Here is a 70,273-nt window from a genome sequence, read left to right as displayed (position 1 = left end):
TGGAAGGGCAAGTCTTGGGTCAAAGGGCTTCAGCACTGTTAACACTGGCTCTACGTGTGGCCAGATGGTTTTGCGGAGAGGTTGTACTGATGGAAATGTCCTCCAGCAGTGGGCGAAAGCCCTCTTCAACACGGAGGGATGGCCTTTCCTGACGTTTCCCATTTGGTGGGTAAAAAAAATAAGCACCTCCCTGGGGAGATTAAGCATGGTGTGCTGGTTCAAGTACAGGGGGTGGGAGCCGATTGCTGGGTGTGGTTACAGCCCTGCCCCCTACAGGCCCTGTGACCTTGGGCCTGCTCCTTGGCCTCAGCTTTCTTCATCTGTACAGCTGTAGGATGGGGAGACATCACGGAATTTTTGCAAGGCTTAAATACGGTATCACAGGCTAGTCGAAACCCGGTACGTGTTTAATAAATGTATTCTTTCCATTTCTTTGGCTAATAGGAAAGTTGAAATATCTTCGGGATTTCTTGTCTTTCTTCTCCAACAAATAAGACGTTTGTCTTTTGCCCATTCTTCAGTCAAAACACCGGACCTCTTCTTACTGATCTTTGAGTAAGTCTTTATCTGTTCATTATATTAACACAAGATCTTCTAATTTTTAATAGTAGGTCACATGGGAGTCACCTGAGAGCTTCTAAAACTTCAACCAACCTGTGAGTGAGGTCTGGGCTTCAGAACTGTTGGCAACCCCATCCTATTCTGTCTCCGGGGTTTGGACACAGTGGCCGATTTTAATATCATTGCTTGCTTGATGGTTTTGTTTATGTGTGGCTTCAGGTTCTATACTTTAAGTGTTTATGTGCATAGTTGCATTTATCTTTCTTTTCATTTACGATTTCATTAGCATCCTTTATGCTTAAGAAGCTCTTTCCCCCTCAACTAGTCACATATCTCTTCTGGTTTCCTGTGGTAGCCTCACCTCTCACTTCCTGTGCGGTCTCGGCAAGTCGCTGAATCCGTCTGGGCTTCCGGTTCCCCAAAATGAGGGGGTTGGGCTAAATCAGACTTTTCCAAAGTCTTCTGAGCTGCTTTGTGGAAATATGGCTCCCTGGCCAAAGAAGGTTGGAAAACGCCCATTTTTTGTCAAATATTCTGAGAAACAGTACAGTAAAGCCAAGTGACTCAGCAGCTCCACTCCGGGTCTAAGCCGGAGAGAACTGAAAACACACGTCCCCACACAACGGGTCCCGGAGTGCTCGTGGCAGCATTGTTCCTGTCAGTCAAGAGGTGGGTCCATGAACCGATGAGCGGATAAACAAGGTATCCAGACATCCACACCAAGGAATGTTATTCTGTTATAAAAAGGAATGACGTCCTGATTCGTGCTAAACACAAGCCTGAAGACCATCATGCTAAATGAAAGAAACTGGCCATGAAAGAGCACACACCATCATTCCATTGCACCCAATGCACAGATTGGGCAAATCTACGGAGACAGAGGGTGAATTAGAGGTTGCCCGGAGCATCGGGAGCCGGTGGGGAGTGAGGAATGGTGGCTGACGGGGACAGGGTTTGGATCTGGGGTAATAAGAATGTTCTAAAATTAGATTGTCTTGATGGTGTACAACTTCGTGAATGCACTAACGGCCACTGAACTGAACAGTTTAAAGGGGTGAACTTTATGGCATGGGAATTATATTTCATAAAGCTGTTTAAAGGAAGAAAAGACAAGAAAGGTCAGGACTTTGGAAGAGCTGGGTTACCTCTCAGCTTCGTGCTCGCCTAAGCCCTGGACCTGGAGCAAAGCCTGTAAAATTTTCGTCTTCGAGTCTTAGTTCTCTCATCTGCATGACACAGCCCGTAGCATGACTGCACCGTCATGAAGGAGTGTAGGGTCACTTCCACGTCCGCTCCTTGCAGCCCATCCAAGAAGAGGCTAAGGTGACAGAAATGAAATAGGAGTCCTTCCAAGCGTGCTTGACTTGGTTCCCACCACGCCAAGCGGGGGTGTCTGAGTTCCTGGTCCAACCAGGGTCATGGGCTGCTGAGACTTTTGGGTCAGGGTTGTCCAAGAGCATGCTTTGGGACTTGGAAGGGACTATGCAGATGTGAGCTGTCTGCTAGCTAGTGACCACAGCAGAGGGGTGGCCTGGGGGGAGTCACACCTACACCCACTTCCTCTGAGGCTAGACCAGCTTTTCTGTTTCAACCCATGACCCCTGGTCAGCCTCTGTACTGCTTCGAGCTTTGTGTTCCTTCTTATCTAAATGGAAGCCTGGTCCTTAGCTCAGGGAAGCAGGTGGCCACAGAGGACAATAGCAGCCCCTTTACCAAGTGTCTGCTAGGTGGCCCGCACACCACAGGACTCCGAGCCTTGTTTAAAAAAGCCGTGAGTTAGGTGCGGTCCCTCCCCAACCCAGAGGAGCCCGCCGAGGCTCACCAGCCGGTTTATGGCCTCCCTCTTTTCCACTTAACTTTATGCCTGTTGTTTAACAGTCTTTAAACAGGTTATCAAAGGCTATATAATATTCCGTCAGAGGCAGAAACTGTCTTTAACCATTCCCTAGTATTGGACATTTCTTCCTATCTTAGTTTAAGCACAAACAGAGCTGTGGTGAATAAACCTACACATAAAATTTATACACCTCTCTGCTTTATTTCCCTCAGGCAGGTTCCTAGGTGAAAGGGTGTGAACTCATTTACTGCTCCTCCTATAGGCTGCCAAGCAGCTTTCCAGAAAAGAAAGGCCGAGATGTCTGCACCTGCATGGGCAGGGTTGGTTAATGCCAGGAGAGGCAGGTGGCTAACCAGCTGGGGCCTCTGTTCTTTCTCTCATCCTTCTGGATGATCCCCGGAAAAAGGACCTTACCCAACTTCATGCTAGTTAAAAAGTATGCTAACTAGTAACTGGAAATAATCAGTTCCACGGGTCTCTTCCATGGGGCTGTAGAAATCCCCAGGGCACCTTCCCACAGAACCACTAGTCGGGAAGGCCGACAATAAATTAAGAGCTGCTAATAGGCCTGCTCATGGTTGCAGGTGGTATTTGTCACACGAAAATGCCAGTCCTGGAAAGAAATACAGGGCTTTGCCTCTGTCATTGCCAAAGCAGGCAACCAGAACAATTCCTAACATTTACTGAGTGCCTACTGAAGAAATTATGTGTATTAATTAATTTAAACCTGATGAGAATCCTCTGAGACGGACTTTATTATTCCGCCCATTTTAACAGCGGCATGAGGAAACGAAAGCACAGCAAGGTTGAGAAAATTGTCTGAGGCCACAGAGTAAGCTGGTGGTGGGTGAGGGATCTGATCTGATTCCAGATGGTCGGCCTCTATGGGCCATGCCCTCACCCCCGACATGGTGTGGCTATGCTGTCTGCCCAAGGGGCAAACGGGTCCTGTAGGTCCACTGGTCTTGAATTTGCTGGAGGGTGCAGGGGCCTGAGACCCCTTGATTGGGACCAGTTGCTGGTAAATTCTTTGGAGAGCAGCACATGCAGAAGATTCAGGAACACCTGAGGTCATCTACTGAGATGCTGGTGTCCTTCAGAGGCCTAGAGGTGTAACAGGTGGAATATGGTTCTCATGCATTTTCCTTCGTGTTCAGTGAAGGACACGTTCAGCTTCAGTGTAGCTCTTCCCTGTGCCGCCAAGAGTGGGCAGCAGTGGGAGTCCGGGTGTTCACCAAGATGTCCGTGTCCTTCCCAGCCGCGCCTGTCCATGCCCCCTCCAGCCTTGCCCGGGTGCTGCTGCGCTCGCCTTCCCGCAGGGCTGGGGTAGCATGGGGCGGGGGGTTGTGGGGAGGCAGCCCTGAGCTGGTCTGCTGCCCTATCAGGCTCCTGCTCAGAGAGCGGGCAAGAGGCCTGGAGTGGTGAGTGGCCTGATTCTCAGTGAAGGTCCTACTATGGTTTCTTCCCCGAGTCCCTGCGAGACTGTCAGCTCTGGGCGTCCACTGCCATGTCCCCAGGGCCCAACACCGTGGGGCGCTTGGGGGACAGTGCTGTGTTGGGGGAGGTGGGGCTGGGAGATCATCGGACAGTTGCATGAAGGATTCGGTTATTTTGGAGTTAGGAAAACGGATATATAACCAGAGGAAGGGGGGTCAGATGTGGTGGAGACAGCAGTGGGAGGAAGTGAAAGGCACGGCTGATGCGGGGACAGAGTAACAACAAGAAGACAGTTAAAAGCTTTAATAGGTGAAGGAGGAGTCTGAGGGCAGGGGGCATGGGGGACGGTAGAGGGAAGAGGTTGGCAGGGTGCATGGGGGAAACTTCCTGTCTGGGACACCACTGTGGGGTGCACCACATTCCAGGGCTTATTCGAATGGGGTGCGGGGCCTCCTCCCAGAGTTCCTGACTCAGCAATTCTGGGGAGGGCCTGAGAATCGGCATTACTGGCCCTTCCTCCTGATGCCTGCATAGTTTTGGGCTCAGGCCCCCTGGCTGCCTATGGATACCCTGACCCTTCATCCCAGGCTGAGCCCAGGGCTCAGGAGCATCACAGGCTGGGAGGGGGTAGTGGGGGGTTTGGAGGGTGGGTCGGGGGTGGGCGCGCCAGGCTGGGAGGCTTTACAATCAGAGACTCCTCCCATAAACACGTTCCCTAGAGACGTTGGACACATTTCCGCACACATCCGCATGTTCTGGGATAAGAGAACCAAGTCAGAGCTGATCCCTGGAAGGGAACCCCTGAGGAAACTGCAGCACCCGCTGGCACTTGCCCCAGCTACGGGGTTTGGGAGCAGGCATCCTCACACTAAAGACCTGAGAAATTGGGGCTGAGACCGGGAGAAGCAGTGCACCTGTGGAATGAGTTCAAGTCCTGCCCCAGCAGCCAGGCTCCTGTGCGCGGGAGGCCTGGGGTTCTTGTTCCTCGAGGGCCCAACCCCTCGTCCCCGGCCTGCCCTTGACCCAGCCCTCCGCGGGACCCCGCGAGGCCAGAGGTGCTCAAACTTGAGAGCGCATCAGAATCACCTGGACGGCTTGTTACAACAGCCTGCTGGACCCACACCCAGAGCTTCTGACTCAGTAGCTTTGGGGCAAGGCCAGCGCGGCTGCGTCTCTTACCAGTTCCTGGGTGAGTCGCACTTTGAGAATCACTGTGTTGGGTTTGGCTCTGCCAGGCATTCTACTGATTCCGCCCGGAACAGGGTGAAGGTCCGGCACTGTTTGGACCTCATGTCAACAGCGTGGGGCTCTGGGAGCGTCTGCTGGCTGGTGACAGTCGTGGGGCTCCGTGCGCAGGCCCTGGACAGCTGGCATCACTGCCGTGGCTGGTTTCTGTCATGGTTCTCTCACATGGGCCTTCCCTTCTGCCCTTCCTCCTGGAACCACCCCCGCTTCCTTAACCCTCTGCTCCTGAGCAGGTGCCCAAACCTGGGCTGAGCTTCTGGGTTCCTGTGTCTCATGGAGAGAAAGAGCACACTCACTCTTTTCTCTTCCCTTTGCCTTTCGCTCAGGACATAGCCCCATCAGCCTTTTGGGTCTCTGTAGAGGTCCCGTCCCCAGGCCCCTCACAGCCTCACTGCAGCATGCCACCCCTCCCCCCAGTGCCTCTTTTTGACACGAGCCACCCTCTTCTGAAGCTCTGCACACCCCCCCCCCCCCCCACACACACACCCTCACTTCAACCGTCTGGCCTTGGGCTTTATCATGCTTGGCTCTGTTTTAGCCAGGGCCCTTCTCCAGAACTTTCCTCCAGCCCCACAAAGGGGGCAGTCAGGGAAGGGCTGAAGGCTCAGGAATGTGTTGCTCCTGGTGGGAAATGCTTGCCTCCTATAAAGTACATACGAAGCAATTATTTAACAAAGGGAAAGGTAATAAAGGAGCTCAATAAATATTTGTTGAATAAGGGAACACAAAAGCTACTTTCCATGATGCACAGTAAAAACCTCCTGTTATGAAAAAGTGCTTTGATTGCGAGAGCCTTGCAGGTGTGCATGCAAAGTGGGGAACGGGAGCCCTGTCGGTGGGCATTTCTTTGGCACTGTGATTTCCAGTGAGTTCCATGGCAGCGAGTGTCCATGCTCATAAGTGTTACACACCCAGAAGGGGCCCCAGAGATAATACATTTGGCAAGCACTCAAGTGAGTAACTATCATCCGGTCCCTGTATTAGGGGGACTTCCCTGAGCCTGTCCTGGGTAGGGGGTTGTGTCAGGCCTTGAGGACAATCCCACTGGCCCTGGGGCCGGTGTCTGCTGGATATCTGTGTGGGAACATGGGGGACGTTAAAAGTGAGGGCGGGAAAATAAATTAGTTAAAGTGAGGACAGGAGTGAATGTGGTTTTAGTTTCTCACAGAGCCCCTTCCAGCCCAGGGGTGCCAACATTTGTGCCCAAGAGGCAGAGGATTGCCTTCGAAGCTTCTACCCAGCAAGGCCAGAGAGAAACAGTTGCCTCCCCTGCCCCCTACCCTCAAGGGGGTAACTGCTGAGGACCATGACTAGCCTGATGACCTGGGGTCATCAGTCAGAGGTCTCCTCATGCACACACGCAAACACACATTTGTGCAAACACACACATGCATGCACACACACATTGGGGTTGTGCATGGGGTGAGCCCTGCAGCTCTAAGTCATCCCACCTGGGACTCATGAGCCAGAGGAAGATTCTGGTAGGAATATGGGCAAATGGGTGGACAAGAGTTTGGAGGGACATTCCCAGCACCCTGAGCTCATGCTTTTCTCCTGCCCTATCACTGGATCACCAAGGGAGGGGCACAGAGCAAGGAGGGGGTCACTAATCAGAGGGAGAGCTGGAGGCCAGAGACTTTGGGGATGGCAGTGACCCTGATCCTTCCCCTTCTGGGGATATCTGGCAGCCAGTTCCTTTTGTTCTGTTTGAGGATCTCTGTCCCCCAGGGGCTTGGTCGAGGCGAAGGTGGGATGGCTCAGGAAGTCGACAGTGAGGGCTAGAGAAGGGAAGGGTGTCAGGTGGGGAGTTGGGTAGGGGTAGTGACTGTCCTAATGGTGCTGGAGGTAAACTGGATAAGCGAAAACCCCTTCCCTTGAGGTCCCCTGAAGATCCTGACGATGGCTCATGTGGGCCCAGAATCCCAAATGGCTGAGTCAGCAGTCATCTGACAGGGACTCATCAGGCCTGAAATGGGCCTTTCCCCACAGTAGAAAGCGGGCATGTGGCCGTGAGGTCTCCCTTTACTTTGCCCTCGGCCACCCTCCTCTGGGCACACTGTGGCCTGTCCATTACAGTGACGCCCCACCCCTCGACCGCTGCAGAGCCCTGCCCCTCTTTGCGCCCACCCCGAGCCCAGCGTGCTCTCACATCCACTTGCCCGCACCCAGCCTCAGGCATCGCCTCCTCTCTCTGCCTCCTGTAGCCCCCTCCACTTCCCGTCTCCTGCCCTCAGCAGGCAGCCATCAAGCATCCAGAATGAAGGGGACGTTGAGTAGAGGTCGGGGCTGGCAGGGGTGAAGGGAATGGCTCCTCCCAGAGCCACTAGTTAGAGTTCCCAGGTCCTTGGGGGGACACAGACACCTCATCACACAGACCTGGCAGGTACCCTGGCTTGCCTTCACAGCAGGGCTGGCCGTGAGGACCATGTCTGTCCAACAGTAACCACACTTCCTGTTGCCCTGGCTGTCACCTCAGAAAGCCCCGACTTATCACCATTTCACACCACCCTTCTACTCCTGGTGGCCCTCGTTGCTGTAGCTGTGGCCTCCCTGAGCAGACTGTCCGTGGTGAGATGTCCACACAACCTGGAGCCCACGAGAAGCATTGCTGTGTGAAAAAGGAAACTGCTCCTGGGTCTTTCTACAGTCAGAGAATCCTTCAGCTCCTGGCCTGTCTACAAGGCAGCTCTGGGGGCACAGGAACCGTCTTGGCTCCTGGGACACTCTGGTTCTCCCTGGCCTGATGGCGGTCCTGGTTTCTAGGCTTCCATGAAGCTGTTCAGGCTGAGTTGTGCAGAACTGAGGGGACCCAGCAACCTGGAAAATGTCATTCTCCTGCTGGGAAACCGGGACAGTATTGAGAGCCTCCCTCCTCCCTGACAGGTCCCAAATGGCAGGATTGGCAAGGCCCAGGAAGGCCCTCTGAGATGGGAGGCCTTCAGACCGTAAAATCTGAGAGCCAAACCTTGGACAGTTGCATGGATTCCTGGCTCAGTCCAAGAACCAGGCCAGGACTGGGAGGGACACAGCAAGAGGGACAGGAAAGCACCTACACGAAGTTCCCCACATAGGACCGTACCCCAGTTTCCCGGTTCCTTGGGTTTGCTGGAGCCTCTGTGCACCGACACAGGAAAATCCCCAAGGTCCCCTGATTCCATTCACCCAGAGTGACTACAGATGGACCACATGTGCCATGAAACCTCCCCAAGTCTGGGATGCAGAAGGATGTCCAGCTGTGTGTGAATTGGGGTTCTGAGTATTAGTGCCAGCTTCTTGGCAGTGGAACAGGGTGGCAGGCTTTCAGCACAGAGACCCCCCAAGGGCAGGACCTCTTGGAAATATAAAGACGGGCTCCAGCCCTCTTGCTTGAACCCTCAGAAACGTTCCTCCCTCCAATTCTGTCACTCAGCCCCTTGCTGTCCCCCGAGGCCCTGGGTTGGCCTCAGGCTCAGTCTCATCACAGTCCCTACTTCTTCCCTCTGCTCCAGCGACCCTCATGATCTGCCGTTCCTCTCACCACCCCTGCTGCTTTGTACTGCAGGGGCCTGTGTGGGGGCTGGTCCCTTCCTCTAGAATGATCTTCTTGCTCCTCTCTGCTTGTTACCACCCACTCTTTTCTCAGATCTCCCAGTAAGGTCAAACCCTCTTTTTATGAGCACCGTATCTTTATTCTCAGAAGCTTTTGCCATTGCTGCCACTTGTGCTACCCAGTCGACAACTGCTTCCCTGACTAGGGCTGCAAAGCTTCCTGATGGCCTGATTGTAGCCCCCGGCCCCAGGTGTCCCCAGTGCCAAGCACTGAGCAAGACTCTGTAAACATTTGCTGGATGGGTAGATGGTTTTCACTCTCCACATGTTGGTCAGTCCTAGTGCTGAAAGGGATGTCCCTTGGGGGTCCCCAAACAAGATGACCATGACCGAACTTAGGACCACTTGCTTTGGCCAACTCAGCTGTGAGCCCTGGGGACCACAAATGGGGAGGGCAGTGTCACTCCTCCCGAGTCTGAGATCTGGCATCCCTGGCCTGGTCTGACCCTCTGTCATAGTCCCATGTAGGCTGCTAGAACAAAAACATAACAGACTGGGTAACTTAAACAACAAAACTTGATTTCTCACGGTTCTGGAGGATGGAAGGCCCAAGATCAAGGTGCCTGTAGATTCTGTGCCTCTTGAGAGCCCCTTCCTAGTTCACAGGCGGCTGTCCTCTCGGTGTGTCCACAGATGGTGGAGGGGTGAGGGAGCTCTCTGTTACCAGAAGACACATTCCCTCCACGAGGGCTCCACCCTCCCTACCCAATCTCCTCCCCAAAGGCCCTGCCTCTAGAAACGATCACACCGGGGATCAGGATTGAACATGGGAACTTTAGGGGGACACAAATATTCAGGAGGGCAACCCCATCTGGTAACTCACCCCTTCCCCAGGCACAGAGAGTTTGCAGAAGCAGGCACGGGGACAGACACGGCCCGTGGCTGGGCCTGCTCAAGCCCCGATTTGCCATGTACTTGCTGTGTGACCCTGTGCCCACCTCGAGTCTTCCAGCCTCCTTCCCCTCCTCTGCCCTGATGCCCAGCAAGGCCGGTGGGGACGTGGACTCTGGCCATGTGCAGACACGGGAGGGCCTGTCGGAAGCAGCACACACCTTATAGACATCGGAACTCCTGCCACCGGTGAATTATAGTCATGGGGCTTGTGGTCCTCACGCTGAAATTCAAGTCTCTCAGACTCCTCTGCGTTTTGGGCTTCCGTTTGCCCTCGGCTCAAACCCTCTTTTGGTGCCGCTGTCCTTTCCTTGGGCTGACCCTGCTTCTACCCCAGGCCCTGCCAGGCTTAGTTAGCCTAGGAAACATGGCTTCCCTGCCCTGAGCCCCCAGCCCATCCGTGGCTTCTGGCCACCGAGGCCCCACGCACCCCATCCCTTCAGTGACAACTTTTCTCATAGTGTCCCCCTCTTTTCTTTACTTCTGAGGAGGCGCTGACCCTGGAGCAGGCAGACACGACTTGAACCTTGGTTCTGCCACCCTAGCTGTGGGCAGTGAGTCAACGGCTCTGGGACTCAGCTCCTTGTCTGCGAAACTGCCATCCAGTCCCCCTGCGGGTTACAGTGAAGATACAGTGAGGACATGGGTGCAGTGCTGGCTCAGTGCCTGCAGGTGTGGGGTGTGCTCCCCTCTGAAAGCCTCCCTTCTCCTCACAGCTCTGTTCTCCAGGCTCCAGAGCTGGGCAACCTAAACCCCAGTGACGCACACAGATAAGGCCTGGACTCCGCCTGGCAACCTCATTTAATCTCCTTTGAGTCGCTCACTAGGCTTTTTCTACCTTCCTTCCTTGCTCCCGAGGACAGAGGAGGCTGCTAGCTCAGGCTCCGCCTAGAGCCTCCGGCGTCAGGCGGAGGAGCAGGGAGCCTGGCATCTGCCAGGGTGTGGAAGGGCACACGCCTAGCGAGTCATCTGCAGTGGAATCTGACTTACACATCCCCTCCTCACACCCTGCCCTGGAACATGGGAGCCCCAGAGACAGGGCTGTCCCGGCCAAATCCTCAGTGTGCTTTGCTGGGCCCCAGTCCCGCAGCTTGAGGGACGCCACTGCCACAAGCAGATTCAGATCCCTTCAACATGATTCAGCCGGAATCAACCACCATGGTCTTCTGGGTGCTAGCCACCGAGGGAGGGATGCCCTGAGGATGCAGAGATGGGAAAAGCACAGTCCCTGCCTTCCACGGGCTTCCAGCCCAGGTGGAGAGACCGCCGCCGACAAGCACTGGCCACACCGGCGGTGCTCAAGCTAAAGAGGTTTGGAAGAAGAGTGACACGGTCTCACCCACAACACTAAGCACAGGCTCGTGCGCATGCGTGCCCCCCCTTCCCCCCCCCCCCCCCCCCCCCCCCCCGTGCTTCAGCTCCACCCTCTCCACCAAGGCCAACTTTCAGCTCCTCCAACCCTGCCCAACCCCACCGGCCACGCTCTTGCCACCGCATTTCTGTTGTCTGAGACACTCTGTTATGACGTTAGGTTTATTGCGCTCTAATTTATTCATGTAAGATTCTCCAGGTTTAAGTGTACAGCTCAGCAGGTTTGGACAAATGCATACGATTGCATAATTCCGCTACGATCAAGAGAGAACATTTCCACCACGCCGGCAAGTTCCCTCCATTAACCACATGGCTGACTCCTCACCCCCTGGGGTCTTATGTCAGTCACCGCTTGGGGCACTTACTCCCTCTGTTGTGCTCATTCCTGACCGCAGCCCCCAGCACTAAACCTCATGCACGTGTATACTTATGCACACAACTTATATGGGTCTCACATGCTTCCCATGCAGGATGGGAACAAAGCGATGTATTTTGCTTGTTGTCCTATCCCTGGTGCTCAGTTATTGGAGCTCAGAATTCCGAGTCTGAGAGAAAGGTTCAGAGGTGTTGAGCTGGAGCTGTGGGAACACTGGGGGGCCCCTGCTGCAGTCACTGGGGACAGACGGGCTTGGCAGCAGGTGGAGAAGGAAGGAAAGGGCATGGCTACCTGAGAACCAGAGTCCGTTTGGTGAGAGTGATGAGAAGTGGCTGGAGAGGCAAGTGAAGGGTGTCAGGTCCGCCAGGCTGGGAGTTCTTGGACATTCGACCCCTTGCCCCATTCCCTACAGTTGCCTACTCCTGGGAAGGTGGGGGAGGTGATTCAGGAGAGTTACATTTACAAGTTAACAGGGGCTGTCTGGGTGTACCCTGGGGGAAGGTCTGGAAGAGCCACAGCCCCTGGAGGCTGGACATTGGTTACTAGGTGGGAGGCGACGGTGGCTGAGATGGAGCCTGGGGCAGTGAGTCAGAGAGGAGAGACTCAAGTGAGGTCTTGGTTTCTCCTTCAGGCAGCTCTTTTGGCTGCTTCTAGACCACAAGTGCCCACCCTCAGTGCCAGCCACACTCTGCTTTCTCGTTCTTCAGATCTCCACCTGCTGGGAGGTCTTTCTCATGGCAGGACACCAGTGGGGGACTCGGGAGTCCCTCTGGAAACTTCTTTCTGACTCCCCCTTCCTGAAGATGGGCACGTCCTAAGGCTGTATGATGCTTGGGGTCTTATCTTGATATCCAACCCCATAGAAGTCTTGGGCTGGGAGTTTTGATTTGCTTTGGCGGGGGGTGGGGTTTGAACAAGTAGCCAAAAAGATGTTGTTGTTGTTGCTTCCCATTTAAACACATTTTAGGTGAGCACTGAATGCCAAACTCTATGATAGGAGCTGGGGATGTAGAGATGGATCAGACAGAGTTGGGCGCAAAGTGCACTCACTGTGAGAGCCCTCAGAGGGTGTGATTGACTATGGGAGGGAGTGTTCAGGGAAAGCCTCCTGGAGGAGGTGACATTCAAAATGGATTTTGAAGGATAAATAGGAGTTCCCTCACAGTACCTAGTAAGGAGGGTTGGCAGGGATTTTAGCAGAAAGAATAGCTCCACAGGGCCTGGGAGGGCTGAAGGTATGTGATGGGTACAGAGCTATGATCACTGATAAAGTCTTTTCTGGGTTGCTTGGGTGATGAAGAGTGACTCCTGGGAGGTGTTCTTCTTGGAGAACAGTGTGGACGATTCTTCACTGACTGCTTTGTAGCCTCATCCTAGTCTGACTGGCATTCTGTGTCACACCATCCTTTCCCCATGACCGCTTCTCTTTCCCTCTAACTCCCTTGCCTTGCTCGGCATTTGCCCCTTCTAAGATGATCTGGTGCTGGCTGCAAGACACTGCGGGACTTTCACAGCCACACTGTGGGCTGTAGAGCTGCTCCAGCAGCTCTGGAGAGGCAAGGAAGAGGGCAGGGACCTCAGGAGGCAGTCAATGCCCAAGGGACCCGTGGGGATATGTCTGTGGGTGGCAGGAAGCTAGGCATGGGAAGCCAGGCATGTGAAGCTAGGCAGGGGAAGGAAGGACAATCTCTCCCACTGCTCCCTAATCACCAAGTGGGGCTCAGAGCAGGACTCCACTTCGGAGGACACCTGGGTTACCAGCAGGGTGACTGGTCAGAGCCAGGGTAGAGAAGCTATAGCTACGTCCAGGGAGTGGGGCAGGGGCGCTGGTTAGGGGTGCCTGCCCAGGGCAGCAGCATAGGGGCTCAAAGTAGACAAGGAGGGAGGAAAACCAGCTCCAGGAAGGGGGTGTGTGTCACACTGGAGTGTTGACACCTGGCCCAGTGTGGCAAGCCGCCTGTTTCATACCGATACTTCATCTTATTTGGGGCTTCCTATGGGCCAAGCACTCCGCTATAGGTTTTGAAAACATTGCATCACGTGATCTTCATACTGGCTCTGTGTGGGAGGTGCTGCTACCATCCCTTCTCCAAGATGAGAAGCCACAGGGCGGGACACTTACCCAGCAGGACACTCGCCCCACCAACAAAGGAGAAACCTTAAGAGGGGGCGTGGCTAGGAGCTGTGCCCCGCCCCCCCAGGCCACTGAGCCACTGTGCCAACCTCATCCCCAGGGCACAGAGAGAGACAACCAGGTGGTACCTACACTGCCTACCTGCCTGCAGGCCTGCCGCCCCTCTCTCTGCTTCCAACTTTCTCTAAAGCATTTGCTGTTGGGGGGTGGGCCATCTCAGGGTAGTGGCTGGAAGAACAGGGCAGCTGAAAGCTAAGCCACCCTGGTCCGCCCTCTCCCCTCCCCCCAGCTAAACGGAGGCCAGGGCCTGGGCGTCTGCAAATTGGGTTGGCCCTCCTGGGGTTGTGAAGCCACCCAGAGCTGAGTCACAGAGATTTCCTTGGGATTAACGATCCTCTGAGGTCCACGGTACCTGGTTGTGGTGGAAGCAGTTTGGCTCTTCCAGCCAGGCATTAATCCTAGTGAAATACTTGGTATTTCCAGTCATTCCGGCTGGAATTAAACTTAAATCAAGCCCCAAAAAAGCAGAGCCAGGAGAAATGTGAGCAAACTTGCCAAAGAAACCAGGCATCCATCCGGCCTGTTCAGATGCTGGTCTCAGTTCTCAGGAACTGTGGGCCATGCATGGCCTGTGCCTGGGAACCAGGAGGGGAAGTGAACAGAGCACCCCACTGCCCTCCCAGCAGTGTCCTTCGGCACACGTTGTACACTGCCCAGCAGTCCAATAACAGGCATCTCAGCCGGGCAGCAGAGCCGGGCCGCCTGAGTGAGATTCTGTTGCCGTTGCAGGTCCCTTTGCCCAGGGGCACGCGAATCTGATTGGTGGCAGAGAGGCAGCCCAGCTTAGGGACAGGAGCTCAGGGACTGGAGCCACTGGGCCCAAACCTGACTCCATCACCCACTGACAGATGACCTTCTGGGCCTCAGCTTCCCCATTTGGAAAAACAAGAGACTAGGAGGCTCCCCGGGAGATTGTGAATAGGAACTGGGCTAAAACACACGAAAAGCTTATGTTGTGAGTGTTGTGAGTGTCGTGTGTTAGCTACTATTACTCTAGGGGCCTGGCTTCCTCACCAGCAGGGTGGGGCTAGGGGAAGGCTTTGACCACCCAGGGCCCTCTTCATGCCCACGTTCTGTGCCTGTGAAGAAGGCCCTGCCTGTGGAAGGCACTCGTCCTCCATGGGAGGAAGTGGGTGGTGGACAGAGGGCATTCCCTGCCCCACAAACCACACCCTATTCGGTGGCCATTGTACAGAACGTGCCTATGTGTGTGTATCGATGTATGTTTACTTGTGTATATGTGTGTGTGTATGTGTTTGTGGGTGTGTGTGTACATACCCACACGGGTATATGTGTGTGGGTGTGTGTACATATGTGTGTTCATGTGTGTACGCATGCATGTGTCTACATACGTGCACGGGCTTTTGTGTGTCCATGTGGAGATGTGTATATATGCATGTGTGTCAATGTAAGCGTGTGTGTATGAGTGTGTGCATGTGTGTACACATGTATATTTGTGCTGTGTGTATGTGTGTAGATACATGCATGTGCACGGGTACCTGTGTGTGCATAAGCATGTACATGGGTGTGTGTGTGTGTGCCCTTGTGTATATGTGTCCAGCTGGAGAGGATGGTGAACCAGCCCATTTTGATTCTTTGCTGAGGTGTGGATGGGAAGGTGCTCCCAGGTCATCTCACACTTTGGCATGAACCTGTCTGGGCACTGGCAGTAACCTAAACCCGGGAAGGAGGGCTTTGGAGGCGGGGGTGGGGACAGAAGGACATGAATGCAGGTGCTTTTACCAAAAAGACGCACCGGGAAGTGGAGCAGAGTAGCTGGAGAGGGAAAGCAAGACGGGTTACTCAGTGGTAAGCACAGCCTCAAGTAAGCGCTCCTGCCACAGAGGGGAATGTGAACCCCTGACGGCATTGGGGACCGAACCAGGACTCGAGTGGTTCCACTGATCCCCAGCCCGGGCTTCCTAGCCACTTGGGCCGCCCCTTGGGTAAAGGGAGACAGACTGGACAGGGACGGTCCCTGGGGCCTCAGTCCACCAGGCTCCAGTGTGGGGAGTGATTGGGGCTCCCAAGTGCTGGATCCCCATGCCCCAGGCCTGGCCTTGGGGCGGGACTGGTGAGGAGGGATTGCTGAGGAGGGCAAAAGGGCTGTGGAGCCCCCAGAAACCAGGGCAGACCACCGGGCTCCCATATGGCATGAGGTGGTTAGCAAAGGGCCAGTCTAGGGTGCCTGAGTGGCTCAGATGGTTGAACATCTGCCTTCGGCTCAGGCCATCATCCCAGGGCCCGGGGATCTAGTCCTGCATTGGGTTCCCTGCTCGGCAGGGGGCCTGCTTCTCCCTCTCCCTCTGCTGCTCCCCCTGCTTATGCTCTTTCATGTGTGTTCTTTCAAATAAATAAATAAAATCTTATAAAAAGAAAGAAAAGGGCCAGGCTACTTGTATTTTAGTTCTCTTTATGAAACATGATATCTGGGCAAGTCAGTTCACCTTCTTGAGCCACTCTTGGTTCATCTGACACTTCTCCGCGCCCAGTCTCTGGGTAGAGCTGGGGGTAAGAGTACAGCCTTTAGTGCCCCCAGAGTGACTCCTGACCCTGACCCTTAGCCATTGTGTGACTTTGGGCAAGTCACCCTGTCTGCCTGTTGTCTTACATGTAAAATGGGGATAAGAGTGGTCTCTAGGGTATTAACTTGAGTAATGCCTATAAAACACTTAGAACACCAGGCCCAAAGACAGGGGTTAGGGAATATTTGTTACTGTTGCATTTGATATTATTTCATAAAATGGTTAGAATGAAGCAAGCTTGCATGGAGGAGACTGCTGAGCTGTGGAAGCATCTGTTGGAAGGCGGACAGTGTTATCGTTTGCACTATCCATGGCCTCTGTCCCTTTGAGACCAACATATATTTTCACCCTCCTGACTTTGCACTTGACCATGTGACATGATTGGGCCTGTGGAATATGAATGGATGTGATGGTGTGCTCTAGGTTTCAGCAGAAGCTTTAAAATGCACTGGTGAGAGCTTCTACTGTCATATTTGCTGACCCAGATGGGACAGCTTGGGCCCTAGAATAGGAAGTCATGGGACAAAGCCACAGGAGTCACAGTTGGTGGTCACCCACATGTGATAGGAGAAAGAAATGTTTGTTATCATTGTGAACCCCTGGGATTTGGGGGTCATGTGTTATCATAGCCAAACTGATACATACAGACAGTATTACAAAGAAGGGTCTCCAAGGAGGTGTCCCATGACCTACTGGAGAGGACAAGAGCCAGTCTTGGAAGTTGAAGTTGAGGAAGGGATTCAAGTAGACAAAACACATAAATGCACGTGCAGGCATGCATACATACACGTCAAACACAAGGAAAACCTCAGTATTGTCTGCCCTTCATGCCCACAAGACATCGTGGTACTTAGCAGGTCCTTGGAGCAGGCCAGCTCTCTCCCACAGGGTCTTCTTGCCTTCCCACTCCTCCCTCACTCCTGGCCTTGATTTCTGGGTTGTTCTCATTGAGAGAGCCTAAGACGCCCTTCGCATTGGCTTCTGTTTTGTTTGCTTTCACTTGTGCCATCCTGTTGTGGACAAGAAGGAAGCAAGCCAACATCAGCCCCTGCCACAGACCAAGGGAAACATTTTCTGGCCTCCGGTTGGATGTGGTTCCCTTCCCATGGGTCTTCCTTCCAGAGCCAGGTCTATAAACTTGGGGAGCCAATGCTTTGTTGCCACACTGTGTCTGGCCCAGAAAAGGTTTTTCTCACAGGGAACTGAAGTGGGAGGGGGCTGAGGTTGCCAGGCCTGTGGTCCCAGCAGTTCTCCCAGTTGGGTGCGGACGGTCTGGCGGAGGCCGCCATCTTGCTTTTGGAAGAGGAGTTTCTCACAGATCTGACCTCACTGGTCCGGAAACGTTTTCCACGTAGAGTGCTTTCCATTCCAGGAGGCAAAGCAAACATCTGGTCACACAGTTCCCTTTTCCCCTGCCAGCTACCCCACTTGGGGATTCTAGACATTTGTTCCATCGTTTCTTCATTTTCTTTCCATACCATTGAGCTGAGCTCTGGCTGTTTCTATCTTTCCTCTCATCCAGGGAGCCATTCACAGTCTCTCTCCCCTTGTGTCTGCTCCTGGCCCTGACAGGAATTTTCCTGTGGCTTTCTGTGGTCTCCAACCCTGTAATTTACCACACAGAGCTTGCAGGCTCTCCCCGTGCTGAAGACATTCCGAGCAGATCTAGGTCCAGTGTGGTGGCTCCGGGTGACTGTCACAGAAGACCTTGGAAAAGCCGCCACTGTGGCCCCAGCAGCACTCCAGCCTCCCACCCAGAAAACGGCAGCTCATGGTAGCTCTGCGATCATGTTTGGTGTTTTGGAGGTGTGCAAGGACTAGAAGCCCCCTCAGGCAGCCTCAGGCGTCGCTGGTAGGATGTGTGGGACAGGACCTGTGGAGAATGGCCTCTCAGCTCCTCACGGCTCAGCACAGCAGTCTGTGGTCCCTCAGAGGCCACACCATCTTTTCCTGCTCCCGGGTCTTCATCATCCTTGCAAGTCAGCTTTCTCAGTCACTGCCTCCAGGCCTGCTGCCCCAATCTCTCCCCTCCCCCATCTCATTTGTTCCTGCTTCCGCACCATGTTTGCTGCTTTGTGGCTTCGGCTTCTGACGACCCTCTGAGGGTCTCTCAGCACTGCTGCATCCTGCTGACTGGGGCTATCTCTGTGTGTCTGCTACCAGAGCCCCCGAGAGGATCTGGCTGAGACAGTTCTTTCTGTCTGGCATCTGGTCTTTGCTGGACAGAGTTCCATGCCAGGCCACCTCCCAGGTCTCTGGTGTCCTCATGACCAGGTTCTATGTGGCTCCTTCGGAGTCAGGTGCCAAGCCTTGTGTCAACTGCTTATTTATGGCCAGAGCTGCATAGTCACAAGATCCACAGCATGGCAACTGGTGGGTAAGGAACTGTTCGAGACCACTATATTCAGCATGCAGCGTGGGTGTTGTGGGCACTTGGGGACCTTGCAGCCACCCAACAGCACCCTCACTGCACCAGGCCTGGATCACAGTTCGAGAGCGCCACTGTCTGTCCTGCTGCACACTAGCCCACCTTTCTTCTCCTGCTGCTTGACACGCTACCCCTTCAATAGGGCAGTTTCTCTTGTATGTCCCCATGCTCCCATCCAGAGTCCCCCTGCCAGCCATCCCCTACTCGAGGGCCTGCTCAGCTGTTCCAGCTCCTCCTCGAAGTTTCCCCTCACACCTTTCAGGGTGTCTATGGGAACTGCCTTAAAGCCTGACCCTCGCACTTGGTTTGTCTTGCCCTCTTTTCCATGCGGCATCACCACACTGTTCCTCAGTGGGGCTGATGCTTGTCAAGGGCCACTGTGGAGGTGTCAGTCATCCCCACCATGGGCACCCCACAAACAGTTCCACTTTCCTCCTGTGGGCCAGCCTTGGCAGACAGAAGAAAGAGACAGGAGTGCTCCTGATGGAGAGATCAGGCTGCAACCCCAGGTTGCTTCACCAACAACAGCAGGATTTGTGGAATTTGGTCATGCCACTTCCTTGCTCAAAACCCTCCAGCATTTTCTCTTGGCACCAGGAGTCCCACAGAGCCCTCCGTGGAGCCTGCAAGCACCCACGTGACCCACTCCCTGCTGAGTCCTCAAGCCACGCTCCCCAACCTGCCTTGCCCCACCCTGGGTTTTCAGTTCCTCAAAGACACCAATCCGTCTCCTTGGCTCGGGCATCAGCTCCATATGGCGGGGCGAGGCTTCTTCACCTCCACGGAGCCTGAGATGAGGCATAGCCGTGAAGGTGTTGAATAAATCTTTTACAGTGACTAAGCGAGCAATGTGTGCGTTGATGTGAATGGAGGGGAAACTCATGAAATACAGCTGAGGAGCAAGGAGAAGGCGGGCCAGGCCAGACTAGAGAGGCAGCAGTGGGAGACAGGATGAAGGGGGTTCGGGTCAAACTGTGAGGCCCTGGGTGCCAGGCCGGAAGTCTGGCCTGTCTCCATTACCTGCAGCCAGCAGCTGGATGGTCCCCCTGGGGAATGAGGGTGAATGATTCTGAAGGAGGGCTTGGGCCTTCTCCGGCAGAACAGCTTGAAGCCTGAGAAACCTGAAAGTCAAGGGATAGATAGGGAGCCTTTGGAAATACCCCAGGGTCGGCTAAGCATGCACACAGACTTGGGGGGCTGGGGAGCAAGTGGCCTGAGGCCAGAGGGCTCTGGAGACCTGGGTAGGGGGGAGGGGCAAGACAGGACAGATGTGCTTATGGGTTGGAAAAGGAGCCAAGTCCAGGAAGGTGGGGACTTGGAGTCTCCACATGGGCCACAGCCTGATTTCTAGGAGGGCAAAGGAATGGTAGAGGTGGAGCAGGGGGCAGGAGATCAGACCAAGAGCACAGGAGGGTGGCCACGTCGGTGCGGCAGGGGCTCTGCCTGAAGTCCAACAGCCCTGGTTCCCTTCCCAGCTTGTCACTGGCTAGCTGGCTGAACGTGGCTAACCACTCGGTATCTCTGCCCCTCAGTTTCCTTTTGTGCTCCAGGGTGGGGGCGGTGGGGGGCAGGTGCAGTCAATCATGTCCTAGTAGAGGTGACTCGCTAAGGTAATGCAGGCACAGGGCACAGGGCACAGCGCGGGGCTGACGTGCAGTCCGTCCTGGGTTAAACTGTAACACTTTTTTTGTAGCTAATATTATGCATACAGTAATATTAATTCCACAAACTGGTGTCCCTGGAAGGACTCATGCTTGAAAATGGAGGCACAGGAGCTCCATTGCAGAATGGGGTTGGCAGGAGAGTAGAAGCGGGGCAGTGGGAACCCCTTGGCCTGCAGGTGTGTTCTCAGGGAGGTTTCTTAACCTCTCTGTGGGGACTGAAGCCCCGGGGAGGACAAACCTGCCCATCAGGGACTGGACTCAGCTGGGAGGAGCTGGGGGGCGGAAACAACAGGGGTGGGGGTGTTCCTGTTACAGGAGCCCACGTTCCCATCTGGCATCTGCCCTACTCCTTGGGAAGGCTTCCCACAGAAGGCATGACTGAGGCAGCTGCCAAAACGACTGTCCTCAGGGTTGGCTGAGGATTAGAGTCACCTGGTGCTCCCTGTCTGCAGGCAGAGAGGTGGCACAGTCATGCCTAGCGACTGAAGCGGCAGCTCTCCGGGCAGGAGACGTGTGTTAGGCTCCCCTCTAAGCAGGGTAGCACTCATGCTTCTGCAGAGGGTCTTAGCTTCATCCCGCTTTCTGGACCTCTGGCACCAACTCACCCCTGCATAGCACTTGTCCGACAGCAGCGCTTGGAAAGGGAGTCAACAGCTCTGACTCAGCCTGGGCCCTGCTGCTTCTCTATGGTGAGTTTCTTGGTCACTCCTGAACGGCTCTGAGCTCCCTTCAGCACTTCCAAAAGCTCAGAGATGATGCTCCTTGAGTCCTTAGTCTGAAAGCTAGTTCTTAAAAATCATCACAAAGCTGTCATACCCGTGATCACGGTTCACTGTCACAATAAAGCGGGGGCCCAGGAAAGGCAGCTTTGGTTACCCTGCTTTACAGACCAGGCCCAGAGAGGTTACCTGCGTGGCTGAATTCCACATCAGCCTCAGTCTTTCCACCTTGAAGCTAGTGCTCTGTTCCCTCTGCATGGGGTTTCCAAAGAGCTCTCCTGGCTGCTTAAGATTCTGATTTAGAAGGCATGAGATGGTTCAAGCAATGATTTTTAACAACCCCCCTATCCAGGTGGCAATGTGGGGAGCATTTCTTAAACTCTGAGCCAAGTTTGTTGGACTCAAGACCTTCGGGGAAAAAGGAACATAACAGGTGTGCCTGGGCAAACAGTGGAAAGTTTCTGAAAGAGAATTCTGCCTCTCCTCAGGTCACAGCACCAAGCTTCAAGAAAGCAGGTAGAAAGAGGGTGTCCCCAGAGCTGCCCAGGAGCCGGAGGGATGCCCCTTGCCCTCAAAAATCCTAGAAAGGCATGGCTCTTCAACAGTGGGCAGCTATGGAACAAGATGACGAGAACCTGGGTCCTTTCTCCCCAGCTTGCTAACCTCACGGCTTGACAAGTCCTTTAATCTCTCTTGCCTCAGTTATTTCCAAACAAAAGATCCTACGGAGGAAACGGCCCTTGGCACAGCTGCTAGCACATAGTGAAGACTTCATGGTCTGTCATGAGCTACTGCTCTGAGTATTGTCATCACTGACTTGGGCAGGCTCTCCTCCTCTTAGCTGCTACTTCCCTGCAGCTACGGCCAGACCCAGCCAGGAAGAAAGAGGCACAAGGATGAGTGTGGAGATGAGGCCGACCCAACAGATGATCAGGTCAGCTTTGCTCCAAATCTCTGTAGTCCCTGCTCAGAACCTTTTCTTACATCGGTGTGACTAAGAGCCCATGGAGTGCTGGTCAGGTGTGGCGACAAACCCCAGCCCTCTGGCTGCCATTGCCCAAAGCCACGTTGGAAATGACAGCCACTGTAAAGCTAGGCTTGCTCTTCTGGGCATGCACCACAGGGAAGGGGCACAGCAGTTGGCATAGACATGTGGTCTCTCAGCTACCTCTCAGAGCTGTGTCTCTTCCCCTCAAGACAAGTAGAGACTCTCATCAGTGTGGTGGCAAAAGGTACATGTCAGGCCAAAGAAGTGGGTGCCCAGAGGAGCTATCCACCCTTTCTTTGCCTGTCCTGCTGTTACAAAGATTTGCCTAATGTTCTTAGGGCTGAGAACTGCGTCCTCATCTTGGGCTTTCTCCGTTACCCCCAACCCTGCTCTGCTCAGAAGGCTGACCTAGAGAATTTATTCAGTGCAGAACAAATAGAACTGTATTTTGTATTGGATCATTGGCAGCCAGGATGGGTTCTCACTGCCCTTGGGCCCGTGAAACCAGAAGCAAAATCAGGCACATTCTACGGAAATGTGAAGGCCTGTTCCCTCATCCTGACATCCAGACTACAGACTAGAAGGGCATGGGAACCCCCCCGACTCACTGTGTGTTTGGGAACCCCAAGGCTCAGAAGCAATCCCACCAACGTACCCCAGCTTATTTTGTGTGGAACAGACATCACTCTTGGATGTTCGCCAGGGCTGTAAGCTTCATGAGGTAGAAGCTGGTTTATCCTGAACTGTAATTATGAAAAAGGACGATTTTAAAGTCACCTTCTAAGCTTCAAAGGTTGAATCATGCTTAGTGGTTTGGGGATTGCAAGGTGTTCTGTATGAAACTGCCATCCTCAAACATTAATGTGTATAAAACCAACCAAACGACTTTAGGGGTGGTCCTTGGTCATTTGGGTCGGAATGATCAGGAGCACTTGTCAAAATCCAAGACCCCTGCCTCTCAGTGAGCCCAGATCTTTGGCCACATGGACTATCCTACTTATCTAATAGGTGGATACTAGTTCTTGGAATACTACTTGAAAAACCGTAAGTGTAAGATCTAAGAGTCCTTGTGGTGTCTGCGTGGGGTGTCTACACAGTTGTGATGTCAGTGAGGAAACACACTTCCTGCTGACAGGTGATCTGTTTGGGGCATGGGGAGTGGATGGGTAACAGTGGAGCACCGAGGGCTTCCAGGCAGAGGCCCTGTCCAGTTGCAAGAGAAAGGAGGCGGGTGTGAGTGTGTTGGCATGGGGGCGTGCTAGGGTTGACTTGCTCATCAATGAAGATTCTGAAATCTTTCTGCATTAGAATTAATTAATTCGGGGCATTAGAATTAACATTTGTTCCTGTAAAAAGTGTCTCTTGAACAAATACAGTTCTGCAAGTGAGCTTCTGGTCAGACTCTGTCACTCTCTCCCACCTTGCCATGCATTGAGAGCAGCACCTCCTAACATTTCTTCTCCTCAATGCTCTGATGACGTGAATATTCTCTGTTCCCATTTCTCAGAAGAGGAAATGGAGGCACAGAGAGGTGAAACAGCTTGCCAGGGGCCATACCGCCAGCAAGTGGCAGAGTAGGGCTACGAATCCAGGCCTGTCTGACAACAAAATCTTCCTCTTATCACCAGGTTTCTTTAGGTGTGGTGTTTGGTCATTTGGGCCAGAACTATCACGTGTACTTGTCAAAATCAAAGACCCCTGGAATGGAAGGCTCTGGGATTGGGACATGGGAATATACCATGAAAGATGGTATACCTTGAGATGATCAGCTCAAGTACCCCCACGGGGTTCCAATGGTCTCGCTGTTTGAAAAACAAGGCCCAAAGCAAGAGACCGTGCCCACAGATGGAAAGCCCTCTCTTGGCACTTCCAGTCAGGACCCCAGGGCAGGGCTTCCATGCCAGAAGCTCAGCTTCTCCAGTGTGACTGGCACACCTCTTCCCCCAGGGAACTAACACCAGGACAGATGGAACCCTGCGATGCGATCCTCCCCCACCTTATAGGGGGCCACCCTGAACCCCAGGTAGGTGCTCTGGGCTGACTCAGCACCATGGCCAGGCATCTTCTGGCCCTCAGTTACAGCAGGTCACTCCCTCTCCCTTTATGCTGTGACTCTCAGTTATCCATGCTGTCCCGGCCCCCACCAGCAGGATCGAGGGAGCTGTCTCACCTTGCCCAGATGTGAGCAAGATGGCTCAAAAACAGACCTCTAAGTGCCATAGCCATAGTAGGAAGTCTGCTCCCTGGGGACTGGGTCATGACAGGCACCTCGCCCTCTGCTTTAGCTGATTTGTACAGATTGGGGCTCACATGGTTACAAATTCTTCTCTGTACAGTCTGCAAGCACTAGGCCTGTGATTATTTGAGGCTCTTTCATACAAAAACAAGGACTGTGGGAGACAGGCTATCACAGCTCCCAGGCTCTATTAGCACAGTAACCCCTTTGCTTGGGGATGGCACCAGCTTGATGGGGGAGGGTCTTTGGCCCGGATGGGTGGGTCCAAAACAGAACAATGAGAAAGTAGGGAGGAAAACGCCCTTAACTGTATACTGCTGTGTCACACTGTTGCTTGTAGATAAGCCCACTGTCCCTGTAGCAGGTGGGCCCCCCTTTGCTGTTCCCGGAGAACCTGTAGCCTGGGATTGCACCATGTGGCCACAGCTGAGCACATCTGGTCCCGGGAGGCCAACCTCCCAGCCATCAGAGAGAAAACACATGCCAACGTAGAGTTACTGGTGCCTACCTGCCCCTCGGACTTCCTCTCTGGGAGTTTACATTTTAGATAGCAACTGAGTTGGGAATTTGTGGTAGGAGAAGACTCTAGAAAGAAAAGAGCAAAGTCTTATTAATTATCAGAGATCAGTAATATCTGTTAAGAGGGCAGGGAGAAAAGTGAGCCCCTGGAACATTTTAGGTCCCCAGCCAGGTATCAGCCAGGTATCAGAGCTGTGAGGTCAGCTCTCCCCTGCCTGGGCTCCCTGGGAGCTTCCTGTCTCCTCAGTATCCCAGCAACATTCAAATAAGCCTTGTTATATACAGCCTCGGGAGAGAGTTTCTTTTGCTGTCACTGCAGGTGGAACTCCTTCCCACCACTCACTGCAGTGGTGGCCTGTGGCCCCAGAAGGAGGAAGGAAATGACTACTGACAAGGCACCATGGTATGACAGGGGCTCTCTAACATTGAGTGGGTTGTTTTATATAACCCTCACAGTTACTTGGAGAGATGGGGGAGAGGGGTTTGACCCTATTTATGGATGAGCATCCTGAGGGCCCAAGGGCAGGGTGACAGTATCATAGACTCTCGAGCTCCATGTTCATGGCCCCCCTCTTCCTGTGCTGTATATGTATGATCAGCAGGAGCTGGCCCTGTGTTTCTCTGTTTCAGTTTCTGTACTGAAAACAAAAACAACAATAAAAAACAAAACTGACATGGATGTCCTCTCTGAGAGCCCTGGAGACAGACAGCCCCTGCAGTGCTTCTGGGGACACTGTGTGTGAGTGAGTTCTGGGCACATCAGTCTGGAAGGGACCCTGGAGACCCTCCAGAGGATCCCCTCCTTTGTCGGGAAAGTGCACAGAGTCCCAGGGACAGGAAGTCTCTCAGACTGTCTCTAGCTAACATTTTTTTTTTTTTTTGAAAACTTCCCGTTTGCCATACACACTCATGAGTATACATGAATTAGCTCATTTAATCCTCACAACATCCCAATGAGAGAGGTTCTCTTATTATCACCATCACTTTTTTTTTTTTTAAGATTTTATTTATTTACTTGTCAAAGACAGAGAGAGAAAGAGCAGAAGCAGGGGAGTGGCAGACAGAGGGAGAAGCTGAGGCAGGGAGCCTGCTGTGGGGCTCCATCCCAGGACTCTGGGACCATGACCTGAGCCAAAGGCAGACACTTAACCAACTGAGCCACCCAGCCATCTCTATCACCATCTTATTATCTTGAGATAAGGACACTGAAGTTCAGCGAGGTCAGATAAAACTCCCAGAGAAGCAGGCAGAGCTGGGACTTGAACCCAGCCTGTCTGATCTGGGCACCCCTGCTTCCAACTACCAGCTGAATTGTGTCCTTTGCGCTGCTGTTTTGTCCTGCTACAGAGAACTGGCGCTCCAGTTGACTTAACAAAGCATTATGATGCACACGGCACTGCCCTCCCAGCCTCTGTTTTCCTTGACCCTGGAGAAAATTTGGTTGTTGAGGCTAACATTTCTGATGCTTGGTCACTACACAATAAAACAGGGAAAGGAGAGTTTTATTTGTAAAGAAAAACAAAACTAGAGGAGGACAAACCAGTGTGTAAGGTAGAGCAGGGGGACTGTGGGGAATGAAGATGTCATTTGGAAGATCGGCTTGAGGACAGGTGATGTAAAATCAGAATTGTCCTTAAATTGTCAGAGTTGGCACTTTTTGTTGGGTCAACACGACAGCCCTTTTCTCTGTCGTACAGCATTTGATTTGTAAAAAAAGTTAATTATATCAGATCTGTTGTTTACTAAGTATCAGAAAATACAGTTAAATTAGCTGGAACACAGGGAGTTGTGAGCTCCTAAAGAGAAAAGTTGGATGGCAGTGTGGCTTTCTGACCTGGTTGTCTTGAGTTGTTGGTCCTGCCCTTGCTGGTGTGTGGGTATCATGACACGTTGGCTTCTCTCAAGGCAGCAAAACAATGTTACCCATTCCGAGACTCACATCTCCTCATGATCTCACCGAGACAGAGGATGACCATTCACCGATTCCCTTTCTCCAACCACTAAAGCAACATCCCATCCCTAAATGATCCCAGGGCAAGGGGGAGGAAGTACCCTGCTGGCTTGGGCCCATCATTTTGGGATGCTGGAGCCGTCCACATCAACTCTACCCAAGCATCGAGGCAGTCCCTCAGTCAGGGAAGAAGAAATGGATACCGGTCACCAGCCTAGAATTCCCAATACAGACATTTCCTGTTTTCTTTCCACTTTTAAAAAAAGCTTATTAGTTTTTTAATTAAAGTATAGTTGACACTCAATGTTACATTAGTTTCAGGTGTACAACATAGTGATTTGAAAAGTCCATACTTTATGCTGTGCTTACCACAAGTGTAGTTACCACTGTCACCATGCAGTGCTATTACAATACCATTGACTATATTATCTGTGCTGTATCTTTTATTTCTGTGACTTATTCACTCCATAACTCGAAGTCTGTGTCTCCCACTCCCCTTTACCCATTTGACCCAATCCCCAACTTGTCCTCCTCTGGCAACCATTATATTCCATTACATTGTTCTCTGTATTTATGGCTCTGTTTCTCTTTTGTTTGTTTATTCATTTCTCTTGTTTTTTAGATTTACATATAAGTGAAATCACATGATATTTGTCTGTCTGACTTCTTTCACTTGACCTAATACCCTTTAACTTCACCCATGTTGTCACAAATGGCAAGATCTCATCCTTTTTTATGGCTGAATAATTTTTTTCACTTTTAAGCAAGGAATATCAATTATTTTCTACCATCCCTAGAGTTAGGTTTTAATCTTTTCCCATGATTGGCTAAACTTCATTTGCTACAATTCCCAATGTCCATTAATTAAAAAGTAATTACTATTACTCCCTCTTTCATAGACTGAAAAAACTAGGCCATATTGCAATCATTTAATTATCTTGACAGATAATTAAAATTATACTATTCTACTGAAAATTGCAAAGCCTTAAATGTCTGCTCCCTCTCACAAATAACAATTACTAGGGCCATACTGGGTATTCTCAAATCTCCTGGAGAATTTCAAGCCCTGACCTGGGGAGGACTTGGCCCAGGGGTTCTGGATAAGATTAACAGGGCCACCCAGGCCACAGGCAAGTCCATGAGGGGACCAGGGGCAGGGAAGCCCCCAGCCCATCTGAAGCCATCTTCCCCAAAGTCAAGAAAATGGGCCAGATGACTACTCTGGGTTCCTCTGTGCTCTATCATTCTCTAGTGTAGAATCTGCCTTACCTGGTCCTCTGATTTAGGAAAGGAAACTAGGGCTAATAAATCTGGTCCAGTAATCCAACGAGATCCCTCACTCTGACCATTCCCCCTCCCAGGTTAAGATTAACACAGTGCTTCTCAAACTTTTTGATCTCAAAGTCCTTTTATAGGATCCCTTAGAATCCCCTTGAGAAACCAAAGAACTTTTGTTTAAGTGAGTTATTTCTGTGGTATTTACTGTATTAGAAATTCAAACTGAGGGAGTTTTAAAACGAGCATACATTCCATTAGCCTCAGACTGATGTCAAGACTGTCATGCAGCCTCTGGAAATGCCAGTGTCACTCCGGAGGGAACGAGAGTTCAAAAGGCAAACAACACTTTAGAATGACGTTGAAGTAGTTTGGATCCCAGACTCACGGTAGTAACACGTAGATTTTTGAGAAAATAGGCCTTTGAGTCAGACTGTCTGGGTTTAAATTCTAGCTTCACTAATCGAAACTTCTTGTGCCCCAGTTTCTTCAGCTATAAAATGGGGACAATACAACTTACCCCATGCGGCTGTTGGAAGATTTAATAATACAGATACCTACAAGGCACTTAGAACAGCGGCAGTATATAGTAAATACAATGCAATAATAAATAATAGTAATACTATTATTAATTAATATCAATTACTCTTGGTCTGAAATAGGAGCTTCTAAGTCACTAGCGTAAGTGCAGAACTTCCTCCTGGGGCTTGTCTCTGCCTGGTTTATGGATGCTGATGTGGTGCCTCTCAGTCCCTGTGAGGCTGTGAGCTCTAGGCACCAGTCCTCAGACTCCTCCATGGTGCCCAGTGCTGCGTCTGGTATCAGAGAAGAGGCCTTATTGACTGAATAACGGTAGAGCTTTGTCTCTGATGAGTGAGTAGAGAAGCCAGACCTAGCAGCCGGGGCTCTTAACTCACTGTGTTGAGGGCAACACCACAAAATAACAGCTCATCCACTCGCTGTGGTCAAGGAGAGAATTAACTTAAAACAGAACACTGCATTTTCTGGGTCTGGAATTCTAGAAATGGAAAATGAACTGTTGTATTTGTAAGTGCACATAGGAAAGCATGTTGGATGGCTTCCATTTGCCCATCCAGATCCTCTCTCCTCCCGTCCAACTTCCCACTCTGTGTCTTGAGGAGGCTGAGTTCAGGGGATGACGGCACCGACCTGCCTTCTGCTTGAGCTTGGCCACGGGGAGACACAAGCAGGAGATCAGCAGGCACAGGGAATAAGCAGCCTGGTCTTTTCCCTCTGGCTCCTTCCCTGCTGGCCGCAGATCACCGTTCATCTAGAAGCTATGGCTCCTCAGGTAGTCCTCTCCTAGCTGTCGAAATACATGCATGTGAGAGTGTGTACACGCACGCTGGTGGGGAAGGATAAACACAGAGTGTTAACAGGATGATTGCTGTATGGTTAGTAATGATTTATCTCTTCCTTCTGCTTCTCTATATTTTCTGATTTTTATACAGCATGCATTATTTCTATTAAAAAAAAACTGTAAGAAATAAAAGATCACACATTTATGAAATTGAGTTGTTTCTACCTAAGAGGATTCGGGCTCAGGGGAGACTAGAAGCCCTTGGATCCAGATCCTTTGAGGGTAGATCTGGGCCCCGATCCACTTTGGTTGAAGGAAACTAAAGACACTGGTCATTACCCCCTAGATCAGATGTCATGAGGATTAATGAGATAAACATGTCTGCAGCTTGGAATTCTTAATGTGATTAAAAAGAAAATAAGAGGCCCATTATCATTCCTTGGCTTTGAGGTGGCCCTTTGACCTTGGCTGCCTCGGTCTCGCTGCCATCCTGACTGCGAGGGTCACACCAGGTGCACAGTAGAAGCAAGAGGACAAGTCTACCGTGGGTCAGGAGCATGGCTCAGCCTGGCGGCCTTCCGGCTTCAGCGTGCATAGAATCACTGGGAGGATTAGCTACATGCAGATTCCCAGGAGGGCCACATGGGCCCCAGGAATCCCATCTCAGAGAAGCTGGCTCTCCTTGCCCACTAAGTTTTGGGTATAAGTCCTGCCTCCTTGGGGCTCTCATCCCGAAGACTCAGTGAGCAGAGGAAGGGAGGAAGAGGGCGGGGAGAGTTGGGCGGCTCAGGGGGCTGGTCAGCAGAGGCCCACACCAACCTGGTCATCACCAGGAGGAAACCCACAAGCGGGACATTGAATCTGCCTGGGCGATTAGGCTCCGGAAACCACGGGGACCCACTGGAGGCTTTGACTGATGCTGTGTTCTTTTCCATTTCTTCTCTGATTACATTGATCCTGTACTTCTGCTGATGTTGTGACAGTCTAATTATAGACTTCTAGGCTGCTGAGCAAACAGTCGTCCCCTCTCAGTAAATCTGCCTGTTACACAAGCGCCAGCCCTGGGACACTGTCATTATATGCAGCCAACCCCATGAAGTGCTGGGCAGTGTCGCCGCACACCCGTTACCTCTGTCATGCCACTGCTGGAGCTATAGGCGCAACAGGTAAGCTAGGCCAGGTTCTTTTATTTATTTATTTTTAACAGGCAGGTAAACTGAGGCACAGAGATAAAAACTGAAACATGGGGGTGGGGACAGATGTTATCCAACACCTCTTTCTTTTCTTTTTTCCTTTCTTTTCATTCTTCCACCAAACATCCACGCAGGGCCCATTGTAAGAATTCTGAAGAGGAAAAAGTGTCATCGGGCCAAGAGCAGAGAACACCAGCAGGGCTGTATGAATCGGATGGCCTCTGTCCTTGAAGATTCTCAAGAACCTACTTCCTGGTCCTCCGACTTGTAGGCTTCAGAAACTTGTCTGTGTCCCAGAGCTAGATGGATTAAAGGACGCTGATTTGTTCAAACACCACTCACAAGAGATGGGTGTGAAGGCTGCGAGGAAGGGGTACAAGTTCTGGCCAACCAGCATCTGAACATCCGTCCTCTGTTTGGAGACTCCCCTGTGTTAAGAGGTAGATCCCACTCACCAGAATCAAAGCTGAGAAGATCCCATCATCTGTTTCTGAGCCATCTTTGCAACCAGGACTGGGACCCATGATTCGGGCTCTGCCAATCAGATGTTGTTCCCACCAATATTTTGAATCAGAAGCTCATGGAGGGAAGAAGCAGAGATGTAAAGACTCCAGTTATCAATGAGTGACGGCCGTGGTGGTGGTAGCAATTATATCTGGTTTCCAGAGGCAGTCATGGCCTATGATAACTTCATGGCATCTTCCCTGGACCAGTTCTGCAGTATGATCTTCAAGCACTGTTCCCGGTAGCAGAGCCAAACGGCAAAGATCTCTAGCCAGCCTTCTGTGGGCTCCCCGTATCTTTTAAATCAACTCCATCTTGCTTCAATCTTCCAGAATCAGTTTTGGATGCTTGCAACTGAAAATCCAGGCTGATGTGAGGACTGGAAGACCAATGTTAGAACTGAGAACTACAGCAGGCTGGTGAGTCAACCGTTCCTAGCAGGTGGGGGGCCTCTTCTTCTGGCAAACTATGTGGAAATGGTGGGAATCTCTGTCCCAAGAGGCATGGACGCCAGTGCCGGAAGTTTCAGGCTGTACAACAGCTGGTGAAAGAGACATCCGGGATCTAAATGTAAGTCAGCTTCAGAGTGGACATGGTTGGTCAGGAGATATGAAATGATCAGCTAACAATTTACACTTTCACGGAATCCCTTTTCCCTGAAGGAGGATTTGAAAACGTTAATCCCCAGATAAGAAATCTGGGGCCCCAGAGGTGAAGGGAGCCACAACAAGGGGTTGAGAATTTCCCCTCCTCTGTTCTCGTCTGACTTGCTTGCCAAGTCATCCTGACGGTAAAGTGAGAAAGGGCCCTTGGTTGGCAAAGAAAGAGAAGTATTGTAAAAAGACAACTGTTTTCATGTGTATTCACTGCCTCGTTTGACTGGGGCACACTTCCATGAAGCAGAGAGGCTAATTGCCCTTCCCTTTTTTGAATTTGGAAGCTAAGTCTCAGAGAGGTTGACCCATCTGACGGGGACACGAGCCGTCTGACTAAACCCTACCTCCTTTCCCCAGGGACACTGTCAAGGAGATGGGCAGTAAGGGGGTCCAGAGACACCAGATCAGAGAGCTAAAGTCAGCACTCCTCACGTTTGGCATCTTCCTTTCTCTGGCAGTGCCAACATCACCTTCTCCCTCTTTTTAGGCCCCTATCTTACTCTTTTCATACTGCCTCAGTTTCCCAGGGCGTCCACAGCCATGCTATGCTTGAGCCTGCTGTAAGATCACTGCCCAAAGACACAGCCAGCTCCCTCCTCCCTGCCCATCAGATCTGACTAGTCTCAGGTCCTCTCTTCCTGTGCTTTGCTCTAAATAAATTTTACACTTTCTTACTCCAAACCCGGTTCTCTTTCGGCAACACCCCCAAAAAACATTGGCCTGAGGGAGCCCCAAAAGAGGCAAAGTTCTAGGTGGGAAGTGGGGAGCCAAGTCATGCCTTGGCCTCACCAGAGACTTGATAGGATGTAGACAATGTTGCTGTGGTGCTCCTTTGTTTCTCAATCTACAGGCTAGTGACCAAGGTGTATTCAGTTTGTGACAGTTCATTGAGCTGTGCTTTGATGATCTGTGTACTTTTCTCTATGTTCATATACACAATCAAAACTTTCCTTAAAAATCATTTTTTTAAAGATTTATTTATCTGACAGCGAGAGAGTGAGCCAGAGAGCACATACTGGAGGGCGAACAGCAGAGGGAGAGGAAGAAGAAGGCTCCCCGCTGAGCAGGGAACCTGATGTGGGACTCGATGCCAGGACCCGGGGATCATGGCCTGAGCCAAAGGCAGATGCTTAACCAACTGAACCACTCAGGCATCCATAAAAATCATTTTAAGTAAGATAGTTAGAGGTGGGTAGTGTAATAAACATTTATCATGATAATCCACCTTGAGATAAGGTACTACAAAAACTTAAGAAACTAATAAATGAGGGTCTCTGGGCACTAAATAGAAGTGGGTTTTTTTTCTTTTTGTCTTATAAAAATAATTGATGATAGAATGTCTTTCCTTCCCTACGTATTTAAAATAAGATTTGGGGCACCTGGGTCGCTCAGTTTGTTAAGCAACTGCCTTCGACTCAGGTCATGATCCTGGAGTCCTGGGATAGAGTCCTGCATCGGGCTCCCTGCTTGGCAGGGAGTCTGCTTCTTCCTCTGACCTTCCCCCTTCTCCTGCTCACTCTCTCTCTCTCTCATTCTCTCTCTCTCTCAAACAAATAAATAAAATCTTAAAAAAAAATAAGATTCTATTGAGAAATAAAACATTTTCAGGGTCATGGCCACAAGAGAGGCACACCTGCATTTTAAAAACAATTTCCTCCCTCTGCTCTTCATTCCACGGCTTTTGTGGGTCTAGATAAGTGAACCACTCAGAATGTAAAGGTTTTTAAACCATTTTGATTGGATGTATATTGGCAGGAGCTGGAATTTGGCAAGGAGGCTCCAGTAATCTTGGAAAGTTTCAGTATCTGGTTCTGTGTCCAATGGGCAATTACTTCCTGAGACTTCTTCCAGCTCTAGGATGCCAGAATTTTATGGGATAGAAAGAACACTTTTATGAAACAAAACAGACAAACAAAATTAGAAACAAAATTCGAGAAAAGTCAAGTAATGCCCCAGGAATAAAAAGGGGACTATATATGTGTATACACACACACACACACACACACACACACACATATACACATACACAAATTTATGAATAATCAATTTCTTTTCTGGCTCTTGGTTCTCCCCGCACCCTAATGGTCAAAGTTACCTACCAGTCAGGAAGATGAACAAAATTTTACCTCCACAAAGGCAGAACCAAACCATGCCAGATCAAATTCTAGATAAGAATTTCTGAACTGTGTTCTACCCTGCAGCTACTAATGCTAATGGTATTCACCAGATACTGGAAAAAATAGAAATGGTCCAAGAGTCAATGTAATACAAAATTTTGCATTAAGTTTATTGTGATCATGTATTCTGGGTTTTTCTGGCCATTCTGGATCCTAGTGGTTGCTTTGTTCTCTAAAATGAATTTTTCATTCAATTAATATTCATTCATTCATTCATTCATTCATTCAACAAAACTGCTTGGCACTGGTGCTGAGCTAATTGGATATCCAAATGGGAAAAAAAAAAAATACATCTTGACCTTTAACTGTAGAAAAAGTTAATTTGAGATGAATCATAGACCTAACTATGAAGGTAGCAATCAAGTTCCTAGAAGAAAACAAAGGTGATTATCTCTGTGAACTTAGACCAGGCAATGACTTCTTAAACAGGACATAAGAAAGCCCAAGTCCTAAAAGATAAGATTAACAAATTTAGACTTTTTTCAACTTAAATATTTCTGTTCGTCAAAAGATAACATTCAGAGAATGAAAAGAAAGTCACAGACTGGGAGGAGATATTTGTAATATTTATACAGGGCAAAGGACTTATACCCAGAATATGTAAGGAACTCTTACAGATCACTAAGATAAGACAACTCTCTGCAAATGGGCCAAAGACTTGAACAGACACTTCACTAAAAGGGCATCACATGGCCAATAGCATATAAAAAGTTGCTCGACATCACTAATCATCAGATAAATGTAAATTGAAATCATAAATACACACCCACTTTTTAAATTAAAAAGACCAATAATACCAATATTGGCAAAGATGTAGAGCAACCGGAAGTCTCATATCACTGGTTGGTATACAAATTGTTATACCACTTGAGTAAACTATTTGGCAGTATATTTAAAGCTTAATGTGTATACATTCTGTGATTCTGTAGTTCCAATTCTGAGTATAAATCCAACATAAAAGACATGTCTATGTAGGCCTGAGGGTACAGAGATTCAGTTATGCCCTATGAGTAAGCTCTGAGGATCTAATGTGCAGCATGGGGCCTATAAGTAATAATACTATATTATGTACCTGAAATTTGCAAAGGGAACTGATCTTAAGCATTTGTGCTACACATACACACACATTACCTATGCAAGGTAATCTATGTTAATTAGGTTGGTTGTGGCAATAATTTTACAATGTGTATCAAAACATTATGTATTACACCTTAAATATACAAAGTTTTTATTTTTCAACTACACCCCAATGAAGTTAGAAAAAGGAGCTAGTTTGTAACAGCTTCATTCAGGATAGACAAACACAATTTTTTTAATTATGTTATGTTAGTCACCATACAGTAGTACATCGTTAGTTTTTGATGTATTGTTCCATGATTCATTGTTTGCATATAACACCCAGTGCTCCATGCAATACATGGATACAACACCTATCACCAGGCTAACCCATCCACCCACACCCTTGCCCTCTAAAACCCTCAGTTTGTTTCCCAGAGTCCATAGTCTCTCATGGTTCATCTTCCCCTCTGATTTCTATCCCTCCCCTTCATTTTTCCCTTCCTTCTCCTAATATCCTCCATGCTATTCCTATGTTCCACAAATAAGTGAAATCGTATGATAATTGACTTTTTCTGCTTGACTTATTTCACTCAGCATAATCTCCTCCAGTTCCATCCATGTTGATGCAAAAGTTGAGTAATCATCCTTTTTGATGGCTGAGTAATATTCCATTGTATATATGGACCACATCTTCTTTATCTATTTGAGGATAGACAAAAACTTAATGTAACTCAAACATCCACTAATGGAATGAGTATATAAATTGTTGAATATTTACATAATTAAGTAATATACAATGGGAAAGAATGAGGCATTGTTACATGCAACAGAATGGATGAATATTATAGATACACTCCTAAGTGAAAGAAGCCAGATGCAAAAATGCACATGTATGTAATTCATCTACATCAAGTACAAACCCTGGAAAATTAATATATGGTGACCGAGGTCAGAATAGTGTTTACCCTTGAGGGACACTGAGTGTGAAGGGGCATGAGGAAGCTGGAGATGTTCTACATTTTCAGCTGGTTGGCAGGCACATGGGTGTACACATATGTAGAAAGTCATCATTGTGTACACACCAGCTTTGTGCATGCTACTGAATTTATACCTCAAAAAGTGAGAAAAAAATCAGTCCATCTATCCTGATTTCATGTCCAACAATAGAATCACTGTGACTAGCCCTACAAGCAGGCATACTGAAATCCTATCTCATCAACGTTCCAGGAGACCTCCCCCGCCCCCAGAGAGCTCTTGAGATCTTGGCAGAAACTGTTATTTCAGGCTGGGATGCAAGGAGAGGAATAGGGAAATACTGCATCTGGGAGGTAAACTTTTTCTCCACCACACAGTAGAGGATCAGTACAAGCTCCACAAATTTTTTTTTTTTAGATTTACTTATTTATTTGCCAGATAGAGATCACAAGTAGGCAGAGAGGCAGGCAGAGAGAGAGAGGAGGAAGCAGGCTCCCTGCCAAGCAGAGAACCTGATGCGGGGCTCGATCCCAGGACCCCGGGATCATGACCTGAGCGGAAGGCAGAGGCTTTAACCCACTGAGCCACCCAGGCGTCCCCATAAATGTTTTTGATAAATAACAACAGCTACTATTTGATATAAACAGCACTTAACACACACTTTGCATCAGACACTGCACTATTAGCTTCCATGTTCCTATTTAGTATTTATACAAGCCTAGAAAGCTGCTCTATCTTTACTCTTGTCATACAGGTGAGGAAAGAGATTTACGGAGGACTGGTTAAGTTCATTGCCCAAGGCCTTACAGACAGGTGGTGAGTTGAGATCCCAACCCAGATTGATCTGCGTTTAGAACCTGGACTCTAGGCCTCTTGCCATGGGCCGAGTGGGTGGTGCCCAAGCCCCGCTTGCATGTTATGTAACACGCGACATTTCCATTTCAAGCGGGGCCAAAGCTATCGCGGGTGCCCGCCTTGGCGACGGACTCCTTGAGGCCCGCGTCCCACTAACCGCACACAGGTGGTAACTGCAGGCAGAGAACCAACTGCGCCGGCCCTCTCCCCGATGGCCTCCAGGCAATTTGCTGGGGGGAAAGAGGAAGGCTCCCTTGGCTCAGAAACCATAAGTTCTTTTTCAGACTTCGAAACGCACGCCGGAGGTGGGTGTCGGGGTTTCATTCCCCAGTCCCAGAGAGAACCAACGCGAAAATCCCCAGAGAAGCAAAAGAAAAAAAGCAGGCCTGCGAGTGAGCTGGACGGAGATGGGAAGAGCTTGGGAAGAAGAGTTATATGATTGCAATGGCAGAAGAGCCTAGCGGAAAGTTGAGTCCCAGTAACTACGAAGTTGGCGCGGGGGGGTGGCCGGAGGGTCAACCCAGCCCCTCTCTGTTGCGCCTGCGCAGTGCTACCGCCTTGAGCGCCCCCGCCCCTTCCCGCCGCGGAAGGTTTACTCGTCTCTCGGCAACCATTCACCCGAGGAGCCAATCAGGGGGCACCTTTTGCCCTGCCCTCGCCGTCAGCGCCCAGGCGGAAGGATCCCGTGGGCGCTGGCTCCGCCCCACCCCGCCCCTCGCTCCCCTGGGAGGGAAGGCTTGGGGCGGGGGTGGGGGTGGGGGCGTGGTCATAGCCGTATAAGAACGGAGGGGGCGGCGGCGGGACCGTTCACTCGGTGCAGCTGCCTGGGGGCTGTAGTGACCGCGCCGCTCCTGCTGGGGGCTGCCCACGCCAAGGACCGGCCTCTGTCCTCTCCTCTTCCGCCTCCCAGGTGAGTACTCGGCCCCCTCCCCTGAAGGTGCTAGGATGCGGCGGCCCCAGAGAGCCGCGCGCTCCGCCTTCGGGGGTCTGTCCCCGCCGAGCGGAGCTCCTGTCCTCTCAGAGCCGGGTGGGGAGCCAGAGGGGAGGTACGGACAGGTGCCGGGCCGCGGTGCTCCCTTCCCTTCCCTTCCCTTCCCGCGGGGACATCCCCACACGCATCCCCCGCCCCCGAGGGCCAGGCGAGACGCCCTGAGAGGGAGCTACAACTTTCCAGAGACTTCGGCTGGGGCTTGGCAAACTTGGGCGAGTTCCTGCTCCGCGCGTCCCGCGGGGCTGCGCGCTGGCCGGCGCGGGCGGGGCGGCCGAAGAGCGAGTGATGGGGGCCTTCGGCCCCTTCCCGGTCTGCTGGCGGCCCCGCCGCCTCTTCCTTGCTTGCGCTCCCGCGGGCACGCACACCTCTGCAGGCCAGCCGAGCCCGAATTCGAATGCGGCGGTTTCGGGAGGCACAGTTGGAGACGCAGCGGTCAGGGGCTCCTCTAAGGCCGGGGAGGAGAGGGGCGCTTCCTCGGCTCGGCGCCAAGCCCTGGGTTTCGAGGTCAGGGCGGGGATCCCCAACTTTCTGTGGACTCACACTGGACTGTGGACACCGTAAGCAGCAAAGTGGTCCAGGCGAGTGACTCCCGCGCACTGCACTGCTCTTGGAAACTTCTTGGGAATACAGTGCCCTGTTCCTCCCCCTTTAGGAATGAAACTGGCTTACGGTGTAGACTAAAAGCCCTGACAGTGAGTTGGCGGGGCTAACGGTGCCGCGGGTGGCTGCCCTACATCTCAGAGGTGGGAGGGGAGGCGGAGGAGGGTGACGAACCTGACCGGGACAGGTTGGTAGCCTGTACCCCTAAACACGGGACGCAGATAGGAGAGAAAACAAAACTGCGCTGCCTCAAGCAAGGGAGGACTTCCGGAGTTTATCTGGAGAAGGAGAGCTCACCCATCCCGGCTAGACCCAACTGATAGATAAGGCTGGACCTCGCGGGAGGGATCAGATCAGTCCCCTTCCCCTTTTTTCCTGGAAAAAAGGCTTCTGCCGGGCTAAGTCCCTATCTTAGGTAGCAACCCGCTACCTTTTAAACTTTTTTTTTTTTTTTTTTTTTAATGGAGTTGTAACATGCAAGCCATGGAGTGCTTTACAGTTCTCTTATTACAGTCAGCGTTTATCAAGACTGTTGTAATCATCGGTATTGTGACAGTTGGTATTCAGGATATTTGGCAGATGGGTCAGGAACCTGAACCTCCCCAAGAAATCAAGTAAAGATTATTAAATTCTTCTAAGGTAGACTCCTGGCTTGGCCCAGCTGCCCTTCAAGGGGGTGGGGAGGGGTGGAGGATGAGAGTGGCCATTGTTGGCTACACTAACATTTCCACGGGAGTAACTTGGCAAGGAAGCCCACAAGGAAGCAAGCCAGGCAGCCTGGGGCTGCTTGGGTGTGTGGGGTGGGGGGAAGAGGGTAGGAGTGCTTACCAAGAACTGTGCTGTGTCTTAAATCCCCAAAGGTATTATTGAGGGAGTGAGACCCACACGTGAGACCCTGCCGTGGAAGGGGGTGGGTGGGGACTAGAGAATGCTGACTTTTCTCTTCGCTTTCAGGGAGGCAGTCTGGCTGGACCAGCAGGGGTTCTGTCCTTTGACATTCTTGTTTGTGAAGATGGAAAACTTAATATCTCTGGAGTCAAGCTTTTACTTGAGATAACTGAAACCTTGTGTCTTAAGGTATATCCATGTCTTTAGACTACATTTATACTCAATAAGGACTATTTTAGAGAGAAATTTTGGTATATTATATATAATTGTTCAGGTAGCTGTAGGGCGAGTCTCAGTAACATGATGTGAAAGTGAAGTTTAAAAAAGCCCCAATTTTTTTTTCCTCCTCTTAGCCAGGAGACCTCTAAATTGTTACCCAAAACAAAGGTCCCTCATTTCATGACCGTGTCTGTACCTAGAGCTTACTGCTGTACTCTCTATGTGGGGTTTCTTCCACAATACCTCCCTTGCATCCAGAGATTAAGTTGGGGTATCTCTAAAGGTAAGGGCGTGGATCTTGCCTATTTGTCAGATGGAGTGTGACTTAGCTGACCACCAGCAGATCTCCCTCCTTGGTTTGCTTGCCTGTGCTATGAGTACAGCAGCCCACGGAGATCCCATCCTGGGTTATAGAACCCCTCACCCCTGCGTTTCCCAGTATGCCCCACTTAGCCTATAGCCCCCAGTGTTCAAGGCCAGGGCAAATTGCACACATCTTGCACTACCCATCAAAGAACAGAGAAGTCCTCGTACTTCTGAAAATCCGAGGAACTGTTTAGCCATAAAGATAATGCAGAGTGGACTGTGGTGCCCTTGTTCTCCCAGTGCTGGTAATCGGACACATTTGCTACAAAGTTAGAAAATGACATGTTTTTTTAAACTGCTCAAGTAAGTAGTACCTTGTCTTCATCTTTCATCTCTGATCTATTGTGCTCCTGGGGCAGGTCACCGGAGAATGACAAGCCAAGAGCTCTGTGTGGTAAACCTTTTTGTGTTCCCAAGAGAAGTTGTGGAAGCCCAAGCCTAGTTTTATGAATTTAAGCTAAACTTGGGTTGTTGTTTGAGTTTCTTGGTCTCATGCCAGATCTCTGGGCTGCGTGCATTACTCTGTGTGTGTGTGTTTAGGGGTTAAAGGGAAGAAAGGCATAATCTGAGGGGTTACTTGGGATGAAACATTACTCTGGTTAGATAAGGTCCGTTGCTTTTTTTTATGATGTCACTGACGTACACAGGGCAATACAGAAAAATGTGTTGTGCCATCCTGGTGTTTTGGCTGTGGCCAGGCAAGCTGGCATAAACTATATTATGATGAGGCAGATTATGTGTTTAAACAAGCCAGTTGGGTCCGGCAGTAGAGCTGATCTCTTGTGATGCTTCCCAGACTTCTGGTCGCAATCCTTTTGATCCTTTCACTGCATGCATTAGAAAGAAGCTCATATTTGGAATTTAAGTGGTTTAGATGAAGCCTCTTTGCATAACCCAGATATGTAGGAAAGAGCCTTATGAACTGTTTAGAATCAATAGATTTTGTACAGCTGGGCCCCTCTAGTCTGCCCTAGAACTGTTTGCAGAACTTCTTGGAACAACAGGGAAAAAGGAATATGAAGAAGTAATTGCTGATGTTAAGTCACTCCATGTTGGAGATTTTTTAGTCTCGGCGCAGCCTTTTGGAGGCTTGGTCACTAAGCTGCATTGAGTATTGACTTCTTGGATGACTGTGATTGAGTCGGTAGTTAAGTGCTTCCCAGGCAGCGGTTGGTGCCAGGTGCTGAGGAGGCCAAGGCAGTGAGTGGTATGTAAAAAGGCCCATGGAAGCACTCTGGAGCTGGGATAGCTTCCTAACGTTCGGGCACTCGGGTTTTGCTTGTTTGTCTTAGTCTTCCTGTGAGCCCCAGGAAGGCAGGGCTTGGTGCTCCCTGCTGAATCCCTGGCGCCCGGAGCGGGGCCTGGGGCACAGAAGGTGCTCCTGTGAATTGGATACAGTTCTCTGCTGGCTTCAGCTGCCAGTCCTCTGAGCAGGGGAAGTCTTCTTTAGGTGGATTCATTCTGGTGGGCTAAAAGCCTGGGAGCTTTTTGACTGGGAAGCTCCCAGCCTAAGATGCCGGCTGGTTTCTGGGCCTTTTTCTAAATGGTGGCCTCCGTTTGGTAGGTCTGGAGCCGAGGGGCCGAGCCTGCAAATTGGCCGGCAGCTGAAGCTCCTTAAGCCCAGCTCCAACCCTGCTCTCTTCCAGCATTCCCCATCCTGCTCATCCTGCCCCTCCACCCCAACCCCAGCCTCACATGGCTCGCTCAGCCTTTCTCTCTCCAGTTCACTCGGCTGCTGGTTCTGCTGATCTTTTATCTTTTTCGCTTTTTGTTTCCCACTGCCATCACTGACCTGGTTCAGGGGCCTGTTGACAGCAGCTCCATGAGAGCAGCACGGGGCTCTTCTCCTGCCCCTGGCCAATTCCATATCCCATGCCCCTTAAACATCACCTGAAGAACTCCCAGAAACTGCCCATCCCTCCAGAAGCAAAGCTTCTTTTCAGGACCTGTCCCCTTCAGACCTTCTCTTCATTCTCCACCTCCCCTGGACGAGTCTTCCTGACCACCTTCCTTTGCCTCATAAAATTCATACTCAAAAGTTGGCACAAATCACTGCTCTTCCTTCCTTATCAGACTAGGTGTTGACCCAACTTTAGATCCTGAGGTCACCCCAGCTGCAGGTCCCCCATATCTCATTACCTATCTCTTTTTTTTGTTTTAAAAATTTTATTTATTTATTTGACAGAGAGCGAGATATCACAAGTAGGCAGAGAGGCACACAGAAGGAAGGGGGAAGCAGGCTCCCCGCTGAGCAGAGAGCCCAACGAGGGGCTCGATCCCAGGATCCTGAGATCCTGACCCAAGCCAAAGGCAGAGGCTTAACCTACTGAGCCACCCAGGCGCCCGGAATTACCCATCTCTTCACAGTTCTGCCGTGTATCTTGTTTTCTGTTTTCTGTTTCCACTTTCAAATCTTCTAGTGGATGAACATACAAAGTCCCATATCTGTTTCCATATTCACTCTCTGTGGGCCCATTTTGAGAAGAAAATCATTCACAAGTCTTGAACTGCATCTACTCCCTCATGTTGCCGTGTGGTTCTCTCCCCTGGCTTAGCCTTACCCGAGGGTGGGGGAACGGGGCATCCTCCACCTTGCCTGGCTGTCTACACCCTACCCCCAAGCCCACCCTCTTTATCCCTGACTTGTACCTATGGCCAAGGAGGTGGGCACTACAGCCAATGGACCCTGTGTGGTCTTGGCTAGTCAGGGCTCTCACACGGAGACAATGGCCAGGTGCCATGGTAGGAAGAATGCAGATCAAGGAGGAGAGATGAAGTGGATATAGAGTGAGCATGTGCCCCGAGTCCAGGCCCTGGTTGGGCTTGCTCAGCTGGGACCTCGTGTCCCAGGCCTGTCCTGGTCTCTCGCTTCCCTCCTCCCTGGCTCTGTGACCGTCTTGGGCTGTGAGGATACACCCCCACCTCTTTAGGCTTCGGTTTCCTCATTGTTATAAGGCCAGTGGACTGGTGCCATCCCGGAGAAATAGGAGAGACCCAGTTAAGTTCCTAGCAGTCATCCCATTGAAGAGTAAAAATAAACAGGTGAAACTCATTTTAATTACCTTATTTAAGCCCTCATAGCAAATGTTAGCCTCTCCATATATAATCAATATAACAAAAAGATTAAGGAGATACTTCCTTTTTTCTTTCTCCCCCTCCTACTGAGTTCTTGAAATCCAGAGTGTATTCCGTGTTCACAGCACGTCCCATGGTCTCAGTGTGGACTTGGCCCGTGTCAAGTGCTTAAGGGCCATGCGAAGCTTGTGGCTACAGTACTGAGTAGCACGGGTCCAGACCAGCTGCCCAGTGGCTCACTCTGCAGTTCTGATTCTGCATGAGTGGGAGGCAAGCATTAGCGGCAGGAGGTTATGGAAGGAGAGCATGAGTCTGGGCAGAGGTCTTTGTCTCTTGCTTACTAACAGATCGTCCGCTCCTAGAACAGCGACAGGAACATAGTAGGCACTCACATACCAGAAAGAACGAAAGGAAATTCTGTCATTGTGACCAACTTACTGCTAAGCATTCACCCTGTGAGTTAGGCCTGCCACTAAAACACAGGATATTTGATTCCTTGTCTGGTGCTCACTCTTACGTTTTCCTCCAGTTTCATAGAGCATAATCACCAGGTAATAGAATTTCAAAGAATTGCAGATGAAATCTTCTGACACTGGCAGGGGACCAGGGCTCAAGCAACTTATCAACAATTAAAATATATCAACAACTGAAATTTTGAAAATGCAAGAAGAAGGAACTTCCAAGTAACAGGTGTCTGTGAGCTGCCAAATGACAGCAACGCATGACTTGGCATATGCTAATTCAGTGATAATTATTCCTAGAGGACCATATCTGTGACCCGCACAGCTCCACACATGTAGAAATACCAAACACGGGTACTTGGCTGCCTGGTGCAGCTGGTACAGAAATAGGGACAGAAATATGTACCTCATGGTCTTGCCCCTTCACTTAAACATATGTGACTGTGTGTGTGTGTGTTTGTGTGTGTGTGTGTCTGTCTGTCTCAAGTGTGATAAGTGCTATACTTGAGCTTGGCCCTTTCCTGATAAGGCCCAGGGATGCTGCTAGGGATGGGACAGCAAGCTGAGGCCTGCCTTGTGGACATCTGATGCCTGCTCCAAGTTCTAAGCCAGAGGGTTAGGTGGTGTGTGACCCTTGATAAACCCTGGGGTCTGGCAGCCCTTAGACCCTGTGGACTGTATGGAAACTTAGCCATCCTTACGGTAAACAGCCTCCTAGGAATCGTTCTATTTTTCTCAGTCTAGTCAGTCTCAAAAATGGTGGGGGCCGGCTCTGACGATCTCTTTACATGAGTCAGACCAGTAACATCTCTGATTTAGAAAGAGGTATTTCGTAGGAGGAAGTGGGGCGCCAAGTTGCAACAGGGATTCTTTCCAGTTCAAGTGGTGTATGTAGCACTTAATATTGCTGACACTCTGGAAAAATCAGGACTTCTGTGCTTAGCTTCCATCTAAAGATGCCCGTGTGGTGACCTGGTTAATGTTTACACTTGCGACGATTTCAGGGTATTCCTTTAAGCCTGTGTACTTCTGCGGTGCCCCGTTACAGCATCTGGGCCTGTGTTTTGATTCTGTTTCATGCTGTTTGGCAGCCCCAGCATGAGCTCTTCCAGTGTTATCTCTCCAGCCACACTTGCTCAAGCATCCTATTTTGAAAGACGAGAAAGTGTTTTCTGCGTGGAGTTCTTGCAGGGTGGGTGCCTGCGGACAGAGCCCAATCTCTGATAACCATTAAGACCGTCTGTGGGCATCCGTGGGAAGCGAGAACTGGGGAGGGCCCCTCGAACTCAAAGCTGGCTGCAAAGCCAGGCGGCCCTGGGTTCTGGTGGCCCGCTTCTGCTTAAGTCCGGGGTTTCCCCTTCCTTCAGCTACGGTGGCACCGCAGCTGCCATGGGAATCATACCAGGTTTGGGGGCTGTGGCGCACGTGGGCATTCAGTGGCTGGGACACTCCTGATAACCCTGAGAAAATAGCTTGAGACCTCCAGCTGGACGTTCCCAAGCAGAGAGTGGGAACAGGCCAGCTGTGGGATTTCTGGTGTCACTGACTCAGGACTGTCTTCTCTGGGCAGAGCTCTGTGGCACGGTGCTGTTGTTTCTTTGAACAGAGGCAGAGTGTATTTGCGGGTGTTCTAGAAAAAGCTAACATGCAATATATGTTACTGGCCTTTTAAAAACAAGGCATTATTTAATCTGGTTCCTTTGCCCTGGGCTGTCTGCTAATGCAAACTCTCGCATGGACATTCACATGAAACTTAGCTGTGTGTCTTGGTTATCCGTACCATTTTCATGCATTTGGAGGCAGGGGAGTCTCCAGAATGTGGCCTCCTCCCTGGTGTGGGGGCTGGGCCCTGGCGAGGGGCTGGCTGCTTGGCAGACAGAGCCTTCCTCAGGCTGCCCCCTGGTCCTCTGTAACTCCTGGCCTTCCCCGTGCATTCGAGGATGGAGGGAGGACTTCTCTCCAGAAAGCCGCATCTAGATTGGAGCCTGGTCTTTCTCCTTGCTTCCCACTGTCTGCTGCTGCGTTTATAAGTCCCTGGTTCTCCTGGCTGCCCGGTTTGTTTCTCGAGGACGTAGGTATCTCAAGGGCCAAACTCTGTGCCATTGGAAAGGTGGCAGGTGTGCAGGCTTGGGTTAAGCACGTGCGTGTTTGTCGGGCTGTGCCAGGCAGTCCTGTGTTCGGCTCTGTTCCAGCTCCCTTTCCCGAGCCTGCCTGAGGGGTGTCCATCCCTGCTTGCAAACTTACCTACCTTCTTTCTGCAGCCCCAGTTGGGTTATCAGTTTCTGGGATCTAGAAAGCTGCCTTCTTGTCTGCAGAGTGTCCTGTTCTGTTGCTTTATCAGCAGATCAACACTGCCGATCTTCCAGCCAGCAGAGCGCATCCCCGCAGCTGTCCCCGCACTCTCTGAGAACCACTGCCTGGCAGCCTGGCTGGCATCCAGCTGCTCCATCCAAGGGAGCAACCTGGGCCTCCACCTTCCAGCCCTTGCTCTTTTAAAACCCGAGCGTAATGATGAGCATTTCTGTACAAAATTACCTTCCATTCTGCTGGATTCCAGCCAGATCCAGCTATGGATCCTTGAAGCCATGATAATCCCGAGGGGGAGGGTCTCTGTGCTAACAGCTCTGAGGTACTCACGCTTGGGACTGCTTCTGCCTTGCCTCCGGCACCTGCCATCTAGCCTGCCTCACTTGGGGGCCTTAGTGCATCTAGCCACCTGCCTTCCTATCCCGCCATCCTATAAAAAACCTCCTTACCTTTCACCTCTTTCCCTCCACTTATTGCTGGCTAGTTTTTACAACTACCAGAGCAGCTAGCTTCTCTTCCAAGCCCCACGCACACCCCAACACTTGCACTCAAACTATCCACCCCCTAGAAAGTCCTTCAGTTCCATTTGTGCCACTTCCCAGCGGGTCATCCTTGGACAGTTAACAACCTCTTTGTTCCCCAGTCCCCTTTCCTGTCAAGCAGGGGTAATAGTAGTGTTGGTTGATCCAGGTAAAGCTGGATCAGATAGAGTTTGGTGGTTCATGTTAGGGCCCCTGGCTAGACCTTGAGTCACATTTGGTCTGTCCCCTCAGAAAGAGGGCCTGGAGGGCTAGGAACCTGCTGGCACCTGCTGGAGCTTCTGAGGTAGGGAGGCATTGGTTTCTGAGTAGATCGTGTTGGTAAGATGTTTGTGTTATGAAACAGCTGATGTGCCTCCCCATTGAGAAATAGGATTTCCCACACCATGGGCAATGAATTGCCTTTTCTGGTGCCTCTCTGAGAGGCGCCTCTAAAGACACCTTGGGCATCGTCGAGGATGAACACTGACTCATGTCCTTTGTTCAGCTGGAATCTTCTCTAACGTGGGCCGTGAAAGGTGATTGGTTCAAGCTTTGCTCTTCTCCGTGTATGTGGTGGGGATAAAGTGTCACTGTTACGGGGGTAACTTTCTTCTTTTCTGGGTAGGACAAATACAGTCTCTGTTTTAGAGGATCACTGTTGTCGCAGCAAGAACTGGTGATCTCAGGGCACCTGTGGGCTTGTGACAGGAGCCTCTGCCCTCTCCCCTCCTCCCACCCTGCCAGTGGCCGAGCGAGTTCGGTGGGAACTGTTGCCAGTTCCAAGTGTTTGAAATTGGCTCCAGAGTTGAGGATCCAGGGGTCAATTCACTTAATCTTTTCTGATCCTTATTCCTTAATTTGTGCAGAAGGAACTGTTGTACCTTCCTCAGAGTGCTTGTGAGGATGAAACAGGAATTGACGTGAAGGGGCTTATGCTATATACCCTTTCTTTTGCACACACATCTGCACCTTCATTTTACAGGAGCAGTAAGGCCCAGAGTTGTGGTTCTCATCCGCCTGGGTTGCTGAAAGAATTGGTAGGCTAGAAGAGTATGGTGTAGGTGCCAGCCTCCTTCACTTCTGATTAAACGCTCCAGGTTTTTATATGCAATAAGTAGTTTTTTTTCCCCCCTGAAAATACCCTCTGTGGTATACTGGAAGGGGAAGAGTTTGTGTGGAAGATGCCTGCCTCAGGTGCATGGGTCCCCTCTCAGCCCGGAGCTAAGGACAGCAAGTGTCTTTGTTGTGGATACACACCACCTGTAGTCTGTCACCAGGCTTAGTCCATTGCCCATGGCTCGGTCTCTTACCTTGAGCCTCAGAAGTGTTCCTAGGAAGGTCCAGGCTTTTGAGGTAACATCCAGAAATCGTAAAAGGAAATGTCATCAAAGGAATGTTGAAACGTGTTCGAGTTTCTTTTGTATTCTTAAACCCCAGCAGGGTCAGAGGAAGAGGGTGGTGCTCAGTTGTCTCTGGAGGGGATGGAGGGCTGCCATAGCCGAGAGCCTCCGTTCACACCTCAGCATTTCCATGAAAGCTCTGGCACAGTAGCTTTTAGAGCTTTCTCGTGAAATACCGCAGACTAAGACTTACATACACATTGTCCTTAACTTTGCAGGTGGACATTTCCACAGGTACTGAGAACTCTTTGGACAGTGTCTATGTCTAATACCTGGTACAAATAGGAATCAGTGTTGATCCGACCTAAGCCCTTGAACTTAAGACCCAGAAGTATTACGTGGGCTCTTCACGCCCATCTCTAGCTTGTCTGCCTGTCTGTCCAGCTGGCCCACCTTGAGTCCCCTCATGGTTTCATAGCCTCTGTCACTCTTATTTCTGGGCTCTAGACAAGCTAAGAAGCAGGACTAGAAATAGCTTTCTCTTTCTTTTTCTTTTTCCTATTTTCTTTTCAGTTAGGGCTTAATCATAGGTTTTCAGCTCAACCTGCCTTTGAGGGCCTCGGTCCCAGGCCATAGGAATCAAAGGTAAGTTAGAGGTGAACTTGTCCTTAGGGAATATGGTTTATTCTTCTTTGGCTTGGTCAGTCTTTTCCTCTCCCCTTTTTCTGCCATTCCTGCAAACCTGTCTTCTTTCAATGTGCACATTCTAGCCTTCTGCTGAAGCCAGATGATAGAAGAAAAGGGAATTCAGGGGGCACCTGCAGTGGTTAGTCGTCACAAATCCAACTTTTTAGGAGATTAAGTACTTGAACTGAGTAGACAGACAGTCATCCTCACTTGTAAAATGGTGCCTAAATTTCCAAATCAGTGAGAAATCCTGGTTCCTACCTTGCCCACTTTCTGCTGTGCAGAATATAATATGAAACCGCTTCTCAGTCAGTTAAAGGAAAATCAAACACTAGTTTGAATTTACCAGACTTCACATGAATTTTGTTTTCTAGTCATCATTTTGTTACTTCTGCTAACCAGAATTTGTCTGTCTTTAACCTGGGCCTTTCTTGAGTTGAGAATGTGTTCCACAGGATTCTTTTATATGCAGATTATAACATTGTTGATCTCAAGTGGTTAATTAAAACTCCAACTGTTACACTAAGCTCTGGTGTGTTATCTAAGCCCTCAGGGCCTATGACTTGGATTTATTCTAGCAATACCAGTGATTGTTGGAGTCACTAAAAAAAAAAATGTACTTTTGATATTTGGAATTGTTTGGATGGGAGAGAGAGAACAAAGAATTCCTTTGTAATCATCATCAGTAACTTATTTTGGGCCCTTCTAATGGGCTAAGTGCTGACTATGAACCCAGCCTAAATTTGAGCCTTCAGTAGCTTGAGCTCTTCCGTATCTAAGGCATAGTAAACTGGAAGAATTAAGAACTACACCACATTTCTCATTTGTCATGTTCTACAACATGCTTTTATATGAGCTACTTTTTTCTAAAAGTGAACTCCATTGTTCTTATGATTGTCAGAAGGACTTGGTACCCAAGAGGCCAAACACAGGCATCCCAGGTTCCTGGTAAAGTGCTGATTGCATTTATTAAGTTTCTTGCAACTGTAGCCAGTAATCAACATAACAGCACCATGAGGGTCACTACCATATGTCTGAACTGAGAAATAGCCATGCCTATAAACCTACAAAAAGCCACTTTGGGATAACAAACATAGGGTCTAGATTAGGCAGATTATCCATTATTTTCAAAGTCTGGAGGATTTTTGACAAACAATGGACATATTCTATTAAACAGTAGAGAAGTAGAAACTTGACCAAAAACCATTCTAGGGGAAAAACAGGGACCAGTCCCTCCTCCCCACCTGCCCCCAGAGATCCACATTGAAGTCTCGGAGGGGAAGCTTCTATGTTTATTTGATTTGGGGACAGAGTTGGCGGGGAGTGATAGGAAAGAACTAAATAAGGCAGCAGATGAGTTAGAAGGCTTGTGGGGGAGAGGTTTTCAGACATGTTTCATAAGATTTTAACTATTCAATTAATACACATATAGGTTTTCAATTCAAAAAGGATAATATAAGTTTCCTTTGTCCCGTCTCCCAGTCTAGAGCGGGTATTTGGTATAGGTCGAATTACTTGTGTTTCCTTCCAGGAATCTGTAGAAATGTACAAGTGTGGGCTTGTGCTTTTACACAAGCAGTGTTGGTTTTTTATGAATAAATCTTGACTAGCATTTCCCATTCTTATAGATAGAGAGCCACCTCCATTCTTTGGGACAACTCCATGCAATCGTATACTGTTGTCCACACGCATTGTCATTCACCTTCCACTGATGACTCTGTAGCTTTACAAATAATTCTCCAGGGACTAGCCTTGTGCGTACTTGCCAGCATACCTGGAGGATAAAATCAGAAGTAGATTTCTTCAAAGTAGAATTGATATAAAGAGTACATTCATTTAAAATTGAGAGTCCCACACTGTTCTTTAGAGAGAACCTACGGGCAGTGTGCCAACGGGTGTCTGCTTCTTGATTGCTGTCATTCTGATAGGTAAGAATGATTCGGTGAAATTTTAATATGCCCATCCTTTAAGGTAAGGTTGAATGTGTTGTGTATCTGAGCCACGGTTCATGTATTTTTCCCCTTCTTCTGTTGGGGTGCTGTTCTTTCTGACCTGTAGGAGCTCATTCTTCATTATTAAGATAAGTACTTTGCCTCACGCTGCAAATAGTTTCCTAGTGTTGCCTTTCTGCCTTCGTTATGGTATTTTTACCATGTAGATATTTTTATTTTCCTGTATCAAAAGTTTGACTTTTATGTTTTATGTGATTCAGAAAAGACTGCCTGCTCTTCATTTGTGTATATAAATTCCATGTTTCCCCAGAACTCTTAGGGTTTTTCCTCTTATGCTAAAGTCTTTAATTCGTCCATCTAGAGCTTAGTTTGGCACAAGACAAGGAGCCACCTTGTTTATTTTTTTTTAAATGTAGATCACTATCTACATGTCTAAACTTTTTGTCTCTACTATTTTGAAATGCCTCCATTATTATATATGAAATCCTTCATGTATTACATTTTATTTCTAGATTTTAAAAATTCTATTCCAAAAATCTGTCTTTTTGTACCAATACCATGCTCTTTCAATTATTTTGTCTTCATAATATCTCTTATGGGGCTGATATGTACATCATTCTTGTTTCTCATAACATTTCTGGCCATTCCTGCCCCTCCTCCCATATGAACCTTACAGATTTTCAATCTAAAACAGATTCTAACTTTGAACCTACTACAAGTTTAGAGATTCGAAAATATATGAAAGGTCTCGTACTCTGATCATCTTCTCGCCCCACTCCATCCCTAGAGAAGAAAATGATAGCTTCCATCACATTCTCACTGGTATTAAACGTTCCTCCTCTAAGAACTACTGTTTTAAAGGTGGGAATAGTTCTGACTTTAATTTTAAAATGTCTTTTTTTCCTTACAATTCCTTTATTTTTTTTTAAAAGATTTTATTTATTTATTTGACAGAGAGAGAGATCACAAGTAGGCAGAGAGGCAGGCAGAGAGAGAGGGGGAAGCAGGCTCCCCGCTGAGCAGAGGGCCCCATGCGGGGCTCAATCCCAGGACCCTGAGATCATGACCTGAGCTGAAGGCAGAGACTTAACCCACTGAGCCACCCAGGCACCCCTCTTACAACTCCTTTAAAAAAAAAAAAAGAAAAGAAAAGAAAAGAAAAGATATGAGTCAAAAGTCATTCCTGTCGTTATTTTCTTCTGCAACATTACTGAGGTTCTTCCGAGAGATACTCCTAAAATTAATTGTTCTTTCTCTTCCAAGTTTTGATTCAATTGCTACTGCTCTGTCACTGTGACTTCTCACACCTGTATTGTAAATATGAGACTTGGTAGCATAATGTCAGGTGGTACACAGGGAGAGAAGGTTGTGTTCTTATGGGGAGATCAACATGCCTGATAGAAAGCTGTGTCACCGAATCATAGATAGTTTAGCTGTATCTTAAGACAAAGCTAGAGCCATACCTCTTTGCAGTCATTTGGACTTAATTGTGCAGTGCCCTGTGTAATAGGCACAGTGTACCGTATGCTGATCATAAAAGGGCCTACAAAGAACCAAATGTACATAGAGCACATTAAAAAGATGTTTTAAGTCTGACTTGAAGCCAAATGCTAGCCACAGTGAGCATGAAGTATTTTACCACAAATTTTGCTTCTAATCCTTACCCTAGGCATGCTTTGGTAGAATGATCTAGAGAGCCTAGAGCTTTTTAACACTGTCCAAACAGGTTTGAAAGGAAACTTATCTGCCCCTTGGCAAGCATTCTTCTGTAGCAAGCATGGGAGGGCTCAAGATTGGTCTTCCTAGAGCCTACTGGGATCATGTGACCACCCTTCCTGTTGCTGGCTAAACACATTCATCCCTTCAACCTTCAACCCCTTCAAACTCCCTAAAGGGAGCCTGTGCTCTTGCTTGAGAGGTACCTGATGGCCAGACTGGACAATTTGCTAGGTCTTGGTTGCACATTGCCTTCTGGCCCTCAATCCTAGCCCAGAGCTCATGTTTCCTTTGTGTCACCTTATGTCCCCTCCCCATAAGTGAACTCTTCTGTGGCCTTCTTTTTCACCCTAATCAAGGGACACTGCTTTCTTCTACCTTTTATATTCCATTTTCTTTGTACCACACACTGTCTTTTGTTGCTACATTGTGTTCTCACCCACTTTCTTAACTGCCAGCTCCTGGAAAGCTTGTCTGGGGATGTCCAGTGGTGCCCCCCAACACTGACTGACAACCTTCACCATCACTGTGAGCGATTATGTCAGGCGAGGATCTCTGGGAGCAGTGCAAAGCTTAAAACCTGAGTTGGAACCGCAGGACAGGGATGGAGGGTGTGTGTTCAAGGGCAGTGGTTTCCAAACAGTGAAACTGCAGCAGTGGTTGGGATGGGTTTTGTGTGTGCCTAGCCAGTCAGGAAGGCTAATGGCAAGACTCTGTGCTCACACCAAAGTGTGAGGATAGCACCTTGACATTTTATTTCGGCTCTTAACGTCTGTCCAGCTCATGTTTGACCCACGTGGATCCACAAGCACCTTGACTTTCTAATACGGCAGTGTTTGTTTTTACACATTAGGATTTCCAGGGATCTGTTGTATTTTATTTTCTGAAACGTATCACTTGGTTGAAAATTACTTTGGTAGCTATGGTTCTAGCAAGTGAAGTGTGAGACGGGATGTTTTTCTCCTAGTACTGATACTGAGGGCTCTCTTGATTCTCCTTAGGTAGCCTTGAGGTGTACTAGATTTCAAAATACAGTGAGAAGATCGCACTGCCCTGAGGAAGTTTTCCATGTCCCATGGAGGGCCCTCTTTGCTGGCAGAGCTGTTGCACCACAGAGCTGACCCACGCCTGTGTTGCCAGGAATCCTGTCATCCAGACAGCTCCCTGGTGTCCCACTCTGGATACTGGAGGTGCTGGTTACATCACCGACTGCTCCCATGAGGGAAAAGGATGTGGGGTTCTTGCCAGCAAGATATCTGTGCACCTGGTCTAGCAGGACGGGTCTGACTTCCTGTCCTCAGTGTGGTTGTGGCCCAGAGCTGAATCTTCCTGTCTCCATGGGGTGAAGGAAGTCTTTTCCTGGGAGGGGGGCACGGGGTGTGTGTCTTGTGTTCAGGCTGTCAGGGTGGTAGCTTAGGTATCAGCCAGTTCAAGATGTAGGTAGGCATGCAAAGGCTGGAGAGGGAATTCTGTGAAGAACAAGAATTAGCCAGACTGCTAGGCCTTCTACTGAGGAATGTGTGTGGGTTACTTTGTTTTAGAAATCTGTCTACTTCCTTTCACACGAACCACCCTCCTGCAGACAAAACAATCAAAGAAGCCGGCCCCACATAAAACAAAATTTCGAAGCAGAGGGTGGGTTTCTGTGTATGTCGTCCTCCCTCTGCGCACAAAGCCTCTCCCACCTGTGAGCTGTACCCCTCACAGCAGCACCCAACCGTGGGCCCCTGTTGTCGCTTTGGGCGGGAAAATGGTCAGAGAGCCTGGAGCATCTGCCCTGAGTCCCTCGGGCTGCTTGGCCATGTACAAGTGAGTCCTAACTCTGTTTCTCGCCCCCTCCCTTTCAGTTTCCCTGCGAGCACGCCCCCCAAGATGGCAGAGGAGAGCAGCAACACCAGGGACTGCATGTCCTTCAGCGTGCTCAACTGGGATCAGGTGAGCCGGCTGCATGAGGTCCTGACCGAGGTCGTCCCCATCCACGGACGAGGCAACTTTCCAACCTTGGAGATAACACTGAAGGACATCGTCCAGACCGTGCGCAGCCGACTGGAGGAGGCGGGCATCAGAGTGCAGGACGTCCGGCTGAACGGCTCCGCCGCAGGCCACGTCCTGGTCAAAGACAACGGCCTGGGTTGTAAAGACCTGGACCTGATCTTTCACGTGGCTCTTCCCACGGAGGCCGAATTTCAGCTGGTCAGGGACGTGGTGCTGTGCTCCCTTCTGAACTTCCTGCCGGAGGGCGTGAACAAGCTCAAAATCAGCCCGGTCACTCTGAAGGAGGCGTACGTGCAGAAGCTGGTGAAGGTGTGCACGGACACGGACCGCTGGAGCCTGATCTCCCTCTCCAACAAGAACGGCAAGAACGTGGAGCTCAAGTTCGTCGACTCCATCCGGCGCCAGTTTGAGTTCAGCGTGGACTCCTTTCAGATCATTCTGGACTCCCTGCTCTTCTTCTACGACTGCTCCAGCAGCCCCATCTCTGAGCACGTCCACCCCACGGTGATCGGGGAGAGCATGTACGGGGACTTCGAGGAAGCCTTCGACCACCTGCAGAACAGACTGATTGCCACCAAGAACCCCGAAGAGATCAGGGGCGGGGGACTGCTCAAGTACAGCAACCTCCTCGTGCGGGACTTCCGGCCCACGGACCAGGAAGAGATCAAAACTCTCGAGCGTTACATGTGCTCCAGGTTCTTCATCGACTTCCCGGACATCCTCGAACAGCAAAGGAAGCTGGAGACCTACCTTCAAAACCACTTTGCCGAAGAAGAGAGGAGCAAGTATGACTACCTCATGATCCTTCGCAGGGTTGTGAACGAGAGCACCGTGTGCCTCATGGGGCACGAGCGGAGGCAGACCCTGAACCTCATCTCCCTCCTGGCCTTGCGCGTGCTGGCGGAACAAAACATCATCCCCAACGCCACCAACGTCACCTGTTACTACCAGCCAGCTCCCTATGTCAGTGACGGCAACTTCAACAACTACTACGTGGCCCACCCTCCAGTCACCTACAGTCAGCCGTACCCTACATGGCTGCCCTGTAGCTAAGCTTGAGACCTGAGGGCTTACACAGTGGGAACCCCAATAGGGCAAAGGCTCTCAGGGAAGGGAGCCTCCTTCTAGGTGTAGGTGTTTGGCTTTTAAAGGGGAACTCAGCTCTGATTCTGCTCTTTTTTTTCTTTGTGCACCCATTGGAATGGGTCTACAGTCTATCATGAGCCAACCCTGAAGGGACCCGTTATTCCAGTGCCACTTTGGAAAATGCTATAGGAAGGACGACCTCTCCACATCTTTCCAGGATAGACACTAACACGCCATGTCCCCAACACACGCACGGGGAGATTGGAGCTCCGTGCACTAATGGAATCTGGGAGAAAGCTTGGGCAGTGTCTCTTCTCACTCAAGCCTAGAGTAGGCTCTGTTGGCCCTCATGGGATTCTCACCTGTTCTATGAGAGTTGTGGTTGCAGTCTATTTTCTTGTACCAATTTTAGCCAGGCAGCAAATGGTGGACATGAGTGTGGTCTCATGACTTCATTTTTGTTCAAGGGACTGAAATGCTTATGTTTATTCCCTGTTAGCAGAGCTGAGGGTTTCTTTCCTGAACAAACCAAAGCTGGTAGCTGGAGAATTGAGATCTGGTTGACAGTGGTTTATGGTTTAGATGCTGTGCTCTCACGAGGAATCGTGAGATATTGCTGAGGGAATAAAAAATGACCTTTGCTTGAAATGTAACTTGAAAACAAAATAAAATGTGGAACATAATGTTAAAGCAGAATTGTGGTGATGGCAGGGTGGGGGAGGGGGTGATAGTAAATAGGAAACGTGAATGTTCAGTTTTTTTTTTTTTCTTTAAGGAATTCTTATTGAATGACACTCCCCCCCCCCCTTCCCTTAGCTCATCACTTTAGTTTTGCTCTTCCTAAGACTAAGGATTGTGCTGAGTCTAGAGTCCTAGTAATAGCCGATGTGAGAGGGTCTTCCCATGTTTTAATTGGAAACCTGTTTTGGTCACATTCCCAGTATGACAAGCTGTTTTTCTGGAGTACCGTGGCTGATTCTTTTTTGTTTGTTTTTATTCTTTCTTCAAAAAATAGTGATTTCTTCTCCAGGCTGTTTTTGGGCTGCAGATCAATTCAGGATTTTCAGTAGAAAGGAATGACCTGTGGAATGGCCTGCTGTTGTGGGCAGAGTTCTCTGGCTCACGATTGCTTTGGAATTGAACCCGCTGTCCCTCTGCTGTGTGCAAGGTGGATGTTTAGGGCTCATTTGGGCTTGGCGTGCACTGGAGCTTCCAGGGCTCCTTGAATGATTAATTCTGGGGGATTTGGGGAAGAATGAAGTAAATGGAGAATGGTCGTCCTTATTCTGGTAGACTTGACCATACTTGTGTCTGTTGTGCACTTTAGAAGGAAAGCAGTGTTAATCTCCAGTCCAAAGCAAGCTGGGTAAATGGGAGAGTTCTAGGCTACTGCTTTCCCAGTCATTCAAATAAGGAAATTTTTGTGTTTTGAAACTTTTCTGGGATCTCTTAGGAAGCATCGCTCTAGGGTATTGAGGGCAGAGGAACTCAGTATGGCCAGCCAGCTTGGTCTATAAAGTGATTTCATCAAATCCATGCTCCTGGTTTTTTCCTTCCTTCCGTGGCCAGAAACCCCCAAGCCCTGAGTGATTGCTTTCCTTTTTCCTTGCCTTACACAATGAAGATACTTTAAAAAAGAAAGGCTTAGCAGAAAACAAGTGGTTTCCCTTTTTCTGAAGATGGTATTTTCAGGGTTTTTTTTGGGAATGTGAGGTCTTGGTCCTCTTAAAAGCAGATAGGGCGTGACTGAGCCTCAGGGTCCAGCTGGTATCCGTGTTGTGTTACATTAGGTGAATAGAATCCACTTCTGTGTGTAAGTGACCGGCTCCGGTTTGCCTGTGAACCGTAGTTACATTTGAATGCTCTGGCTTTGAGTCTAGGCTAGTTCCATACTGAGGGGGTGCCCAGCATGCTTCAGGGTTAAAAGGGGGGAATGAAGAATGAACCCTAACTTTAAAAACTATGTACTCATCCATAACATTAAAAGGCTGCCATTGTGGTCTAAGGGCAACATCTTTGTGCAAAACTGACAGATCTGATTAACTAAAACTTTGAGATGTGATGAAGCCACCAACATAAACACTTGCTTACAGAAGTCAGTATTGCTCCTACTAGAAGGCTTGAGGATCAGGGTGATGAGGCTCCAGATGAAGATAAAATCAGAACCATATCAAGTAATTAAATTTCCACTTTGCCCTTGGAGTTTTTTCTGCTTATATGTGTGTGTGTGTGTGTGTGTGTGGCTTTTTTTTTTTTTTCCTTCTTTTGCTGTTACTAGTTGTCCTCTGAGGATGAAGGGAAGCCCAGAAATGGTTAGAAATTCCCAGTCAACCCCCTACCCCCTGCACCAGTTCTTTACCACCATTGCACCATGACCATCTTAGTGCAATCTGTTCACCTGAAGTTCTTAGTCAGCCCTGCCATTTGGGAGTTTGAAAGTAGACACGTGTTCTAGAATGTTCTACTACATCAGGGTAAAAAGCTGCACTGACCAAAGCTGAGCTTTTAAAACATCTCCCTGGTCCAGTGGTGTCTCTACCTGCTCTGCAAGGCCTTTGCCGGCCTCAGAATAGATTGGATAACCTTGAATTTCAGGTGTTTGGAAATTCCAGCTGAAACCTGCCTTTCATGCTGCTCACACAAGCACCAGGTCCCCTGAACTGGTACTGAGACCTGTGGTTCCTCTTTTTTGTGTGTTGAGTAACATGAAACTTGGCAGTGGTCAAGGGCACTAAAGTTCAAGTACAAATTCTAATATAAATCTAAGCAGTCTCATTTGCTTCAGGACTCTGAAGTTCTCTAATGCTTTTTGCAAGTATGCAGCTTGTTTTCCTGGCCTGCTTCTTGGAATCCATTTGAGCGGCAGTGAGATTAAAACAGTACCGTTTCCCCTCGTGTTGGCGGAAAGGCACAGCCTGAATTCCTGGCCTTAGGCTTCAGTCTCACCCTCACATTTTACTTTGGCAGTAAGACACGATTCCTCACTCAACTTCAGCTCTGAAACGAAACTCTCTATCACGGACACCTTCCAAAGAAGGTTCCTGCTAAGTCCATGTGGGCTAGGGTGTTGCCCACACCTGGGAGCACCTGGCAGCTGGGGAGAATCGGGGAGGAAAGATGCTGGGGCCCTGCTGTGTGCTGACAGATGTGGTTTGGTGTTCAAGTTCTCCCCTCTCTGCCCCTCACCTGATCTTTTTCCCCAGGGATTTGAGTTACTGCAAGCTGTGTATAAACCCATGTTTTGTGGTGACATACTAATAATCACATCACATTAATAATCACAGTGCCCCGAATCTGCTTATCCTTCTGCCTCCCTTAGAGCACTAGCTCCTTCCCTTCATGGTAGGTTGGGATTTTAACTAGCACCGCTTTGTTAACTTTGGGAAATGGTGCCACTTGAGAGTGACTTCCTCAGTTTAGGAATACCTTCTTTCTAGTGAACTTGCTAGTACTGCTGCCTGGTTTCGGGATGCTCCTAGATTCTGGGCTCAGATATATTGCTAGTTAATCCACCTGTGGGAAGAGACCCTGTAGCTCCCCAGGGCCATGATTTCCTGGGTATCACTCTGGGGCTCTCTCTGAAGGAGAACCCATCTGTTGGATTCTGTAAGGTGAAGGACTCCTGTTTGCCAGGGTTGGAGTCCGATCCTTAATCTGGCAGAGACCAGGATGTCGCAGCTCATTCTGGAACCTACTCAAGTTTAGCCAATTACTTTCAGAGGACCAAGGGAGGATGGGTTTTAAAGACCTGGCAACTTTTCAGGATTACTTGTGGAGACTCCTGAAGGTGAGGATCAGGAAAGAACAAGTGTTTTTGTTTTTGTTTTGTTTTGGTGAGTTTTCAATCTTGTTTACCTATCACTTTTTCAAAAATAGTTTAAGTGTAAGCTAAAGAAAATGCTTGGAGGTTTGCCTAGGCTGGTGAGAGTTGGTAAAAATTGTCATGTGTGTTTGTATAGGAAGGGGAGAAGATGGTCCACTAAAGAGGAAGTTGTTAAATAATATGGATATGTGGGCGTTTTAAAACTCAAGTCATCTGGTCTCCACCCCCCCAAAGGATTAAAAAAAGAGAGCTGCTTTAGGAAAATTAAGAGTATGTATCCAGTCATTTCCAAATTAATAAAGATGAAAAGTAAGATACTCATTAGACTGAATTGGAAACATTTTGTTATTCTCGATTTGCCTTTGAGATACAAATTTCTTAGTGATGCCTACAATATGTGAGGCTTCCTCTTTGGTGTGATGTTGCTGACCTTCCTATGTGATGAAGGTGAAATCACTTGTCAATGCAAACTGTATTAGAAGTTGATGAAATAAAGCTTTGAGTTTGAGAAATAAAGATATATTTAAAAAAAAAAAAACCAAACCCCAAAACCTCACCTGTTATGGTCATTTCTCCATGTCTCAACAGTGAACTTGTTTTAGGTTTCAGGAAACATGTTGCATGGCGGGGTCGGGGAGGGGTCAGTTAATAACATTCTTAGCCTTAGATATTTCTCTGAGAGATGGTGCTTTCTCTGGGGGAAGAGGTGTGTGCTCACCTTAAGGACTGTAATTCCCTTCACATCTGGGCTCTTCCCCAAGGTGCATTAAAGTGCATTCCCCAAGTGATTTAAACTGAGTTGCATTTATTGACCCCAGTCTCTTGGCTAATGCCTACATCAGGGGTATAGTCCTGGAATCTGCCTTCGCTGGCATCTTGTTTGATTTGGCATTAAAGACTAGGTTCTCTTGACCTTGATCTTGGCCCCAAACCCATTTTCCATAAGAGAACCACAATAACTCAGCCTTCCTATATCCAACCACTACCATGGCTTCTTCATGTTTTAGAAGTATGGAAGTGATTCTGGATCTAAAACTGCTCAGGAAGGTTGGAGGGACTTTTCCTTTTCTCCCTCTGCCATCACAAGAATTGGGATGGAAACTCTTCCATCTTAGGTTTGCCTCCCAGCCCACTGCGGGGTCCTTTCCCTCCTCAGTATGGTGTGTTCCTTCTGAAATGCCCCTTGACTTTGGCCTTTTCGGTACTGCCTTCAGCTCCTGCCTGGGCCACTTCCTGAGTCTTGTCACTTGTCTCCCATCCGTTTGTCTTGATCCACCCGAGGGCTCTTTATAAAACACGTGCCTCTGCCCCTCACATGCATTTCAACCTGTTTAAGACCCTGTGATGCAATGGCACCTGTTGGACTTCAGCACACACACGGAGTCCTGCAGGGCCAGCCCCAGCCTACCTCAGCAGCCTTTTCCTGCCTCTGCTGGGCAGGCTTGCTTTCAGCATCGGAGCGCACATTTCATCCCATGTAGCCCAGCACACATTCGGGCCTCTTGGGGCTCTGGACGGAGCTGTCCCACCCCAGGCTTCCCTGCCCACTGTTTCTGTTGGTGGGCTGACAGGGTTGCATCACTCCTTCCCTGTCCGTGCAAACACCTGTCCATTTCATGCCCCCGCTGACTGCCTCCCACACAACTGGAGGCAATCTGGTGCCTTGGATGTTGAACCCGGTGTTTTCATCCCTGGAGGACTTGGCCTGAGGCCGTAGCTGCGACAAGCCTGAGTCCTGGATATGAACCTGGCTGTGTTGTAATGCTACCCTCCAGCGCCAGAAAACGCGGGAGTCAGGGCATCGTCCGGACCAATATTTACATGTAACGCACTATTTGTGGGAAGCGGGGGTGTTCAGTTCCCCGGAATGAGCAGTCATGTCCTGGACACTGTAACACTATTGGTCACCAGCTCCTGACCTCCCAAACACAGTCAGTACTTGCAGCTGCAGTCTTCGCACTCTGCTGTGTTCTTCCTCGCTCCCCATCCTCCAACACCCCCGCAGGTCGACCTTCTGGTGTTCTCATGGAACGTTTCTTGTGTGGCCTCCAAGCGATGGTGGCTCAGCGCTGGGTGGCGTTTCCATCACTGCCTCGGACAACCAGTGGGGAATGTTGTTCCCCTCACTTGGGTAGGATAAGAACATACTTGGCTGCAATTTGGGGTTAATGTCTATTGGAAGACGCTAGGAGCATTAATGGAGCCCGAGAGGGTTGAGCACACAACCTTTGGGAGAAGCAAAGGCCAAAGCTCCTTTCAGGAGTCTGGGTCTCAGGTAGGTCATTCCTCACCTAGCTCCAGCCGACCCAGCCCACGTGTTTGGGCCACGATGACACCATGGGCCTGTCGACTCCAGGGCTCGCTCCTCAAAGCAAATCACAGGCTACTTTTCACTGTGGGAAGTTTCTTAAAGGTGGTCCCAGAGGAAGGCAGGAGTAGCGAGTCACCTGCCTTTCATCAGAGGCCCACTTGGGAGGGAGGGAGGAGTCTGGGGCAGGGTGTGTGTGAGGGAGAGGGACCGCGACAGCACAGCGGTGACTCCACTCTGACTCTCCTAAACCTTCTAACTCCATCCACTGCGGGCAGCGTGTGAGCCTTTGGCCCGGGAGTCTGCTGGAAACCAAAACCATGAGAAAACTGAGTGACCGTCGCTCACATTTGGCTTTAGGACTTACCAAGCACACAGTACAGAAATGTCAGCCCGTGGACCTCAAGAACCTGGGAGAGGGATCATATTCCCACTTTACAGACAAGGAGCGGGGACCTCCAAGCACCCTCGAGTGGCTCAAGGGGACCTATGCTGTGAGAGGTAGAGCCTGGGCTCCAAGACCTGACTCCCAGGCCCCGATCTCCCTGCTGTTAGACACCCCAAAGGTGCTCCATAAGCTGCCAATCACAGTGCAGATGTGAATTGTGACGCCAGCCCCCTCCCAAGGGCCGGAGAGGTGTTGAGTTGCCTGGTAATAGATTGGCTTCCACTCACACAGGAAAGGAATCCCGTGGACAGGCCTGCAGCGTTTCTCAGACAGCCTGCCTTTGTGAATGGGGTGGGCAGGAGACTAATTTTAGGCTCGAAAACACATTCAGGGAATATCATGGAGAGCCAGGTCTTGTGCTCAGGGATGGGACGGCTAAGCTTACAGGGGCAAGTAAAATGTCACGCACCTGGAAGAGCCAGAGCCAGAGCCAGGCCAGGGGCATCTGCCTTCAGGGCTCAAGGTTTTAGCCCCTGTATGATATGCTATCCTGCTTTCAATGCGCATTTTTCAGGGTAGCACCTGGAAAAGACACCTGGGAGCGAGTATCCCACGTTCCAACAGGAACAGCTCCAGGGTCCATGGCGAGTAAGCAGCATATGAAATGGGGGCCCAAAGGGCGGATTCGTTAAAAGCAAAAATTAAGCCAGCTGACTGAGTTCAAATAGGGTGCCCGTATTGGGTTGTGGCTGGCATAAAATTTTAAATTCCAATTGAAATGGAAATGAATTACTTGGTAGAGAGGTATTTAAGGACCTGCACCTGGAGGGTTGGGGAGCGCAGGAGGACTTACAGACAGCAGGAAAGCAGCTCCCCCACAGCGATGGGACAATGAAACTGAGAAGGGAGGGGCTCTGGAAACTAAGAGCAAGACCTGAAAGTGGTTCCTGGAGTCAAACACCTATAGATTTTCGTGCTCTAAATATAGTGGAAGTTGGGTCATCTTACCCTTAAGTAAACACTTCAGCTAGGCAAAGACTTCAGAAAGAATCTTGACATTGGCTCATGGTAGCTGGAGGCTGGGGGAGGCAATGTGGGACAGCTGGGTAAGGCCCCTACCACCCCCCTAGATCCACTCCGCGTATCTGATGGTCCTGGTCCTTCTCTTCCCTCTCCTGGTGGTAAGGGATCCATTTCCTTGGCCTTCACAAGATTAGGACCGGAGAAGAGCCCCTCTCCCTCTGGCACGGGGAGCGGGGGCAGCTTTTCAGCAGGCTTCGTTTCCATCCTCCTGCTACTGCGAGGGAAACGATTCCTTCTTTGCCTTTTGAATTTTGGCCACGGCTGAACCGGGCCCAGCCCCTATTTCAGGAAATGTCACACCAGAGGCCCGTTGTCCAAGTCCTCAGCCCCATGGGGGGATGCTTCCGGCCTCCTGCCTGAATGCCAGTTCTGGACCCAGCAGGGTGTGTGGGAACTGAGGCGAGGAGCTCCAGAGACGCAGAAGGGCAGTGGGACGAGAGCTTTGGAGTCAGACCCAGCCTGTGCCTTGTCCTCTCCTGTCCTCTCCTAAACTGCTGTCAGCCCAGCTGTCCACATAGGGAGATGCAGGTGTTGGTGATGGTGACCTTGGAGTGGCCAAGAATTAGAGACACAAGGTACTTGACATCAAGCCCCAAGCCCAGCAGCAGTGTCCAGAGATGCTATCTGTTCCTCGATATTGTCTGCCCTCCAAGAGTTTCCAGTTTGCCTGGGGAACTAAGAGGTGCTATGTGGCATTTACAGCACTAACTAACGTATGTGTGCCGTGCATTCTTTGGCTCTATGGGATACCAAGAAGTGAGTTGTAACACTAGCTACGCTTTACTGAAACCTACACAGCCGGCTGTACAAACTATCGTTAATGCTCATGACATTTCTACCAGGCAGGTGGCAGACGTCTGTCCCCCTACCCCATGGAACAGATGAGGAACCAAGGCTCAGAAAGGTCGAGTGACATGCTGCAGCCCACACAGCCACAGAGTGGTCTGTCAGCCCAGGCCAAACCACTTTGATACCTGGAGCCAAGACGGTGGTGGACCATGCCCAGCTGCTGGGCTGGGAGCCTGGGGCGGCGGCCAGCACTCTGTCCTGGCAGGCTGCCCCGTTGCCCATCGGCCGATGGGTTACAATATCATCACAATTCCCACTAGACAACCAGCTAGCCTCATTCCCGAGGTGTTTCCGGCTCACACAGTTCCCCAGAACTCCAGAGGTGCTTCTTCCAGCCCTGTGCCTGGGGAGGGGTGAATAGGGAATGAGAGGTGCTGTTTTGGAGAGCTGGCATGGACTTACTGTACAATGACGTCATTTTGTCCTTTCCCAGAACAACTTCCCTGTCCCCGGAATTAGAACCTACATATGCTGCAAAGCCCCAGAACCCTCCTGCTGCAGTGCAGCGGGCTCTTTTGTAAATGTGTGACCTGCTGGTTTTGCTGGGATGTGCACATTTCCAATAATGGTGATGATAAACAAAGAGGACTTTGCATGGAAGGGGCGTTTCCTCTCTCCAAAGCTGCTGTTTCAGATGTTCCTCCACTGCCTGGGCCCCGGGGCTGGCCCACCCCCATCCCTCACCGGGGGCTGCTCCCCCAGACCTAGCACCAAGCAGCCCTTGGGGAAAAGGGCAGAAACCGGGGCTCTCCCTGCTTGGGATTTCCCATGCTCACATTCCGGAGCGCAGCTGAGTTCTCTCTGCTCTACAAGTGCCTCCCCCCCACCGGAAGAGCATTCAGTGACTTCCAGCAAGGTCAGCAGCCAGGACCCGTGGGGAGAGAGGTAGTGAGACACACACAGCCATTTGAGATCAGCTTGGACGAGTTTCTGATCCAGCCGTTGTGGAAACTGACTGGATAAGTAACTTCTTGGGGGAATTATGAGGCTCTTAATAGCTCAAGGGTCAGCGATCTTTTTTTGTAAAGGGCCAAATAGATAATAGTTTAGTCTCTCTCACAACTCTGCTGTTGCCACCCAAAAAACCCAGAACAAAGCCAAACAAAAAACCAGCAAGAGTTAATACTGTGTTCCAATAAAACTTTATTTATAAACACCGAAATTTGCATTTAATATAATTTTGATGCATCCTGAAATATCATTATTTTGATTTCCCCTTAACCACTTAAAATGTAAAATCCATTCTTACTTGCTGGCTTTTTGGAAAACAGGCGACAGGAGAGATTTGACCTGCCAGCTCCGGTTTGTGAACCCTTGTCCTAGGTGCAAGTTGTCTCACAGCAAAACACTCTTCCTCTTTTTCTCACCCCAACCCAAACATGTCTTTCAAACAGGTGGTACTGCAGCCGGGCAGTCTTGTTACCTCTTTGCCAGCTCCCTCCACCCTTTCTCGTCATGGTCTGGCTGTGGTTGCCTGTTGCACCTGCTAGCATGACCGCCTGTCATCACGACTGTGAAGCTGCCTGGAGGTTCTAGCCACGTGTGCATCACTGCCCTCCGGCCCCAGGTCATCCTCTTGGCCCACCTTCCACCATACCTCTCATCCAGCGGGGGAAGCGCCTCTCCTTAACAGAGCCATAATTTCTTCTGTGTTCCCAGAGAAGGGTGACTCCCTCCCTCAGGTCTTCATAGAGCTCCCAAATGATACAACTTCTGCTAAGAAGGCTGGTTCTGCTTACGACTCATCCCAAAGAATGTAGAACGGTTTTCTTGGGAATTTCAAGTCACGTTCATCAGTGTTGAGTCCAATTTATCTTTCTTACCCCTACTCCCCCAAGACCCCAAGGTGCCTAAGCCTAAGGCAAGCCTTTTTTCCTGGTATCCTGGGGGCTGATTCCCAGACTCTCGAGACCTTCACCGCTTCTCACAGGGGTCCTTGGGATTCTTTGAAAGTGAAGTGGCCAGCTATACCCCAAGTCTGGGTACGTCCAGCAGGGTCTGTCCTACCTCGCTCAGATCTCCCTGCCCCAGAGGCTCAGCGTCTGCTCCTGCAGCAGGCAACAGGCTGTCACAGGTTTAGAGAAATGATGGCCCTGATACACCAAATCCTTAAGAAGGATGGAGGTCCCAAATGAAAAAAAAATCAATGTTGTCCCTAATGGGTTTAGAAGGGATAGAGAGGGCACTAATGAAATCAGTGTGACTCTGTAGACCATTCAGTCATTTAAGGGGAAGTCGAAGGGACCATATGAGAGAGGCTCAGCCCTGCCAAGAATAAGTCAAGAAGGTTCAAGCTGTGAAAAGAATATCTGAAAGATTCTAGGCTTCACCAAGAAAAATGTGGAGGGATAGCCCCGCTCCCTGGGGAGGGAGACAGTGGAGCCCGTGATGCCTGGAAACCACAAGATTGGTTCCTCCTGATTGTCTGTCTTTTCCATTCAGGACAGAGCTGGCCGAGAGAAGGGGATCTGAGTGAGGGGCCAGGCAGACTTTGCACTGTCATTTCCCAACTCTGTGAGCTTTGGTAGCTTACTTAACCTCTCTGTTTCCTCGACTACGAAAATAAGGATGATAACGTGCTATGGTTAGTATAAGGATTGAAGGAGATAAAGTTAGTGAAAAGAACCGAGCCCTAAGTAGATGGTTAAAAAATGATAACGTGTGTGTGTGTGTGTGTGTGTGTGTGTGTGTGTGTGTGTGTGAATTTAACCAGGACAATTCTTCAGTAAGTTAGTGGTCTTAGTGTGGGTCCTCAGACTGCCTGATTAAAGTCACCTGGGATGCTAGTCAAAAACTTAGGTTCCCAGGATCCCACCCCAAAATTCTATTCAGCAGGTCTGGGGAGACGCCAGGGAATCACCCTCAGATTATTCTTGTGTGTTCTGAGTTTGGACACCAGAGCAAGGGTTAAGGAGGAGATGTGCCACAGAGCAGGGACATTCAGAGGACCCTTGGAGTTAGAAGGCAGGGTCGTAGCCTCATAAGATGACATCCCATGGGATCCCATGTCACAGTTTTCAACAAGAAAGCAAGAGGACCAGAAACATCAGACCAACAAGTTAGATGTCTAACTTAGAATGAGTTTGACTTTTTTAAAGTGTTGCCCACACAGATTCAATGAGAGAGACCAATCTGCCTGTCATTTTCTCAGACTTTAGCATAGGATAACTTAGAATGGAAATCACATGGGTTAGCATTTAGTACACTCTCAACTAAAAGTCTGAAACTCATAGAACAATTGCGGGTTTCTTAACTTGGAGATGAGCAATGGATCATGAGAACTTTTTCACTATTTGAAAAGCTGTTATGTGAAAAAGTAAGCTGAGAAGATCTGTGATATCTATGGAGAGACAGTTGTGCTTTTGTGGTTTTAGCTGACTATTGTTAATATATTGCATTTTTACTTCAGATTTTGAAAACTTGTGTGAGGAGGAACTGGACTGGGTACTGAATAGAAATAAAATCAGGAGGATTTGTGGTTTGTAGAACAAAACAGGGTCTAAGAATTCCTCTCAGACGGTAGTGGTCAGAGATTTTCACTTCCCATGATAAAATCCCCAGGCTTGATGGTTTAGCTTTGAAAGGAGAGTCCTCCAGCGGGAAGGGTCGGGGACCCAGTGGCTCTTCCTGCTGCTTGCTTAGGAGCCTTTGTCGTAAGGGCCTTGCTACTTCCACCTAGGGAAGCCACTCTTCCCCACAGAGACGCCACCAAGTACCCCTGGCTCCCCAAAACCAGTCGAGAGAAGCTGGATGTTTCAAAAAGACATCTTACTAAAATTTAAAGGAGAACAAAAGGAAAATACATATGGAAAGAACAGAATTCTAAACCTAGAACAATGCAGAGCTGCTTAGCTCCTGATGCCCCCCAAGGTAGCTGGCCAGTGCATGGTTCCAGCTCCTAGACACGGACTCGGGTCTCAGCCTCCCTAGAGGGGCCCACAGTTGCTGTCACTCCACCTCTGTGACCTCGTGACACTTCCTGGGGTCAGATTCCAGAATCCAGGAACGGATTCCCTACAGCTCTTTATCCAGGATCTCCCTTCTCGGGTTTTACATCTGCTGAGAGAATTCTTCGAACACTATCCTGTTGAGGGAGACACACCTGCATCTTCACAGGACACAACCAGTGGTGGCACTCACGAACCCTGGACCGGACCCATCCCTGAGGTGGCAGGTTCCCGGGGATCTGCGTCCCACCTCTCCTCTGTCTGAAGCCCTGCTCCAGTCAGGACCTTCTCTTCTCAAAATCCTGCAGTGGTAACCTGCACTGTGGAACTCAAATCACCTCCCAAGTCTGCCTCCCATTGCCCTGTCCCCAAGGGCCTTCTGGAAACTTCCACAGTTCTGAGAAGGGAAGACCAGGTGAGATACTCCCTTCAGCTGTAAAACAGTCACCAGTTTCCCCCTGGTTCCCTCACACATGAGGAGAGCACTGGCAGGTCATTGGCCCAGAGGCCAGGAGACCATGTCCTCTTCGTGGGGTGTGAGCCTGTGGGACTTCCAGCGAGCCACTGACCCCCACGAGGCCTCACTTTCCTCGCCTGCAAGATGCAGGTGTTGAACTGGCCCATCACTGGGGTCTTAGCCCACAGCTCCTTGCTGAGCCTACAGCCACAAGGACATTTGTGGCTCAGAAGGACCCAGGGGAAGGACCCAGAGGAGGCCTGACAGGAGGGAGGACCCTTGCTCCTGTCAGTACCAAGAGCCTACCTGGGACTTTTCTCTGAGCACAACCCTCATGTGAGGAGAAATTGGTCAACTCTATTCAGGTTGGGCATGAGGGGTGCTTACAGCATGCCAGGTGGGGCGCGAGGCATGGGGGACTCAGATGGAGGAAAAGCAGTCAGTCCCTGCCCATGGCCAGTGAGTGGCTCGAGCTCCTAGACGTGGGCTCGTGGATTCCTGGAAACACTGTATAAAACCACACAAATGTCACCCTGTGCATGCATACTGAAAGGGGGAGGTACCATACCCAGGTCTCCATTGAAGGGTATGCTGGGAAAAGCCCCTCACAGGAGGTGCCCCAAAGGGAGCTGGGCCTTACAGAAGGCATCCATGGGGCTTCAGGCACCTGGGGAGCTAGGAGGCGATGGGAAGCCATTGACGGTTCTGGAGCAGGTGAGTGACACAATCAGACGGGAGTCTGAGAATAACGGCCATGGTTGCTGTGTGGTGCCTGGAAGTGCAAAGTTGAGGCTGCGGAAGACATGGCGGGAGGACGTGGGTCTGGACGTGGACACGGAGTGGTGACACAGCCCTTTGCAAATGTGAGTGTCATCCAACAATGTCAGAGAGTTCGTTCTGTAGACTCCTGGGCATGTGGCACATTGGTTTATTTCCATCACTCACCACATTTGATCTCCTAGAACCTTCTCCCCCGACCCTTGTGGTTCGGTTTCCTTCTCTGCCTCACTTAAGCCAACCCCAAACCCTTGGCAACTCCCCAGCCCCACCTGAAGTATGACCAGCCTCAGAATGTGATAGAGCTTCTGATTCCTATTTCATAGGGTCAATGTCTTCTATCCCTCTAAGAATAGTATTCGTAAGAATTTGATGTTTTCTTGTGGTCCTAGTACCTGTTTTTTCCAAGTTCCTTTTTCGTGTTTATGGGTCTTATCCCATCTTCCACTGTAGAGGCTTTCTTCATAGTGTAGGTGACCCTTGGCTGTCTGTTATCACTTTGGAACAAGTCACTTAGACATGAAGGACAAGCTTTGGCCAGGGCACGAAGCTTCCTTATGGGCTTATAGCTGTCTCTATTTAGGAGATGTCCACGTGGGTCTCTGTGGGCATTTCTCTGGGGTGCGCCCATCTTCCAAAGAGGAATCTGTCAGCCACACCTGGGTCTGGAGGCATAAGCTTGGCTCACAGCAAGGTGTGTGGACTTTCACTTAATTTCCACTTTTGGAATAGTATCTCAACCATGCCCTTAGCTATTGTTGGTATCCCCGAATCTGGAGCCTTTCCAACCCACCTTCTGCAGAGAGTAAACATCCCATCTTCCACCAATCTGCATGCAGGGTATTTTTCATTTCACACATCATAGTTATCATCTCTAGAGCTTCAGCTTGGGTTTTTGCATATCTCTACTTCTTAATATAGTCAATCTCTCCTCTGTTTTTTTGAAAACTAGAGTTGAGTTATAATAACATGTTTTGTTGCTAATGTAATTTTCTAAATTATGAGACTTTTTTTTTTTTTTTACAAATTGGTTTATTTATGAGAGAGATAGAGAGCAAGTGAGAGAACTCAACCAGAGGGAAGGAGCAGAGGGAAAGGGAGAAGCAGACTGCCCGCTGAGCAGGGCACCTGGCATGGGGCTCAATCCCAGGACCCTGGGATCATGACCTGAGCCAAACTGACTGAGCACTTAACTGACTGAGCCACCCAGTCACCTCTGTATTACAAAACTTCTTTTTCTTCTTCTCCTTCTTTTCCATTTTCTTCTTCTTCTTTTTTTTTTTTACAGGAGCTGAAAGTTTACAGAAAAGCTAAACAGAAGGTATAGAGTTCTCATTTACCCCCTCTCCCTTCCTTGCCCACCCCTACACAGTTTCCTGATTATGAATTAGTATCTTCTTAAGTGTGGAATATTTGTTAAAATTGAGTCAATACTGATACTTTCTTCTTCTTATTATTATTATTAACTGAAGTCCATAGTTAATATATATTAAGGCTCACTTGTATAGTATAACATTCTGTAGATTTTGAGGAATGTATTTCTAGATCACATTAAAAGTATGCTTTGTTTTGTAGTAAACTGCTAAACTATCTTCCAAGTGTCTGTACCATTTGGCATCATCACCAGCAATGAATGAGCTTTCCGGTTGCTCTATACCCTTGCCAGCATTTGATGCTGTTAGTGTTTTGCATGTTAGTCATTCTAAAAGTATCATAACTTTTTAAATGCTCTTGTCTACCAGTTCAGTCATTGATGTCCATTCTCCATTTGATGCCCCTGAATGATAAGGTGTTACGCTCAGGCTGGTGGGGCACTGGAGACTGTTCCCTCCAGTTCTTTAGGGTGGTTCTTTCCCCCACTCTGAGTAGTTTCCTTACGGGTGTGCACTGCT

General features: G+C 49.7%; 1 protein-coding gene and 1 long non-coding RNA gene across 4 annotated transcripts; both read left to right on the top strand.

The window, feature by feature from the left end:
* Positions 1 to 20,575: 20,575 nt before the first annotated feature.
* LOC116601028 lies at positions 20,576 to 32,178 on the top strand. Of its 2 annotated transcripts, none has more exons than XR_004289894.1 (3): positions 20,576 to 20,806; positions 30,454 to 30,574; positions 30,760 to 32,178. It is a non-coding gene; the product is annotated as an uncharacterized LOC116601028 (long non-coding RNA). The 2 variants fall into 2 exon arrangements; XR_004289895.1 differs by lacking the exon at positions 20,576 to 20,806 and adding an exon at positions 30,235 to 30,292.
* Positions 32,179 to 37,197: 5,019 nt separating this feature from the next.
* TENT5C (terminal nucleotidyltransferase 5C) lies at positions 37,198 to 59,096 on the top strand. 2 transcript variants are annotated; one of them, XM_032361610.1, is made up of 3 exons: positions 37,368 to 37,455; positions 39,091 to 39,213; positions 53,516 to 59,096. In XM_032361610.1, the coding sequence occupies exon 3, from the start codon at positions 53,541 to 53,543 to the stop codon at positions 54,714 to 54,716; it is 1,176 nt and encodes a 391-aa protein (XP_032217501.1). In that variant the 5' UTR covers positions 37,368 to 37,455; positions 39,091 to 39,213; positions 53,516 to 53,540; the 3' UTR covers positions 54,717 to 59,096. The 2 variants fall into 2 exon arrangements, with proteins under 2 accessions (XP_032217502.1, XP_032217501.1); XM_032361611.1 differs by lacking the exon at positions 39,091 to 39,213 and having other exon boundaries at positions 37,198 to 37,455.
* Positions 59,097 to 70,273: the final 11,177 nt, after the last annotated feature.

This window comes from Mustela erminea, chromosome 10, assembly GCF_009829155.1.
Source record: "Mustela erminea isolate mMusErm1 chromosome 10, mMusErm1.Pri, whole genome shotgun sequence".
Classification (NCBI taxonomy): domain Eukaryota; kingdom Metazoa; phylum Chordata; class Mammalia; order Carnivora; family Mustelidae; genus Mustela; species Mustela erminea.
The sequence above is the reverse complement of the archived record's forward strand: the minus strand, read 5'-3'. Positions and strand labels throughout refer to the sequence as shown.

Bases quoted from the DNA above. Each gene is read 5' to 3' on its own strand.
- TENT5C (XM_032361611.1), top strand. From the start codon at position 53,541: ATGGCAGAGGAGAGCAGCAACACCAGGGACTGCATGTCCTTCAGCGTG.